At 43.0% G+C, this 71,667-nt stretch overlaps 3 protein-coding genes across 3 annotated transcripts; all 3 read right to left on the bottom strand.

Annotated features, from left to right (window-relative positions):
• Positions 1–8,132: 8,132 nt before the first annotated feature.
• LOC118590870 (mannose-binding protein A-like) lies at positions 8,133–13,803 on the bottom strand. The gene is made up of 5 exons (XM_036198647.1): positions 13,691–13,803; positions 12,167–12,332; positions 11,704–11,820; positions 9,842–9,916; positions 8,133–8,587 (listed from the first exon to the last, which is right to left on the bottom strand). The coding sequence occupies exons 2-5, from the start codon at positions 12,321–12,323 to the stop codon at positions 8,214–8,216; spliced, it is 723 nt and encodes a 240-aa protein (XP_036054540.1). The 5' UTR covers positions 12,324–12,332; positions 13,691–13,803; the 3' UTR covers positions 8,133–8,213.
• A 19,279-nt stretch (positions 13,804–33,082) lies between these two features.
• Positions 33,083–53,228, bottom strand: LOC118591432 (pulmonary surfactant-associated protein A). The gene is made up of 5 exons (XM_036199745.1): positions 53,193–53,228; positions 35,005–35,199; positions 34,686–34,805; positions 33,926–34,003; positions 33,083–33,504 (listed from the first exon to the last, which is right to left on the bottom strand). Exons 2-5 carry the CDS (start codon positions 35,174–35,176, stop codon positions 33,128–33,130), a joined length of 747 nt encoding a protein of 248 aa, XP_036055638.1. The 5' UTR covers positions 35,177–35,199; positions 53,193–53,228; the 3' UTR covers positions 33,083–33,127.
• On the bottom strand, positions 52,560–70,341 carry Mat1a (methionine adenosyltransferase 1A). The gene is made up of 9 exons (XM_036199744.1): positions 70,237–70,341; positions 65,640–65,717; positions 64,037–64,159; positions 60,954–61,066; positions 60,448–60,591; positions 55,052–55,270; positions 53,608–53,790; positions 53,193–53,326; positions 52,560–52,662 (listed from the first exon to the last, which is right to left on the bottom strand). Exons 1-9 carry the CDS (start codon positions 70,328–70,330, stop codon positions 52,560–52,562), a joined length of 1,191 nt encoding a protein of 396 aa, XP_036055637.1. The 5' UTR covers positions 70,331–70,341.
• Between the last annotated feature and the right edge of the window lie 1,326 nt (positions 70,342–71,667).

Genomic DNA, 71,667 nt, shown 5'->3' with positions numbered 1-71,667 from the left:
TGGATAGAATAATGAAAAAGAACAAAGTCTAAAAGTGAACCCAGGTTCATATGCCATATACACCTGATAAAAACAGGGTACCAAAATGGCTTGTCAGTGAACACTGTTCAGTTATACGACCAAGCACTTCGGGGAAAAATAAAAGATTTTTAGTTACAGTTAAAAATGAAAACCAGGCCTGGGGATATAGCTCAGTGGTAGAATGATTGATTGCCTAGGATGTGTGAGTTCCTGGACCTCAGCAGAGCAATAATTAGTTAGTTAGCTAGTTAGTTAGTTAGTTAGTTAGTTAGTTAGTTAGTTAGTTACAAATTGAAAGAAAATCAGAAGATATGAGTATTGCATCAAATACTCTTGGAGAAGAAACAGCAATCTAAAACTTACTGCTAGAGAGGGAAACTTGGAGTAATGATGCTGGTGTGTGTGACTGCACAAAAACTATGTAAAACTGATGAAGAATAATACACAACATCAACTAAAGGAAGAGTTCTGAAGCTGTACAGACAGCTCAGTTAAGAGCACTGGCTGCTTTTCTAGAAAATCCAGGTTCAATTCCCAAAACCCATATGGCAGCTTACAACTGTAACTCCATTCCCACGGGATTGACACCTTCTTCTGTCCTTCGAGGGCACTCAGCAAGCATGTGGTGCACAGACATACATGCAGGCAAAACACCCCTACATATACAATAAATAAGCAAATAAATAAATACAAATAAAAATTTTAAATACTGCCGGTGTATTTACAATGTACATAACAATAAATCAATATGAAAATGATAAATCACCAACTAGGAAAAAATTATCTAAGAGCAAGAAGAGGAAATTCATCAATTTTTATCACCATTAAAACATGGAAAAATGCACAATGTTAGTGACAATTAACAAGAAGAAATAGTCTTTCCAAATCTGTGGAGATTCTTTGCAATGTCATACTAAAAAGTAAAAACAAGGGTTGAGGATTTAGTTCAGTGGTAGAGGCCCTGGGTTTGATCCTCAGCTTAAAAAAAAAAAAAAAGTAAAAACAAATTCAGGGACTACTATGAATAATGTAAAAATCATGGTGCAGCAGGCCGAGGCAGGAGTATTGCTGCAAGTTCAAGGCAAGCATAAGGGTTAAATAGCAAGATCTTTTGAATTCAGGTGCAGTTGCCTGGGTGCATGAACATGGAATCAGACCTCAAAATTATGTGTTGCCCTTATTGCTTTCCACTTTATTGCATCAAGACAGTTTCTCAAAGGACCCTGAAATCTCCATCTTGCTCTGTACATCCCTGGCCATCCTGGAACCCGCTCTGTAGGCTTCAAACTCAAGATATCTGCCTGCCTCTGTCTCCTGAGTGCTAGCATTAAAGACATGTGCCACCACACCTGGCTGAGGTCAGACTTTTTAAAAATCATGTTTTAAAAACTATACCCTGATAAATTTGCAAAAAAATTTCATCAACATCAAAAGATGTTTGTTGATTTGCAATTAAATTAGGTCCCCATAGACACACCCTAAGTTAAATACATTACAAATTGAAAATGCTCTTATTTAAAACACCTAGCCAATGGAACATCCTGACTTTACCTGGCTTGCCTTGAATCTAAGAGTCCTTACATCAGCCTATAGCCAGACAAAGTTGTCTAACACAAAACTTAGTTTTTAATGAAATGGTGACTACCACATATACACAAGTGTGTATTTTGTAATGAGATGTGAAAACACAATACCCCCAAATATGTCAGTCCCACTTGTAATCTCAAGGGTTCATTGACAGCCTTAGCTCTCTGGTGCTTCCCAGCATCTTGAGAGAGAAACATGCACAAGTATTTCTATTCTGGGAAGGTCAACATCTCAGGTATGATTTTTACACTGTTATAATATTGAAAATTAGAAGTCAAAAACCACTTAAAGTCAGGGACCATTTGCAGTAGCAACAAGAAAGTGCAGATATCTTATAGGCCTGCCAGAATTGAAAGAGGCAAGGATGAAAGGATCTCAGTTGACTTCCTTCCCCACTCTTCTCTTTTGTCCTCTGGCCTGAGCTCACATTCTCCACCTCCTGCCAGAAGCTCTGGGTAGTTTATAGCATCTAATATGCTGTGTTTTCTCTGAGTGGAACTGAGCCCATGACCCTGCTCAGGAGCCATCATCCAGCAATGAGAGATATGCTCAGCTCCCCATCTATTTTTTGGCAATCCAACTGGTAGAAGGACCAGGATTCCTTAAGTGGTCCCACAAAGTACCTTCTCAGGGTTCACTAATGAAGCTCAAGATGCCTTCCTTTGTTAGGTCCCTCCCTTTCCTGGACAAGGGCAGTGCCCTCTTGAGCAACCATGAGCACATATACACGCCCATCTCTTTCATGTCGTCATTGACAGGCAAAGCTAACTAACGAACCAACACCAGCATCTGACTCTACTTCAAAACTTTCTTTTTTCTTAGCAAAGCTGAAATACATAACACTTATTCTTTTTTTCAAATTATGAAATGTTCTGCTGACTCCCCATGGGAGGCCTTACCTTCTTGTAGGAGGGAATGGGGAATGGGTTGGAGGGGAAGAGGTGGGAGGGGCAGGAGGCGGGAAGAGGAAGATCTGTGATTGTTATGTAAAATGAATAAAAATGTTCTTAATAAAAAAGAAATATATTTAATTTCTAATTTTAATAAGTAATTAACCCATGGTAGCCACTGGACAGAGGAAAACCTGATCCTTGTATTTTTATCCAAGTACTAGAACATAAAATAGCTATGAATGACTTAAATATGAGGAATGGGCAAGTGCCATAGTTCACATACTCCTCTATAACATACTGAATGGCCACACACAGCAGCATGTGTCAGTGAGAAGCTCACATGCAAAAGAATGTGGCCAAACATGTGGGTAGCCTTGATTTGTTACAACCTGCTCTCAAGCTACCCAGTCCAGTCCTGGGGGACTTCATTCATTCCTATGAGGTGAGCGTTAATCCCTCCTGATGGTATATTCCCATCAGATGAGGTCTCTAGTGGGACCTACCTCTTAAAGTTTCCACCATGCCTCAATACTATTACTAGGGACCAACTTTCCAGCATATGAACCTTGAGGGGACAAATGATATTCAACCCCTAGCACAAGATATGGTTAGAATGGCCCAGAGAGCTACCAGGCCATTTGACCTTTTTAGATTCCTGCCCTGGGAGACCTTGAAAGCCAGTCTCCATCAGCGTAGGTGAGATAGGTTGGCAGGATGGGCATAGTGATCTCTGAGTGGTGTTCCCACTGGACCTCATGAACAGCTCTGACAGTACTTTTGTGATGACTGAAGCCATAGATTCTTACAGGAACAGCTTGGCATTTCAGGGGCATGGGATAGAATTGGGCCATGAGTTATTTTCTCCACACTACCTGGGCTTCTTTGTAAGTATTACAGTAGTATATGTCTTACAGGGTCTTATCTAGGCAGTGTTGGAAGTGACTAGTTACTGTGTCTGTCACTGACAAAGGGGAGGAGTAGAATAGATGTGCTAATGCCCACCATCCTTGGCTTAAGAGGACACCACTCAGCAGTCTGGGAGACATTTAACAAGGGCAATGTCCTTGAATTTCATCAGTGAGATGAATAAAGACAGTGTCTAGGACCTCTGAAAGAATCCTGGTGCTCCCTCCAATTGGGCTACAGGACCAAAAGCAAGGACACTGCTGAAGTGCCTAGTTACAGCTGGTTCCACAACAACGCCCTCTTCTTGTGAGGTATGGAAGATACATGTACCATTCCACTGCCCTGACCACTGCCTTATGGGTCCCCAACAGGATACGTAGAGAGTCCTTAGTCACAGGTCCCCAGTGGGGCATCACTTCACTGCAAACATCACAAGGAAATGATTATTGTGTCCTCAGAAAGAACCTTTTTCAGAAAAACGTCCCCAATTCTCTCTGCTGCTGCAAAGCAAAGGAAAACAGGACTCCACTGGACCCGGGAGACCACACAGCAACAATGACATCCTGTCTTGAGGTAATATAAAGGTAACCCTGGGACATAAAGATGTGGGCAGGAAAGAGGGTGAAAGTGGCATGGGCATCTTCACTAAAGAGCTCACATTCTAGATTTGAAGGAGAGCAGACTCTCCTGCAAGCAACAGTGTATTCCTGCAGAGCCTTGGCATGCTAAGGATCTATGGTCATCTATATGAGACATATATGGATGTCATCCTGTGGCCTGAAAGATAGACACACAGTCCAAGTGGGTGTAGCAACCAGGGCAGTGGAAACAAAGCAACAGGACCACCGCAAGTTGCAGACAAGGAACCTAAGGCATCCCTCTCCCTCCCCTCTCTGCTTGTGAGAGTCTCTGGGCTGTCTGGACCTGCCTTCAAGACAACCAGCAGAGGGCAGCACCAGGTCATTGCTCACTAAGCTAGGGATTTCTAGCTTGCCTGGGAAAGCAGACTATGTCCATAGCCCAACTTTCAAAATGAGAGTTACTGCTTGTCTGGTATCCAGTGTGGGCCCAAGTTAATCTCTGGAGATGAATTGGATCTTACTTAATGGTGAACTCAGATTAATTCACTTCTCTGTTCATTCATGAACTCATTCATCAGCCTTTAACTGAGCTCCTACCCTTTTCTGGACACTAGGTCTGCTGAGGTGAGTGGTGTAGCTTTGGAAAACTCTCAGAGGCAGGGCTACTGCCAGTGTTGCATTATTTGCAAGCAAATGTTGTGGTATTTGCTTCACTAATAACAGCTTCTATGTCCCTGGTGACAATCTTCTGAGGTAGGCACAAGTGTTTACCTAGCCTTACCAAAAAGAAGAGCACAAAAAGCACAGAGACTGTCCGTGACCCGACGAAGGTCTCACAGCTGCAACAAAATGGAGTCAGAATTTGAACCCAGGCAGTCTGGCATGGAAATGCTTACTTCTAATAACATTGTCACACTGTTACAAGTTAAACCAAATAAACGCCCGAACTAATACCAAATATCTCCAGTTGTTGAGAGGGAAATAAAAATAAGAGGGGAAAGACCTTAAGGCTGGGGTTGGGGTCACCTTAGCTTCACTGGTCCGAGGAATTGGATGAAGGCACTATCAAGATTTACACAAGATTATACTAGTGTCTGGCCAGCCACTGCTAATTCAACTGCTTCCTAGACACTCTTAGGGCCATTTGTAGGCAGTTTGTATATAACCAACATGCATACACTTCACCCAGAGCCTCTCAAATATTCCAAAGAGAAGGGTAGACAGAGAGAGACCTGGTTATGGATGGAAGAGGCCTGGGATGAATTGCTGGCAACAGGGTGCAGGGAGCTTCAAGCTTTACATCTGTTGGCCGTCATACAGACACACTCAACACACATGAGCACATAAAGATGTACAACAGCCTGAGCCCTGGCCATACAAGTGCCTACATGAGGTCTCATGAACCAAGCACCTCCCATATTCTGACAACTCATCAGAGCTGTTCCTGTCTTAGCCCTTTCTGTAAAGTCACAGGAGGTGGTAAGAGCTTGGGATGTATAGGGATGGGTTTGGAGCAACAGCTGGTTGTAGGCTGGGTGGGTTAGGAGAGAATGTTGATGGACAGATACTATAAATAAAACTAGACCCCCTTTACATCATGAGGGGTCTCCAAAGAATGAAGAAATGATACCTCCTGACATGGGTGAGAGGTACACACAAGCCACCAGAGTGACTGTTAGTTCTTGGTTTGGTAATTCCAAACTTTGCCAAATATCTAGATCACTTGAGAACCTCACAAAGGCAAGAGACTTTGGTGATTTTTAACAGGGCCCAGAACAGGACCAGAGTCCTCAGACAATGTCACAATTCTGGTCAGTTCTGTCAGCCATTGCTCTGAATAGCCACATGGGCTACCAGAACAAAACAGGCTAGACCACATGCTGCCAGTGGCTAACCTAGTCCAAGGTTTGTAAATGCCTACCTGAATTCTATCTCTTTTGAACGCAGCAATTGTTTCTGCCAGGAACAGACTGGTTCTGACTTAGGGACCTTCTCCCTACAAAGGTTATTGCTTCCCAGTTGGTCTCTTGTCAGGTGTACCTCTCATTTTCCCAGCAATCCATCAGCCACTCAGGGTTACCAGGGTAACATCACTTGATAAAACCCACTTCCTGGCATCTCTAGCCTGGGCCTCAGATGACAACTGATCCTTTCCTGGCTAATGGTGTGTGTGTGGAAAAACTCCAAATTCCTGGTAATTACCAAAGTACAGATCGTTTACGTAACAGTGAGCAAACAGCCTAGTGGGTCAGAGGCTGTACGAGTCAAGCTCACAGCCTGGGCCCTGGTGCTGGTTGACCTCTGACAGCAACAGAGAAAGGAGCTTTCCTGGACCCAGACAGGAAGATGTTATCTCATGTGAGTGACGAGCCTTCAGCTGGAACTTTATGTCCCCACCTTTGGCTGGAACACAGCCAGAAGTGTCAGCAGCAGAGATGAGGGACTCCAGGGAAAGACTGTCCTGCTGAACAGGCTTTTCAGTTCTGGGATGCAGAATGTGGGCTGGAACCCAGACCTTTAGGATCCCAATCTTTTAGTACCTGCTTCCCCTTTGTTACATGGAAAACCATGTCCCCAGTGGCTGTATTTCTACAGAAGGAAACTGACTCACAGACATGAATTTAAGCCCCAAGTCCCCATTTCCCAGGTAATATACACTGATGGTTCTAACTTATCCTGTATAGGTGCTTCTTAAGGAGTCCCCAATGCCTGTGGTTAAGCATCTGGGTTTGAAATGAAGCAGCAAATCATTCTGTTCTACATCACCGGTTCTTGGGGTCTGAAGAAATTTCAGGAATGTGGCAGTTTAGGTGTGCTAGAAACCAAGGCACATGGTCCTGCCACCTACACTCTGCTGGCCCTGGTGCCTTCCATAGGTCCCAACCTAGTTCCCATAGCTGCTGGGAAAGAACGCATCCTGACATTGACTGCTGAGCAGCCGACTTAGCCATCCATTTGTGGATGTTTGCTGTGTCCATTGAGCAAACATTGGTCAACCACCAAGCACTTAATGACTACAGAGTGCTTTTCCTGGTAGTTCAGAAACCAAGAAAAGTGAAATAGAAATGGATGTGAACAAAGACTTCTCCCTAAGTGAGAATGACTCTTAGTTCATTCATGAAATGTTTTCGGATCTCACTTGTGAATGACAAGCAGCAAGAGCCAGCACTCACCTTCTTCTGGCTCACTGTACTTTGCTATTGAATCTCAGCTCCACCTACCCTTAGACAGCTGGAAATGCCATGGTCAGACTGGATAGATGGAAACTTAGGGGTGCTCACGAAGTAGGTCCAGCGGTTGGCTGGTATCCTTTGACCTTCGGGCTATTAGCTAACCATAGGGTCTTTCCTCTTTGTACACTGATAATGGGCCTACTGATCCATAATGAGGAGGTGTAGCAGTGAGGGAAAGAATGCTGGTCCGTGGGGACTGACATTGATGAAATGGGCACCCCTTGAATGACCATGCCTCCTTCCATGTTGCTGGCACACAATACCAAACCTGCCCCATACACTGATGCAGGGAGAAAGGCTGCCTGCCATTCACTCTGCGGGTGCACAGTGAGTAAAGAGAGGACACAGCTATTCTGCAGGGTGTTCTTAGGACTGGCAGTGGTTACTCACACAGGATATTTCCCTTTGTTATGGTCAGGTAGACAAAAAGCACTTGAAGCAGTACATGAACTCCAAAAGCCACAATCCTGTCACAGAGAGGACCTAGCTAGCCTATACCTGCAGTATAGTCAGTATCCAAAAGTGTTAGCTCTCTTCCCCTGTCCACCAAATATAGCTCCCCGTGAAGGAACACACAAGAAGCAAGAATAACTTGTAGGCTGAGGGTGGCTTCAAACACTCAAGTTTGGCACCACTTAGGGACAACTCATGGAGAAAAGGAAATGGATGTTTTGACGGCTGAGATCAGCTGCCACTGTGACATGGGTATGGTCCACCTTTAGTCCTTCAGTGTAAAAGGGGGGATTTACTGTAGTTTTCCACAGTTGATGGTGAGTCAACGCTGTGCCCCTAGCAAGACAGGCGTGATCTTTGCCCTGTGCTTGACCAGACACTGGTGCCTCCTTATGTCCTCATGCCACAGCCAAATACATTCACTCTCCACACAAAAAAAAAATCAGCTCACACTAAGCTTGAGAAACCAGTACTGAATTTTCTTTGGAAGCAACTGAGGGTTCAGAAAGGAGCCGGAGAAGCGGGAGGCACTAGCTTCCTCAGGCCGGGAACTCACAGACAGCGATGAAGGAAGACTGGCAACCAATGTCATTCCAGATGCCACTCTCTAACATAATGACACAGTCCTCCCCCGAGCCATGGTCATTGGGCTCGTTCTGTTTCCAGTTGCTGTAGGTGAGCCTCCCCCCTGTCACGTACATGAATTGGCCTTCAGTCACCTCGTCTGTGATGCCTATGAAAGCGTTGCCTTTGGCCACTTCTTGGATGGCCTTGTTCTCCTCAGCATTCCTGGGAATAGCCACAGTGCCTCGGAGCCCAGCACACAGCGCCTTCACTTTGGAAAAGGGCATAGTTTCACGGTTGGTCATGAAGAACTTCTTCCCAGACTTTTTGCCCATTGAGAAGGCGTGCACTGAAATCAGAGTAGATGAGGCTTACTCAGTGTGGGGCCCAGTCAGGACCTGTTGAAAAAGTCCTCTGAGAATTCAGAACTCACAAAAGAACTCTCAGGTCTAATGACACTAGACCAGAACTTAGGAAGAAGGTTGACCAGGAACAGCTACAGAGCCAGGGAAGGAGTCCACAACGCTCTATAACAGCCTGACCCTCCTGGGATAGCCCACCCTTGACACCAACATCAAAGCCTGCATCAGCACAGGTGAACACAGGGTGGTACACGTGGGCTCCACCAACCCATTTGGGCACCAGAATAAAAGAAAGGTATAATTACCAAGTAAAGACAGTGGGTGGGGAGCAAACTGCAAAGATGTTGTAGAAAACAGACATCCACCCTGCCCTTGGTTGCTGTTGTCTGTGAGCTGTATGCTATGGAATGAGTTGCTATACTTCCTGAAGTATAATGGCTTTTAAAAATCATATGTTTTGGGGCTGGAAAGATGGCTCAGTGGTTAAGAGCACCAACTGCTCTTCCAGAGGTCCTGAGTTCACTTCCCAGCAACCACATGGTGGCTCACAACCATCTATAATGAGATCTGGTGCCCTCTTCTGGCCTGTAGTCAAACATGCTGTATACATAATAAATAAATAAATCTTTAAAAAAAAAAAAGCCAGGCGGTGGTGGCACATGCCTGTAATCCCAGCACTCGGGAGGCAGAAGCAGGTGGATCTCTGTGAGTTCAAGGCCAGCCTGGTCTACAGAGCTAGTCCAGGACAGGCTCCAAAGCTACAGAGAAACCCTGTCTCGAAAAAAAAAAAAAATCAAAAATCATGTGTTTCTCTCTCTCTCTCTCTCTCTCTCTCTCTCTCTCTCTCTCTCTCTCTCTCTCTCTCGTGTGTGTGTGTGTGTGTGTGTGTGTGTGTGTGTGTGTGTATGTCATAGTGCTCATGTGAAGGTCAGAGGACAACCTTCGGGAGTTGGTTCTCTTCTCCCACACCAGGTTTTAGGGATTGAATTCAAATCACCAGGCTTGTGTGGCACGTGCTTTTACTCACTGAGCAATCTCCCCAGTCCCAAGACAAGTATAATACCACAAACAGAGTTGGTGAGGAAACTGAATGAAATATTACAGGAAAGAGCCATGCCTGTACAGACCTGTGGTAAAGTGTTCAGAAGTGTGACCTATTTGTCACTCTCCTCCCCAACCCTAGATCCCTCTGTGGGAAAACTTGAGTGTGAGAACACTGTGGGGGATGAGGGAAAACTTACACTTCTTGGTGTGCTCCAGTTCTGATTTCAGGGTCCTCACCTCTGCCTCCAAATTCAGCACCTTCGCCTCAATGGCTACAAGATCAACAGGAAAAGGTCACTTAGCGACCAGACTGCAACCTGGAGACTAAGACACTGGAGGGGTGGGTAAAATGCTCACAGCCTGGAAAGAAAACTCAGCAGGCAAAGTGATTGCCATGAAAATACAAGGACCTATTTAATTTCCAGAACCTTCATAAGAGCTAGACATGTAATCCCAGTGATGGATAGACACAGGCAGGTACAGACAGGTGGATTTCTGGGGCTTGCTGTCCAGCTAGCCTAGCCTACTTGTTAGGTTCCAGGCCTGTGAGAAGACCTTGTCTCAAAAAAAAAAAAAAGAAAGAAAGAAAAGAAAGAGAGAGAGAGAGAGAAGAAACAAAGGAAGGATTCTATCTTAAGAACAATACCTGAATTTTACCTCTGGATTATACACACACACACACACACACACACACACACACACACACACATACACGTATACTCCTCACATGTTCTTGCACACCCATGAATATGCGTGTACATGAACATTTTTAGAGACACAAATGCCAAGGCTCACTAAAAAGTAAGCTTATGAAAGCTAAAGAAGAAAATGGGAAAAATAGTATCACTGCTTTCCTAAGTATAAGTTAGTTGCCCTAATGACCTGTTAATGTAACTCTCCTCTCTTCTTTTTGTTGTTGTTTACTTGTTTGTTTTTTGAGACAGGGTTTCTCTGTGTAGTTTTGGTGTCTGTCCTGGAACTCACTTTGTAGACCAGGCTATCCTTGAACTCACAGAGATCCAACTGGCTCTGCCTCCCGAGTGCTGGGATTAAAGGCATGCACCACCACTGCCCAGCTTCCTCCTTTTTTTAAATGGGTTGCTTAATTGTAAGATACTAATTTCTAAAAAATGATCATTAGTCTGTGATTTTTCTTTGTAATTCTTTTTCACTTCTCACTACTGGTAAATTCTCTCTCTTTTGTTATATGTATCTGTTCATGTGTAGATGCACATGTGTGTGTGTTGCTGTGTGTGTGTGTGTGTGTGTGTGTGTGTGTGTGTGTGTGTGTGTGTGTGTGTGTGTGTGTGTGTAGAGGCCAGAGATCAACCTAGGGTGTCATTCCTCAGGTGCCATCTCTTTTGGAGACAAGCTCTCTAGTTGGTCTGGAGTACGCAGAGTAGGCTAAACTAGCTGGCCAGAAAGCCCCAGGGATGCATCTATCTCTGCCTCCCCAGCACTGGGATTACCAATGTGTGCCACAATGAGAGTTATTTTGTTGTTTTGTTTTTAATGTGGGTGGTGGGGGCTGAATTTATGGTCTCATGCTTGTGCATCCAGCATTTTACCAACTGAGGCATCTCCCCAGCCTCCAGGTAAACTCTTTAATATGTTTAATTCTTTTGACAGACTGATGGACAAATATTAACAGGGGGGCTGTCAGTTTCCTTTTTGTCCTTACCAAATTTGCTCTGGTTGACTCTGAAGCAGTTGCTGTGGCATTCCCAATTACTCAGGGGATCAATGAGACAAAACCACTTTCATGCAACTCTTCTGACAGTTGGCATGGGGAGGGGCACATTGCCTCCCACATAGCATACAGAACACAGCAGACTTTCATCTGAGGACAAACTAACCCAATGCCCTAAGGCAAAGTGATGAAGGAATGGCCCTGGAGGGTACTTGGTACCCATAAGAATTTCTGCAGGACCCAAGGAACCCTGAGTGAGGAAGCAGCTTTGATCATCTTCTGGTGAGGCATCAGGAACAGAGGCACCTCCCACATCACCTTCTGCTCCTAGACCCCCATCAAGCTAGTCACGCTGGAGTATTCTCCTACCTGCACTGTGTCCCGGATCCCCTTTTTGGCCTTTTGGTCCTGAAATTCCAGGAGCTCCTACATTTCCTGGAGGCCCCACTTTCCCTGGAGGGCCCTGCAAGCCCCTGAGCCCTTGACCTGTTGGGAGATAAATGTAGCATGACCTGGTAACTGTTACTCATTCTCTTTCCTCAGATGTTCGAAGTTTGATTCACATTATTGGTTACTCAGAGTAGTCAGATCTTCCTGCCTCCCAGGAAGACAATGCCTTCTTATAGACCCCTGTATGAAAGTATGAGATTCAAGAGAACTTTTAAGCATTGTTGATTAGGAGTCAGTCATACTGTAAAGAGTTATAAAGGGAAGAATACCTGTCACTATAAAAACCAAGTCTCCCCAAGTCCCTGAGCTGCATTCCTGGGGACACAGAACAAGCCCCCACTGGAGGTAAAGGTGTAGAAAGCCAGCATACAATGTTTCATACCTGGTTCTCCCTTCTCCCCTTTGGGTCCATCTCTCCCATCTCTGCCACAGGCTATTACAGAGCAAGACTTCAGGGCATCCTCACAGGTTTGTGACTTTGAGGAGGATATGGCCACCACACACAGGAGAAGGACGGGGAGCAATGGAAGCAGGAGCATGGCCCTTACCTCAGAGGGGAGAAAGTCAATGAGACAAATTCTACCACGTTTGGTTCATGGCACTTGTTCTTAGTTATGGCACCCGGCACTGGGCTGAGGACAGCAGATATGAGGTATATCATATTCTCTGGCTCTGATCTACTGAAGGTAGATCACACCTGAGGCTACTGAAGCAAAAGTATGAGTCAAGTCAGGATTAAAAACAAGAAAGATGCAAAAGGAAAGGGGCTTGTTCTCCCAAGAAGCCCAAAGTCCCTGTGTTGAGGTGAGACACCCTGCAGCTCTATAGACCAAAAATTATAAACCAGTCATGCTTGTGGTGGCTCGCAGAAATGTAGAATGCCCAGCAACCATGAGACCCCAGATCTATGTTTCTTGTCCCTCCTTCTATTTCATAGGAGGCCCAGTCCCCCCACTTTTCCCCTTCCCTATGGATCCTCAAACTAGACTTTAGAGAAGGTACCTATGGGCCCACAATGTCTGGTTCTCAGCTAGATGTCACTTATATTTCAAATAAAAATGCCTACTTTAAATGCTTAGGCCTCACCCACTCTCAAATGTGTGATTATTTTCCCAACATCTGGTCGGCATCATGTACCAAGTCTGTTTTGTGACAGGCATTTGCTAGAGACAGACCACGTCCAAACTGGAGCCTTCTCGGGTCGTGGATCCTTTACACAGGAGACTTCTCTTGCTTGAGATCCCACCAGATGGCCATTTCTGCTAGGGAAAGCTCAGGCTCTACAATGCCTCCTCACACAGGCCTGGAGAGTGCCTCCAGGTGATGCTTCCAGCAGAATGCTCTGTGCTGTCTAGGTCCTGCTGTGAGCCACTGGCCTCTCAGGACTGTCTCTCTGTTTTGTCCCAGCCTCTAATCCCAGTGTCCTTGGTCCTGGCTGAACAACTGTGGCACCTGCCCTCTTAATCTGCTCTGTCGCTTCCCTCAATTTTGCTTTCTCCAGCACACAGCAAGAGGTGACCTGTGTGCAGACATCTCCCATGATCACATCCTCCTCCATCTTTCCCCTTTCTAGATTTTGTACTTAATTTTTAAAGTCCTCTAATCACACTGGAGATCCCCCGTGGCCACACGTGGGTTGTGCACGTGGGTTGTGCACGTGGGTTGTGCACGTGGTGCCATCACCCCTCTTTTCACTTCTTTTGTTCCTTTAGGAAAGGATTGTGCTTTAGTTTGCATATGGTCATGGAGATCTAGGAAGGACACAGAGAGCCCAGATCAGAGAGAGATACGGGCCTAAACGGGCCTGTTGACCCCACTAGACCCTTGCCTGGACTTTACAAGGTTCAAGCTGAGAGGCCAGACTCCAAACACAGGGCCACGCCACCTTCATCCTGAAATGACTTACCAGCGTTTTCTTTAGAGCAAAGGGGTAGCGGAAGAGAAACTTACTCTCCAGTCCAGCTTCTGGTAGCTGCCTCCTCAATGATAAGGCCTATTTTCCTGGTGACCAAGGACTAAGCTGGACTAGCCTTCAACCCGATTAATGAGCAACTATCCTTGGAGATGTTGTAACCGGGTAGCTGTCCAGAGCTGCTGCTGCTAGAATCTCAGTTCAGTGCTGTGTAGCTCTCTGTCTTAACACTCTAAAATCTTCCTACCACTTGCTCCCTCCCCGATCTCCATCCATACAGCTGGGACACTCTGATCCTCTAGAATCATGGGCTCTTGACATGGCTCCATCAAGATATTCTTTCTGCAAGAAACACTCATAAATGTACTAGACAAACCTTCTCAGTCAGGGGCACACAGGTATGGATGGATGTGCACAGGAGCCCAGATTCTTGCCAGTTGCTATGACTAGTTTACCCCTCCATTTATATTTCAGATATTGTAGGATTAGATGAGGTCCTGAGTCACCCCACACACACACACTTCATTCAGAACATGTATTGAATGTCTCCTTCAGGCATGTTCCAGACCTAGGCACAACAGGAAAGGAATAAGGTTTTTAAAATTTATTTTTACTTTTACAAAGTATGGATACTTGGCTGTGTGTATGTATGTGTGCATGACTAGTCCTGGGCAGTCCAGGAGAGGGCGTCAGATAACTTGAAAGTGGAGTTACAGACAATTGTGAGCTACTGCATGGGCACTAGAAACCAAACCTAAGTCCTGTGCAGGAGCAGCAAGTGAGCCATCTCTCCAGCCACATGAGAAAAATTGTGTGTAGATAACAAAGTCAAAGCTGAGTATGGCCAGTGGCACAGCTGTCCACTCTGCATTCCCAGGAATTCCTTCTGTCTTTAAGTATTGGTTGCTATTTGGATTTCAGCTGAGATAGCCCAGGATAAGGGGCTTTTTTAACCACTCAATTTTGAGTAGCTTCTATGCTGATACATTTTTAATTCTCTGATTTAATTGTATGCCTATTATTTGTCCATATGTGAAATTATTTATTTTGTTGCCTATTTATTGACCACCCCTTATCTCTGTTGTTGTTATTGCTGTTTTTTTGCTTGCTTGTTTGTTTCTGAGACAAGGTCTCTATATAGTCCTGGCTATACTAGAGTTCACTGTGTAGACCAGGCTTGCCTTGAACTCTCTGAGATCCTCTTATCTCTGCCTGCCCAATACCTTTCAAGTGATCATTAATGAGTAGGAGTTTTGTTCTCTTGATGCTATGTTCCTGAGAAGGAAGGAGCAACCTCTCCCTGGGGCATGGGGCAGAAGGCAAACATTGGTACAGCACTGTAAATACTGTGAAGGTTATAAGCACCACCTTTAATGTTTGTTTTCATTTTAAATAAGCTGAGACATCGAGGAGTAGGATGACTTGATTCTCTACTTGGCAGACCTTCCCCTCCTGTGGTTGTTCCCTAAGACAAGGACTATAAGACAAATGCCCAGAGGAACTTCCATGACACCAGCCTCTTTGAACACTATACTTGGGGAAGTGACATTGCAACCAGAGCTGACTGCTGCTGAACCACAGCTCTGCCTCTCAACGCATGGTCTACAGCTGCTTCAAAGAGCTTACAGTGGCCCTTTTTGCTATAAGTCTTGGTGATACCCTATAACCAATTCTACTCAGGCTAAATGGGGACCCCTGTCCATGATGACCCCAAAGAAGGCCTGTGCTAGGGCAAATAGTCTTTCATTTATATTAAGGGCCATTGTGTTGGGATAAATATAACCCCTTATCTGTACAGGGGATTGTGCCAATTGCTGCTCTTCCACAGGCCCTGAGTTCAAGTCCCAGCAACCACATGGTAGGTCACAACCATCTGTAATGAGATCTGATGCCCTCTTCAGTTATGCATGAAGACAGGTCACTCATATACATAAAATAAATAAATATTTTAAACAAAACCTGTTGTGTTGGTACAAACACACCATTTTGACCATTTGAGCCCGATGTGGGAGCCAACTGGAAAGCACTCTCCTTCATTGCTTCAACTACTGTTTCAATAAAGGCTTTAATCCAATGTTCTTTTCTTGCCTACTCTTCATTTTTATCATGAATTACTACAGTGTGCTGAGCTGGGAACACAAAGGCTGAAGGTGAGGACGTGGATGAAGGAAGCAGCAGCTGCCAACATTGGCAGCAACGCTGTGCTAGCAGCGAGAGTGAAGAAAGGCAACAGAAGCCCTCCAGAGAGGGGCTAGGGCAGAGAGGACTGGGAGCAGAGACAACAGCGCTGCAGATGAGCAGCTGGAGGCGCTGGTCATTGGGAGGGTATCAATGAACGACTAAGCCTTCGTGGCCAAGGGTCTCAGACACTCTAGATCTGAGAACTGTAACACCAGCTGTTATCAAGGGCTCAGGGCCCTGATATACTAGTATGTACTGTGTGTTGTTATAGAGCCTGTATGAGCACTGTAATATGAAACGATCCAAGCTACTGCTGCCTGCTGCTACCTGCTGTAGCCACTCAATGCTGCTAGAAGCCACAAATTGACAATAGCCAGTAAGTGCTGGGGCCCCTGATGGCTAAAACCCAGAGCAATAAGCCTCCCATCTAAGTGCCCACTAAGTCTCTTGCTTCTAGAGCCTATAGTAACAGGCTCCTGCCATTCAGGGTTTGGAGTCAAAGGCTCTGGTCTGCCAGTCTATATGCTTGTTCTTGAGCACTAAGGACTGAGAATTGTCAGCACTGAAGGGGCTTTATCCTGTTCTACCCAGGTAGAATAAGAGGACCCCAGCCAGCTTATTGGTAACCTGCCTACCTGACAAAGTGCTCCCTAACTGTCAATGCTCAAGAAAGATCTGTGAAACAGATGAACCCTCAGCATCATGTCCTTAGATCAGCCCTTGTGGCTTCACTGGCAGAGCTGACATCTGGGCCCACTTCACCAATGTTGATACTTCTTTGGGGCAGGAATTACATACAGTTCACCTGTTGTCCCCCAGGCCTGGGCACCTAAGATGGACCCAGTAAGGTAAAAAGCTTGGCAGCTAACAGACTATGCCAAGGCTCCTTAAGCTTGTGTTTCTAGAGTATCCAGTGCTTGCAGTCAGAGGCTGATCAGGTGGCCTGAGCCTCTGACAAGACCTTTCATGCCTTACTTTCTCCAAGTTCACAGACACTCATTGAAACCTTTTATCTTACCAAACAACCTGAGAGGTTTGTTTTCCCCAGAATAGAGTGGGCCCAGGTTACTTCCCATGACTCTATGGTTGGTATTTTGGCTACTCAAGGGCCATCAGTCCACATTTACTCAAGACACCATGTCCCCTCCTTAATCTTATGAGAAGGAGCCTGCCAGGTATCTAGAAGAGCCTCCATTGTTAAGAAGACACCTTTCAGGGCTGTGGGGTTTTTTTACTGTTGGTACAATTTCTGGGCCCATAGGCTGAGAGAGCAACTGGAATTTACTGAATACTGAAAATGAGATTGTTCCCAACAATGAGGGTTTAAAACTTAAAAGTTTACATAAAACTCCACTCTATATACATTACAGACTCAAAAAAGGTGGTTGAAGTGGGGGAGAGAAGAGTATTGTGAGCAAAGAAACAGTAAGAAGAAGATCTTGATCTGGCCTGGTGTAGTAGCACATGCTGGGGACCATTGTGCTTAGGAGACTGAGAAAGGAGGCCATCCTGGCCTATAATAGTGAGTTTCCAGCCTGTCTTGGTTGCATACTAGGACTCTATGCCAAAACAAAGGAGAGAAAAAGGAAAAATGACTATATTAATGAAAAATAAGAAATACTAATTAAAATATAAATTGTTTATATAAATAAATAGTTGACAGACATGACAACAGTAGTTTGAATTCTCATTTTCATACTTTTACTTCTTTATTATTACAGAATTTTATGGCCATGTTCTTTGCTGAAGTACATTACAGAGAGGTCCACTCGAGCCCCAGGAGTAAACATTCAGCCCTCTTGATATTTGACTTGGCTTTATGACTTACCAAGTTAGAAGGAAGTAGCAGCATCAAGGGTGCTCATAATAGAAGGCCTATTATGTGATGTATTATGTTTCTTTCCCAGCCCTAGAAAGAATATGTTGCTGGTGGCCACTACTAGCAGGGCAATTGCATGAACAGAATAAATACAAACTCACCTAGACATCCTGGGCCCAGCCTATGCAATTGAATCTGGACAAGTTCAACCAATATTTTTAAAGCTCAACACATGGGAATATATATATGAAAGAAAAATGAGTGTTGTGAGCATCTGAAATGGTGACTTCTTTTTATCAACTAACTGACACATTACCATGACTATAGAAACAGTATAATAAATAGACAAGTCAAGAAAGAAATGGAATATTAAGCTAATATAAATTAACAATACAAGTTTATGTTATGTTAAATGGACTTTATAGCAATTTGGAAATCATATAAAATTTGTATTAGAAGTCAATTTAAAATTATTTAAGTTAGCATAAGGAATGTTAGAATAATGAATAGGTTATTAATCATAAAGTATTAAAATAGACATAAAAGTCACTATTTTACTATCAAGAAGTACAGTTTTAAGATGAGTTTTATCAGATCTTTAGTGATTATTTTCTCTTGTGTAAATGATTGGAATTAAATTTTAAAAATACTGACCATATTTGCCAGAAGACCAGGTAGGCCAGCCACCCATGGACCATCCCCTACTCTCTTCATTCCCTTGCACAGACTCCCCATGCCCAACCATAGGCTTTGCCTGCCAGAAAACCAGCCCCCAACTCTGGCAAACACACCTTGCCCAAATACAGGTCATGCTGCCCATCCAGGGACCTCCTCCACTCACTCAATGCCCCCACTCCAACAATTTCCCCAATCCCCACCCCCTCACCATTGCCATATCTCAGCCCTCAACTCAGGCAGAGCCTCCCTTCTGGATCAGAGGCCACACCAGCCACCAGAACACCAGGTAGACCAAGTAGACTTCCTCTACTCTACTGGTATCCCCCAAATGCTATTCCCAATAACCCCCTCATCTCCTTGTTACTATATACCAGCCCCCAACTCAAGCTGAGAATCCCTGCTGGATCAGAAGCCACTCAGGCTACCAGAAGTCTAGCTCCAACCTCAGGCAAAGAACCCCTGCCTACAAGAAACTACACCAGCCACTGGAAGTCCAGCCTCCAACTCAGATAGAGACTGCCTGATCAAGCACCAGACACACAGGCCAAAAGACCAGAGAGGAAACATAAGCCAAGGGAAAAAAAAAAAAAAAACATCCAACAAAGAAAAACCTAGGAATCGTCACCTAGACCTATAATCACCCAAAACTCAGATATCTAGACACAAACATAAGAAAACAATCAACATCCAGGGCAATATCTCACCATCAGAGCCCAGCTATCCTACTACAGCAAACCCTGAATATTCCAAAACAGCTGAAGCACATGGAAAATACCTTAAATCCAAACTTATAAGGATGATAGAGGTCATTCAGGAAGAAGTGAATAAATACATTAAAGAAATTAAGGAAAATACAAAGAAAAAAGGAAGGTAATGAATAAATCCCTTAAAGAATGCCAAGAAAAATAAAATAAAATTGAAGAAATGAATATAACTGTTTAATACCTGAAAATGGAAATAAAAGCAATAAAGAAAACACAAACAGCCAGGTGGTGGTGGCACATGCCTTTAATCCCAGAACTCAGGAGGCGGAGGCAGGCGGATCTCTGTGAGGCCAGCCTGGTCTATAGAGTGAGTTCCAGGAAAGGCGCAAAGCTACACAGAGAAACCCTGTCTCAAAAAACTTAAAAAAAAAAGACAGAAAAGAAAACACAAACAAAGAATATTAGAAATGGAAAATCTAGGAAAGTGAACAGGAACTACTCACCAATAAAATACAAGAGGTGGAAGAGAGAAACTCAGGCACTGATGATATAATAAAAGAAATAGATGTAACAATCAAAGAAAATGTTAAATCTAAAAAATTCCTGACACAAAACATCCAGGAAATCTGGGGCACTATGAAAAGACTAAACCTAAGAATAATAGTCATAAAAAAAAGGAGAAGAATTCCAGCTCAAAGGCCCAGAAAATATATTCAACAAAATTATGGAAGAAAATATTCTCAACCTAAAGAAGAACATGCTTCTAAAGGTACAAGAAGTTTACAGAATACCAAATAGATTGGAACCAGAAAAGAAAGTCTTGCTACATAATAATCAAAACACTAAACATACAGAACAAAGAAAGAATATTAAGATTTGCAAGGGTAAAGGGCCAAGTAACATATAGAGGTGTAACTATTGGAATTATACCTGATTTTTCAATGGAGACTCTAAAAGTCAGTAGATCCTGGAAAGATGGCCTGAAGACTCTAAGAGAATACACCCATCAAAACTTTCAGTCACTATAGATGAAGAAAAAAAGATATTCCATGATAAAGTCAAATTCAAATAGTATCAACCTACAAATCCAGCCCTACAGAAGATACTAGAAAGAAAACTCCCATCCCTGGAGGTTAACTACACCCATAAAAATACAGGAAATAAATAATCTCACACCAACAAAATCAGAAGAAGGTAAACATACATAGAGACACCAACAATACAAACAATAAAAACAAAATAATAAGATTTAACAATCATTACAATCTATCCATATCAATGGACTCAATCCTCAGTAAAAAAAAGATGCAGACTAACAGAATATATGTGAAAACAGAACTCATCCTTCTGTTGCATATAAGAAACACACCTCAACATCAAAGATAGACATTGCCTAAGAGTAAAATGTTGGAAAAAGTTTTTCAAAGCAAATGAACCTAAGAAACAAGCTGGTGTAGCTATTCTAATATCTAATGAAATAGACTAAAATTAATCAAAAGAGATGGGGGAAAGACACTTCATACTCATAAAAGGAAAGGTTTATCAAGATGACTTTTCAATTCTGAATATCTATGCCTTGAATGCAAGGGAACCTATTGTAAAGGAAACATTACTAAACTTTAAATCACACATCCATCATCACACATTGATACTGGGAGACTTCAAAATCCCACTCTCACCAGCTCATCACACTTGATACTGCAGCTAACAGGTGTTATGAACCAAATAGACCTAACAGACATCTACAGGATATTTCACCCAAATACAAAAGAATATGCCTTCTCAACAACTCATAGAATATTCTCAAAAATCAACCACATACTACATCTTTTGAGACAAAGCAAGTCTCAAAAGATACAGGAAAATTGAAATAACCCCCTGAATTCTATCAGACCACCACAAATTAAAGCTGGATTTCAACAACAGAAACCCCATAAACTCATTGAAACTGAACAACTCTTTAGTGAATGACTACTGGGTCAAGACAAAAATAAGAAAAAAATTAAACACTTCCTAGAATTCAATGATAATGAGTGCATAACATAACCAAATTTATGAGACATAATAAAAGTTGTGCTAAGAGGGAAGTTCATAGCACTAAGTATCTATGTTTTCTAAAAAATGGAGAGATCTCATACTAGCAATTTAATAGCACTAAAACAAAAAGAAGAAATCACACCCAAGATGAGTAGATGGCAGAAAATAATCAAACTGAAGGCAGAAATCAATAAAATAGACAAAGAGCAACAAAAAGAATCAACAAAACAAAGTTAGTTCTTTGAGAAAAATTAACAACATAGACAAAGTCTTACCCAAACTAACTAAAAGACAGAAAGAATGTCCAAATTAATAAAATCAGAAAAGAAAGGGGGACATGACAAAAGACCCAAAGAAAATCAAAGAATCATTAGGTCATATTTTAATATGTATTCCATAAAATTGAAAAATTTAAAAGAAATGGATAATTTTCTTGCTAATCTCACTTACCAAAGTTAAATCAAGGTTAGATAAACAATTTGATAGACCTATAATCCCTAAGGAAATAGAAGCAATCATTAAAAGTCTCCCAACCAAAAAAAAAGATCTCAGGACCAGCTGGTTTTAGCATAGAATTCTACCAGAGTTTCAAAGAAGAGTTAATGCCAATCCTCTTAAAATTATTCCACAAACTAGAAACAGAAGGAACATTGCTAAATTCATTTTTATGAAGCCACAGCCACCCTGATACCCTAATCACATAAAAATTCAACAAAGAAAGAAAATTACAGATCATTTTCCCTCAAGAACATAGATGCAAAAATACTCAACAAAATACTCAAAATGGAGTTCAAGAACCCATAAAAATGATCATCCACCACAATCAAGTAGCTTCCTTGCAGAAATGAAGGGATGGTTCAACATACAAAAATTATCCAAGGTAATCCACCATTTAAACAAACCAAAAGGAAAAAAACTACATGATCATCTCATTAGATGCCAAAATGCCTTTGACAAAATCCAAGACTCCTTCATGATAAAAGTCTTATAGAGATTAGGGATACAAGAGATAGACATACCTAAATACAATAAAGGCAATTTATAGCTAGCCTATAGCCAACATCAAATTAAACTGAGAGAAACACAAAGCAATTCCACTAAAATCAGGAACAAGACAAGGCTGTCCACTCTCTTCATATCTATTAAATATACTACTTGAAGTTATAGCTAGAGCAACATGACAACTAAAGATCAAAGGGATACAAATTGGAAAGTAAGAAGTTAAAGTATTATTATTTGCAGATGATATGGTGGGATACATAAGTGACCCTAAAAATTCTGCCGGGGAACTCCTACAACTGAGAAACACTTTCAGTAAAGTGGATTAAAGAATAACTTAAAAAAATCAGTAACCCTCCTATATACAAATGACAAATGGACTAAGAAATCAGTGAAATATTACCCATCACAACAGCCACAAACAATATAAAATATCTGGGAGTAACTCTAACCAAGGAAGTGAAAGACTTGTATGGCAAAAACTTCAAGTCTTTGAAAAAAAGAAATTGAAGAAGATATCAGAAGATGGAAAGCTCTCCCATGCTCATGGATCAGCAGACTTAACACAGTAAAAAAAATGGCCATCCTACCAACAGCAATCTACAGATTCAACACAATCTCTATCAAAATGCCAACACAGATCTTTGCAGACATTGAAAGGATAATACTCAATTTCATATGGAAAAACAAAAATACCCATCCTGAACAATAAAAAAAAAAACCCTGCTGGAAGTATCAACATTCCTGATTTCAAACTGTACTACAGGGCTATAGTAATAAAAATTTCATACTGCTAGCATAAAAACAGACAGTGGATCAATGGAATTGAATTGAAGACCCAGAAGTAACTCCACATACCCATGGACATGGATTTTTTATTTTAAAAAAAGCCAAAATTATACAATGGGAAAAAGAAAGCATCTTCAACAAATGGTGCTGGTCTAACTGGATATCTACATGTAGAATAATACAAATAGATCCACATTTATCCCTCTGCACAAAACTCAAGTCCAAGTGGATCAATGACCTCAACATAAAACTAGATGTACTGAACATAATAGAAGAGAAAGTAGGTAATAGCCTTGAATGCATTGGCATAGGAGACAATTTCCTTAACAGAACACCAATAGTACAGGCACTAAGATCAGCAATTTAAAAAATGGGACTTTATGAAAATAAAAAGTTTCTGTAAGACAAAGGACATCCCCAATAGGACAAAATGGGAGCCAAACAGAATGGGAAAAGCTTTTCACCAACTCCACATTCAATGAAGAGCTAACATCCAAAATACATAAAGAACTCAAGAAACTAAACATCAATAAACCAATTAAAAATGGGTTACAAATTTAAGCAGAGAATTCTTAATAGAGGAATCTCAAGTAACCAAGAAATAGTTAGAGAAGTGTTCGACATCCTTAGCCATCAGGGAAATGCAAATCAAAACTACTTTGAGATTCCATCTTTCATCTATCAGAATGGCTACGATCAATAACACAAGTGACAGCTCATGCTGTCAAGGATGTGGAGCAAGGGGAACACTTTTCTGTTGCTGATGCGAATACAATCTTGTATAGCCATTATGGAAATCAATACGGCAGTTCCTCAGAAAATTAGGAATTGATTGACCTTAATACCCAGCTATACAACTCATGGGCATATACCTAAAAAGTATTCCATCCTACCACAAGTACCCTTGTTCATGCATGTTTCCATAGCTTTACTCATAATAGCCAGAAACTGGAACAACCTAGATGTCCTCAACTGAAAAATAGATAAAGAAAATTTTGTACATTTACACAATGGATTATTACCCAGCTGTTAAAAAAAGTAACATCATGAAATTTGCAGGCAAATGGAAATAACTAGAAAAAAAATCATCCTGAGTAAGGCAATCCAGACCTAGAAAGACACACATGATATATACTCACTTATAAGTAGATATTAGCTATTAAGTAAATGATAATCATGCTACAATCCACAGACTACAAGAGGCTAAGTAATGAGAGTTCTAGTGGGGATGAATGCATTTCCCTAGGAAGGGAAATAGAATAGGTTATGTAGGTGGACTGGGGGCAGGTAGGGGTGGGAACAGGAGGGAACAGGTGGGGAAGCAGGGACAGAAGGGGAGAGTACTGGGAAAGAAGACTGGAATATGGGAGCATTTGTGGGTAGATATGAAAACCTTGTGCAGCTTAAACTTCCTGGAACCTATGAGGGTGGCCCTAGTGAAGAGTCCTAGTTATGGAGGATAAGGAGCTTGAACTGGCCATCTTCTGTAACCAGTCAAGGCAGTCAGTGGTGGGTCTGGGATACTAACCCAGCCACAAAACTTTTCATCTGTCCTGCCTGCAAGATGTGCAAGGGACAATAGTGGCTCAGAGCTTGTAGGAGTGGCCAATGAATGACTAGTCTAACTTGATGCCCATGCTATGAAAGGGAGCTCATGGGTGACATCACTTGGATGGCCAGAAATAGGAAGCTTACTGGCCCAGAGACTTAGAGTAGAACCAAACACGACTGGAAAAAAAGTCAATGAAGTGATTCCTAACGATATTCTGCTGTACTCAAAGATCAGCACCTAGCCCAATCATCACCCAAGAGGCTTCCTCTGTCAGCTGAAGGGAGCAGATGTAGAGAACCACACCTAAACTTTAGGTGGAGCTCAGGGAACCCTACAGAACGGGGTTGGGGGGATTGTAGGAAGCAGAGGGGTCAAGGATACCAGGAGAACACAGCCCACAGAATCAAGCAAACAGGGCTCATGGGACCTCAGCGAGACTAGAGGCAATCACAGAGCTTGCATGGGTCTGAGCTAGGTCCTCTGCATATACATTATGGTTGTTTAGCTTAGAGTTTTTGTGGGAGTACTAACAGTGAGACTTGGGGGTATCTCTGGCTCTTTTGCCTGCTTTGGGTTGCCTTGTCCAGACTTGATATGAGGGTTTGTGCCTAGTCTTCTTACTGAACCTTGTTATGCCATGATATTCCTGGGAGGCCTGCTCTTTTCTGAAGAGAAAGGGACGAGCAGTGATCTGGGGGAGAGGAAAAGTGGGAGTGGATCTGGGGGGGAATGGAGGAAGTGGAGGCTGTGGTCAAGATGTATTGTAGGAGGGAATAAATTCAAAAAAATTAAATAAAAATAAAATTGCACTCAAAGTATTAGCTAAATGGTGTTAATCAAAATTCAAAAGAACATAAGAAAAGAACTCTTCTTTATTTTGATGATTTTATTAATTATTTGAGAATTTCAAATAATAAATTTTGACTATATTTACCCCTACTCCTCCTCCTGTCTCTTCCCAGGTCCACCCCTATCTCTCTACCCCTTCAACTTCCCAAGCTTCTTCTTTATTTTTTTTGGGGGGGGGTGAGACAGGGTTTCTCTGTAGCTTTGTGCCTTTTTCCTGGAACTCACTTGGTAGCCCAGGCTGGCCTCGAACTCACAGAGATCCGCCTAGCTCTGCCTCCCAAGTGCTGGGATTAAAGGCTTACGCCACCACCGCCCTGCCTTTATTTTTAAATAACCCATCAAGTCTGATTTACGATGCCCAGATATTCCTGGGTGCGGGGCTATCCACTGGAGTGTAGTCTCTTACCAAGAGCCACATTCTTAAAGAAAACTGATGATTTTTCCTCAGAAACAGTCATCAATATTTCCTCAGTTAGAGATGGGGGTCTCCATGACCCTCTCTCAACCCACGCTAGAATGTTAACCGGCTTGATGTTCTGCAGATCTTATGCAGGCAACCACAGCTACTGTGAGTTGAATTCTGCAGTCCTATCATGTCCAGAAAACAGTGTTTCACTGTGGCCCTCTGTGGCATCTGGCTCTCACAATCTTTACAGCCCTTCCTCTATACTTATTCCTGAGCCTTGGGGAGAGAGAGTCATATAGATGTCCTGTTTATGGCCACTGATACTTCTTCTTAGCGCCTTGACTAGTTGTGAGTTTCTGTATTAACCACCATCCACAATACGAAGAAGTTTCTCTGATGTGGTCTGAGAGAAGCTGCACTAATCTATGTGTGGACAGATATGAACTGGAGAGAGGTGATATGATGCTATGTCTATTTAGCATAGTAATAGTAGTAGGTTTACCTTCGGGGCCTAGAAACTCCCAAACTTTGGATTCTTTGCCAGATTTATAGTGTCAGATATGTGTTTTCTCCTGTGGAGCAGGACGTAAATCCAATCAGAAAGTGGTAGTTGTCCCTATAACATTCATGCTGTTATTGTAACCCTGGGCATGTATTTCTGCTCTAGTAATTATCGCAGTTCACAGAGTTTACTTCTGGTTAAGACTATTGACAACTTCCTCCCATTCCCAACATCTTACATAGGACCTTCTGGTACCATCACTGAGAATGCTTTCTGGTCAGTGTCAAATTGATTTATCCATGTCCTGTGGTCAATGTGTGTGGTGCCTTCAGCAACAGGGTCTCTCCATCAAGTTCTGGTGTGCAGCCAAGAGCAATAGTACTGATTTAGGAGACTCTGGGACATCTCTGACCAATAACTTGAGGGGAAGTATCCCACACCTGGCACTTAGCTTTTTACCTATAAACCTATAGCTTCTGGAATTAGCATAACCTCCTGTGTAGGATTCTTCCAATTAGACTCTTTTATATGGATACCTATATGAAGATTATAAAACCATAAGTTTCCATATGATTGTTTCAAACATCCTTAATGTTGGTTATCCCTCTTCACACTTTCTCCTCCTGGTACTGACCAAGAAGCTTCCTCTCTGCAGGTAAAAAGAGAACTTTTGTTTTGTTTTGTTTTTGTTTTTCAACACAGAGTTTCTCTGTGTAGCTTTGGAGCCTGACCTGGAATTCACTCTGTAGACTAGGCTGGACTCAGATTCACAGAGATCCACTTGCCTCTGCCTCTTCAGTGCTGGGATTAAAGATGTGTGCCACCACCACCCAACAACAACAACAACAAAAAAAACCAGTGTGTGTGTGTGTGTGTGTGTGTGTGTGTGTGTGTGTGTGTGTTTAGGAATACAAATACAAAACCACATAGTTTGAAAAATAGTTACTAAAGCCTAGCCACACACCTATAGCACAACCTCTGGAATCTCACTTCCTGCTCTTCCTAGTCTACAAATTGGCCATGGAAGAACTGGTAAATAATTTTGACCTCTTTGTACTTCAGTATTCTAAGTTATAATTGAAAAGAACAATAGCATCTATATTAGAGTCCCTGGCACAGAGCAAAGGTCATGAAAATAGTAACTATCAGGCCAGGTATGACATAGTACAGGAATTCAAAGATGGCTCAAAATTAACATAATTCATTAAGTTAATACATATAAAGCTTTGTTAAAAGTCTCAATTCACATGAGTACATGCTTAAAGCTTGATGCTTGCTCTGTTCTCAATACTAGTACATTCTCCCTTCAAAGACCCCTGTAATGCCAGACTCCTGGGATTTGTTTACAACACACCCCATATGATTTTGTCTCTAGCTTTGTCATTAAGATTTCTTAGTTCAGATTCAAGTCATTATTGCAAGTACAAGGTGGTGTTGGTGTTGGTAGCTATTGCTTCTTAAAGTAAAGGGTATTCTCATACTTATGTGCATATGTGACTGCTATTGGAGTTAGGATGAGTTTGGAGCCAGTACCCCTGGGCAGCCCTAAGAAGCCAGGTTCTGTTATCTATACTCAATTAGCCAAATATTGACAAATTAATAGTAAAAAACAGAAAAGGGAAATTTATTCCAATACAGTCACATTGGAAGAGGGATAGAGATCCAGTGATCCCTAAGTCTATTTTCAGGGTCCCAGACTGAGATTAAAGTTTAAGAAGGCCATAATTATGCAGTCAAGCACTCCTAGTCAAGGTGTTGTCCTGCCCATCTTTAATCCACATTCCTCTTGGCTCTAGTCTCTCCTGAAAGGTGGTCTGAAGATTCTGTGAAATTCTTTTGGAGGAGTCTAATCCCTCCTCTGGCAGGAATCAGGCTTCAACCTTTTCCTTCTTCCAACATGAGACTCCTAGAGGAAACTCTAGTCCCCTGGGGTCCCTTGTTTCACTGTCTGACAAGTATCACTCTAGAATGCTCTCATTCCTTTTAGGCTTGCATGACAGTTATATGAACTAGTATACACAGATGCTATTTTAGGTTACATGAAAGATGAAGAGAATATTGGTCCAAAGGTGAGACATGTCTGTTCTCACGGGGAATTACTAGCCAGTGAGGATATGGCTGCTTCTCAGAACACATTGAATGGTCCTGTCTGATTATTTAATGCCTTCTGACAGTTCCTCTTGGGAACTAGTTCTTCTCAAAATGACTCTGCAAGAGCCTCCCATCAAAGCATAGCATCAGTTGCACATGTAGGTCCACATTGTGTTATTACTGGGGCCTTGTGTTTTAAGGAGCAACTGCTCACGTGTAGGGACTGAATTGACAGGTCAGTTCTGTGACCTGGCATTCACACAGCCCATAATAAGTTTCCTCTGAGAGGTGAGGTGGGACCACATTGTCCTAGCACTGTGAGGTGGGACTGCATCGTCCTAACATTGTGAGGTGAGGTGGGACCGCATTGTCCTAGCATTGTGAGGCTCACAGTTTCCTCCCATTCTTTTTTTTTAATGTTTGATGTGTGTCAACAGTTGGTGTTTGTTAGTTTACCCATGTTTTTTTATTTTTGAGATTATAATATAATTACAATAATTCTCCCTTCCCTTTCTTCCTTCCAAACTCCTATATACCCCTCCATGCTCTCTTTGAAATTCATGGCCTCTTTTTTCACCAATTGTTACTGCATGCATATATCTACATTTATATACATATATAATCCTAAATAGAACCTACTCAATCTGTACAATGCTACTTGTAGGTATGTTTTCAGGACTGACCATGTGGCACTGGACAACTAAGTGGTGTGCTCATTGCTGGGGAAGATCACTTCTTCCACTCCCAGCTTTCCTTGGTTGCCTATAGTTACTTGTGTAGGGTTGAGGCCTCCCATTTCTTTTGTCCTCATGACTCTGCAAAATCAGACACTTTGTGTTCAGCACTGAAGCACTTGCTCCTAGAATGGGGAATGATTCTGTTTTGTTTTGTTTTTTGTTTTTGTGCTTTGCTTTGTTCTTTGTCTGTTGTTTCTTTTGTGGTAAGAGTTTCCCTATGTAGCTATGGCTGTCCTGGAACTCTCTATGTAGACCAGGCTGGCTTCAAACTGAAGGATTCACCTGCCTCTGCCTCCCAAGTGCTGAAATTAAAAGCATGTGCTACCACTGTCCAGCCTGGGCACGATTCTTCCTTCCTTGCTTCCTTGCTTCCTTGCTTCCTTCCTTCCTCCTTCCTTCCTTCCTTCCTTCCTTCCTTCCTTCCTTCCTTCCTTCCTTCCTTTCTTTCTTCCCTTCTTCTCCTTCTTCTTCTTCTTCTTCTTCTTCTTCTTCTTCTTCTTCTTCTTCTTCTTCTTCTTCTCCTCCTCCTCCTCCTCCTCCTCCTCCTCCTCCTCCTCCTCCTCCTCCACCTTCTTCTTCTTCTTTGTTTTTATTTTTTTTTGAAACAGGATTTCTCTGTGTAAAAAGCCCTGGCTATTGTGGAACTCAATCTATAGACCAGGCTGACCTGGAACTCAGAGATCCACCTGTGTCTGCCTCCTGAGTACAAAAGGAGGCATGCGCCACCACATGATTCCTATCTGCCTTGGTTAGTATCTTAGTCAGGGAAGCTGAGGGGAATTAAGCATCCTTGCTCACAAAGGTTAGAAGGATGATCTCAGGGGCACAGTAGGGGAAAGGATACTTTTCACTATGTAAGTTCAGAGCTGACCCAAAGTGTGGTCAGCTTCCTTTTCCCTGTTCTGCTCCTCCTTAGACTGGAAAGGGGGATTGGTAACATTCCCAATGAACAGCCTACTCTTTTCAGGCCCAGTGGTAGCAACCCTGGAGTCTTCCTTGAGACTCAGAACCTCTTAATTTCAGGTGTGCACTCAATGCCAATACCCTGGACTAGATGCTGGCTCCACTCACATTTCACTTTCTCTGTGCAAATAGAGGGGGTGGGGCGGGAGGGGGGAGGACAGGGGAACCCATGGCTGATGAATAAAATTTAAAACATATAATAATAAAGAAAAAATTATTTATTAAAAAAAACCTGCCTAATATATGGAAACCCCAGATTTATTCCACAGCCCTGCAAAAATAACTGAAAATAACCTTAGTGAACTAAGAGGAAAATAAAGAGAACTTGTCTACCTTGGTCCAAAGTATCTCTTAGAAACCTAAAACATACAAATTAAAACCGGGATAATTTGAACTTGGCTATATTATCATCTCTTGATCTCTCTCCCCTCTGGTTCCTTTCTTCCCCTAAAAATCTCTGATTTCACATTGTGGTGTGTGTGTGTGTGTGTGTGTGTGTGTGTGTGTGTGTGTGTGTGTGAGAGATAAATGCAGTTTTTACATAAAAAAGAAAATGTAGCATTTTTCTAAGTCTGGCTTATTTCACCCAATATGTTGATCTCAAGTCTATTAGTTCCCCCTGCAGATGTATTATGTTAGAGTACAACTCAATTTTGGACATACACCACACTTTCTTTGACTATTCATCTATTGATGGACACCAAGGCTGATTTCATAACTTAACTATTGTGAATATTGACACAATAAATGGGAATATATAAGTATCATTGGGTTATATCAACCATTTACTCAGGAAAGATGTAACGATGAATTTGCATTAGTAAAATATTAGAAATTTTCCTGGGACAGATTAGGAGACAATACGTGTGTGTGTCGTGTGTGTGTGTGTGTGTGTGTGTGTGTGTGTGTTTGATATGTTCCAGTGGATGGCCCCACATTCATGCACACATGGGCAGCACTAGATGAATTTGGTGGTTTAAGAAGAGGAGGAGGAGATTTAAAAGAAGAAGAGGGTGGACATGAGGTTGGGAGGTAGATGTGTAGGGGAAATCAAGAGGAGTTGGAAGAGGGAAATGAGGATGGGTGTGATCATATTTCATTATATACACATATGAGATTCTAAAACCATATATATATAAATCATATATGAATATATTAATATATATACACACACACACAGAGAGAGAGAGAGAGAGAGAGAGAGAGAGAGAGAGAGAGAGAGAGAGAGAGAGAGACAGGAAAAATACCATCCTTTGTAAATACAATGATGTATTTGTAAAACATAAAAGAGTCACCTGTATTGAAAGTATTAAGGAAAAACTAAGAATCTAAAAACCTGGTTGCATATAAGATCAATTAAAAAATATCATGCTTTCCCTGAAACCAGCAATACCTCACTAAAAGTGTGTCCAAAAATAATATAGTAACAATGACATGTAATGTCATAAAAAAAAAAATAGACCTAATAGAAAAGGGGGGCAATGTCAACTTTTAGAGTTTTAGACTGTTAATCTATAAGACTGGAAATATATGTGTTTTTCTTGCTGTTTTGATCTCGGGCAACCCTCAACAGCTTGTATGTTGAGTCACAAGCACACAGAGTAGATGGATCTGCTTAAAAGTTAATGTTTGTGAAGGTGTAATCAACATTGCTCCATCTGGCTTTTTCCTGGGCTTCTTTTTGCCCAAGAAAAGGTGGAAATTCAGGGAGAGTGTCAGAAGGTGGGAACACGGGAGCTTTCTAGAAATAAGGTGTATAGGTGGCTATTTCCTCAAGGCATAGTTACACTCCTAAGAATAACTGTGGTGTGGATCATGGTCCCATTCCACATAACTGAGATTAGAGTGGATCACATAATCCACTTCATGCATTTAAGACTGGGATGGCTCATAGAAATCTACACCTTATGCCCCACCTTTGCCCATGGCACAGGAGAAACCATCTAGATGGCTGAGCAGGGGTGGAAAAAACGATGCCACTCCTCACCATGGACCACAGGGGCTCAAACCATGAGTTATTGTGACACCAGCCATCAACTGGTGAGGTCATGTTCTTCCAGATACCTCTTTACCTCCCATGCCCCCAATCTGATTTTATAGCATCATGTAAAGATTAAATTATGTCTAATAACAAATGTTATCAGTGCTTGTCAAGTACTGGGTATGCAGCATGTGATCAACAGTCTTTGCCATAGTAATTGATATGGATAATGATTTTGGTAGGTAGAGTAATTGCAATAATTACTTTATTTCCATCCCATACATGAAGAAATAGGCTCAAAGGAAACAGTTATCCCCAAGGTTCACCAGAAGGCAGTCTAACACCTGGAACATAGTTGATTTTAACAAAATAGTTGATTGAGTTAATGAAAGGAAAAAACAGAGTGCAGCCAGTGATATGCATGCCTCAGTGATGTGGAGTGAGGCTGTGTCCATTAGCAGGAAATTACTTGAGATAGGGTCTGGAGTGGAAAGGGTGGTTCTCTTAAGATCCAGGGTGGCTGCTGTTAGGCCAAGAGGCTAAATTGGCACCTCCAACCCAAGGGAAGGGGCTACACATGTCAACCAGGGAGGTTGTGTTCCACCTGTATTATGTTGTAGCCCTACCTGGCTCTCTGACATCTTTGAGACCATGTTTGCCTTGAAAGCAAGGGTGCAGATGATAATGTAGCCTTGCTTTACCCCACCAAGCATTTCCCAGAAGTTCCCTATGTCTATCTTTATGTTTAACCTGGACTTCTAAATCTTGGGGTAGAAGGGGCGGGGGCAGGCACTTTCTATGTAATTTAGAAGATCCTTCCAAGCTAGGACCTCATAGACACCATGTATAAATGAAGAAACTGGACAAGGCAAGGGAAAAGGATGTCTCCATCTCAAGGTTGGCAGTGGCTGCCTTGAATGAATGCTCAGAAGGGACTCTAGTGGGACTTTCATGATGCACTAATGAATATGGAGAAGAGTTTGGGGCCCATGTTGGAGATGGGGTGACTAAGAATGCTGTTAATTCTAATAGCAACAAAGAAATTTGGATGAAATGGAGTTGCAGCTTCCTAGAGATCAGATAGAACGTCAGGATAGTGGCTAAAGATATTGTGGGATTTTATCTTTCTATCTAAGTGCTTGATCAAAACTCACAAATGGCCAGCCGGTACTGCAGGCAGTTCCTATCATTCCAGGTCCCATCTGTATACATTTCTACACACTTCTCTTTGCCCCTTCCCTTGGGTTCTCCTGGGTACCAGTTGGTATAGTTCACAGAAGCCCCATCCAGGTATTGGAAATCTCCAGGGGTCTCATCTTCAACCATGCCCAGGTAGGCATAGGTGTTGTGCTTGTTCACGATGCTTGAGATGGCCTCATTCTCCTCTGGATTCCTTGGGACAGCAATGTTGCCACCTGCTCTGGTACATGTTTCTCTAATGGTATCAAAGTTGACTGACTGCCCATTGGTGGAGAAGACCTTCTCTCCCACTGACAACATGGATCCTTGCAAGCTGAGGACTAAGCAGAGGAAGCTGGGTTAGGCTGCTGACCTCTGATTACCCATCCATGCCACTGACTTAGGCTCCTGCCTTTAGGCTTTCTCCACAATCACTCCATCTCTGCCTTTCTCAGTATTTTCCCTTCCTCTTCCAGGCCTAGTTTTAAAGCCCATCTCTCTGTTCTCATCTACCTAACAATTAGTTATTACCTGAATCTGTAGTTTCCTGCTTTCCAATAATTTTGAGAGCAAATTCATACCTACTTCTGTGTCCTTGAGGTCATTTTCAAAGGCAAGAGGAAAGGAAAGCATCCTTCCTTTCTCCAAAGCCCCATGTCCACACTTATTTGCCAGGCATTTAGGTTCTGGATTCTGGTACTAGAGATTATAGGGAAACATTGAGATGTCTGTGCTTGGCCTCACTCCAAGCAGTCCCCTTACCTCCCATTAATTGCAAAATCTTATGTTTGATCTCGTAGAGTTCATTCTGAAGTTCCTCATCCAGGTAAGCTGGAAACCCTGTGAAGACCACACACATCCAGGATGGGGGCAAGCCAGCAAAGAGCTCCACTTGCTACCAAGCAGGTATTCTGCCAGCTACAAGGCTGGAGCTCTATCATCTAATGCTGCGCCCAGAGCCTAGGTCCTAGTTCCAAGGGTCCAGGAGCAGAGTTCCCATACTCCTACACACTCATTTCTTAATGTAGCCTTGAACCTGCTCTGCTTTCCCTTGACTGGTGCTGCATGCCCATCTATACATTTTTCTCACTTACGAAAAGGACCTCATCCCATACACTCTACCATGACCAACAATGATGACCTCTGAACTCTCCCACTATATCGATCCATACCCTGGAGATTCTATCAGCATGTGCAATTCCTGATCATACTGTCTGCTTGGATTCCAAGTCCATATAACCTTGCCTACCTTCAAGATGCCACAGAGCGTCATCCCTAAGAAGCAGCCCTAGGCCTCCCAGTGCTGTGCCCCTTCCTATACAGGACACTATGTGTCCCTCTATCTGCAGCCATGATATGTGTCAGTCTCTGAAATGTGTTATTCATCCCCCTACGGTTTCTCTCTTCAACTTCATATTTTCTTACTCAGGTTGAGCAATATACCTTGGATCCTTCCTACCATCCCTCATGTGGCTGGCATGCTGTACCACATCACCACTGGCATGCCCCCAGTCCTGCTCACCTGGAAGACCCCTTTCTCCAGGTTCTCCCTTGTCTCCACGTTCTCCAGGTGCACCAGGGGCTCCAGGCAGCCCATCACGCCCAGGAAGACCTGGCATTCCTCCAGGGGGTCCCATGGGACCTACAGAGTGAGGAGGACACAGACGTGTGGGCTTCCATTAGAATGGGGGCGACTCACTTGTCGCTCCACCAGAACTTTGAAGACACATGCTCCAGCCTAAGGACTCCAGAGAAGTCCCATCAGCTAGTGCCCTGGACAGGATGGCTCCTGAAAACAGGTCCCTGTGATGGAGCTAATAATGGGTTCTCCCATACAGTACCTGGAGGTCCAGGGTCTCCTTTGATACCATCTCTCCCATCTCTGCCAGGCAGGCCATGGTTTCCAGGAGTGCCAGGGATACCAGGGCTTCCGGCACATACTTCTGTCCCATTGCACTTGATACCAGCAACGACAGTGAAGAAAAGGGCGAAGGCCAAAGAGCACAGTGACATGGTTACTGCACTGGTGGCTTCTCCTGCAGGAGGGAAGAGCTATCAGCCTCTTTGTAGCATTAGCATGGCTCTCCTCTGCCCACCCCACCCCCCCATGCTTGCTACACTTTGTAGGACCCAGGAACGCAGTAGATCATGACAGATGAGCAAGTGCAGTCAAGAGTACCAAGAAGACCTAAACTATCCCCAGCCAGAAATCCCCAGCACCATCTGACTTCTAACATAGCCTCACATTCCAGCCCTTCAGCTTCAGATAATATGATCCCCGATCAGAGGAGGAGCTCTCAGCAGAGTCAAAGGCCTGAGTCCTCACAGACTCTTTGCTTTATAAGCTCACTGGGTAGCCCCAGGGGACTCACTGTGCCTCTCTGACCCAGTATGCTCTGCAGATAATCCTAATAGAGTCGTTGGCTAGAAGGTGTGTAGAAACCCATCACTTTACTTCATCTGCCCCTCAATATTTTAATTTACTCTGTTTAGCGTTCTTGTGAATCAGAGCAACAAGGATAAACAGAGAGGAGCAAGGTTCACGGTCTCCCTAAAATGTCCGTGGTAACCAGTACCTTCCTGCCCAGTCAGCCCTTAATTAGGATGTGGACCTTACCTCCAGAAATTCAAACTCCAGAGGACACCCAAGTGCTGGTGGCCAAGCTCACTCCCACACAGAGCCTGCAGGTAGTGTGGATGTCTGCCTCCAAGTCAGAGTGGACATGTGGACAGCATCATTTATAGATATGTATGCTGCCAGCTTTCCCCACCCTCAGAGGCCCTGTCACAAGGGAGGGCCAGGCAGGAAGCAGCCATCTTGTTTACACAGCTCGGTTTCCTTCAGAGCATTTCACAAGAAAAGCACTTAGAACCCTTGAGGGGAGCACAGACTCTGTGGAAGGCAAACTCCAGGTGTGTGGGAAGGGAATCTTTCTCTTGTCAAGATCACCCCTCTATTCTAAATTAACACAATTGGCTAGCAGTACAGAATGAAAGCCTTACCCAAGTTCTGATAAAGATCCACTACCACTCAGAAAGGAAGCAAACCACCAGAACAAACCAGATACAGAAATATGACAAATCCAGCTACTCTATCACTCACCAATGGTCAGAGAAAAGAAAGCAGAGAGGAAATTATGATGGTGAAATATATTAAAGTTATCAGGAATAAATAACAAGGAGGAATAAATAAAGGAGGATCAGGGAAAAGAAAAATGAAGCAAGGTTAAACAAAAGAATGTAGAGGGGAGAAAGAAGAGGAGAGAAGAGGAAGGAGACAGACCAAGAAAGAAGAATTCATTTACAAAATCAAAAATTAGATAAAGGTAGGAAAGGAAAAAAAAATTAAAAACATTTTTCAGAATGAAATAAAGTGCAAAGCAGGGGCCAAAGAGATGGCTCAGTGCTAAAGTGCTCATTGTACAATTGCAAGGGCCTGAGATTGCATCCACAGGACTCATAAAGGAGGGCCCAGTGGCACTCTGCAGTCCCAGCTGTCCTCTGTCCAGATGCAAAGTGGGCACACAAGACAACCCCTGAATCTCACTAGTCAACTGGAGTGCACAGAGTATGAAACAAGGCTTAAGGTGGGGCTGACACTAAAGGTTGTCCTCCAGCCTCCACGTGTGTGCAGGGCCACATGTATGCCCACATCCATACACATGAACATGCAAAGAAGATAGAGATACAGCCACTTACACATTAAAAGAGATCCAACGCCTCATCATCCAGGGAAATATGAAGCAGCACTATAATCTAACAAGCAAAGGGTGCAGCAGCAAGTGCTGGGCACACGAAGGAACTCTCCAGCTCACACTCTTCTAGGAGAATGGAAAATAGTACAGTGGCTTTGGAAGACACCTTGGGTATACCTCAGAATATTAAACAAATAATTATTCTTATGATGCAGCTTTGATTCCTAGCTTTATACCTAAAATAATTGGAAATACGTATTCCAAAACTTGTACACAACTGTTCAGATCAAAAGGTATAAATAGCCCCAGTATTGATTCATGACTCACTGATGGGTGAACAAAATGGGATGGCACATTATTTTTTTTGTTTTTGTTTTTGTTTGTGGAGCTGAGGATCGAACCCAGGGCCTTGCGCTTGCTAGGCAAGTGCTTTACCACTGAGCTAAATCGCCAACCACATTATTTAGCCACAAGAAAGACAGAGGTGAGGATATGTGCTATGGTATGGATTAAACATTGAAAGCATTTTGCCAAATGAAAGGCACAAAAAACAATGTATTGAATTATTCTAATTATATTAAATATCAAGAGTAAGCAAGTCATTCAGACAAAAAGTAAACAGTCATCACTAACAGGTAAGGGGTGGAGAAAGTGAGAATGACTTTAATACAGGGTTTCTTTGGGGGAAAGATAAAAATATTCTGAAATTAACTTTGGAAATCAGTATGGCAGTTTCTCAGAAAATTGGGGATTTATCTACCTCAAGACCCAGCTATACCACTCCTGGGGCATATACCTAAAGGATGCTCAACCACACCTCAGGGACACTTGCTCAACTATGTATATAGCAGCTTTATTCATAATAGCTATAACCTGGAAACAACCTCGGTGTCCCTCAGTTGAAGAGTGGATAAAGAAAATGTGGTACATTTACACAATGGATTATTACTCAGCTGTGGAAATCAATGACATCATGAAATTTTCAGGCAAATGTATAGAACTAGAAAAAAATCATCCTAAGTGAGGTAACCCAGACCCAGAAAAATAAACATGGTATGTACTCACTTGTAGTGGATATTAACTATAAAGTAAAGGATAACCATGCTGCAATCCACAGACCTAGAGTGGTTAGATAACAAGGTGAGCCCAAAGGGAGCTCTCTGGGAAGGGAAAATAGAAGAGATTTCATGGGTGGACTGAGGGAGGGTGGGGATGGCAACATGAGGGATAGGACTGGGGGTGGATGGATGTGGAGAGTCCTGAAAGAAATTACTGGAAAGGGGGTGCATCTCAGGGTCAGACAGAAACCTGGTGCAAGGGAAACTCCCAGGAATCTACAAGAATGACCTCAGCTTGCTGCTGCTGTGTTCTTACTGTATTTGTCATGGTGTGATCACCATGTGGAAGGATCCCACTGTATCTATCATAATGTGGTTGTTTCTTGGGAAAATCTCACTCCTCACTAGGCAATTTACTTGTATATCATAATGATGATGATTTTCATAAGAGCAATGATGATTAGTAACATCTATGTTTCAATTGGACTTTCTGAGTTAGCCTAAAAGATACAGGTGGTTAGGACAGTTAGTAAAGATGATTAAAGACATATTTTAGATTACTCTGCCAATTGTTCCTATAAGAAGTGAAAAAGGCAAAAATGGGCTAAAAGTTACCTTCCCCTTTGTTAGATATGAAATTTGCAGAAGATGGATGTAGATGGAAGATTTCCTGTGTCCCAGCCTGCTGGCAGTCAGGACAAATCTCTCCCACTCGAGTGCCCCAAATAAACACACAGAGGCTTATATTAATTATAGCTGCATGGCCATAGCTCAAGCCTTTTGCTAGCTAGTTCTTATATCTTAAATTAGCCCACAACTATTAATCTATGTGTTACCACATGTTCCATGGCTTTACCTGTGTCCTATTACATGTTGCTCCTTGGGTGGCTTGCTGGCATCTCTCCCCCACCTTCTTCTTGTCTCTCTCTTTGAATTTCCCGCCTACCTCTAAGCTGCCTTGCCATAGGCCGATGACTTTATTTATCAACCAGTCAGAGCAACACATATTCGCAGTGTACAGAAAGACATTCCCCCATCAGATGGAAAATAACAATATTTTCCATTATAGACCCATGAATTATAGACCCATGAATTCTGCCCGTGAAAAAAACAGACTGGTGATCAAAAAAAATATTATGTCCCTATACCCAAGGTTAGGCCTGAGTTCCTTGGTCATGTAACTTACATGATTAATCACAGTCCTGGTATGCACCTTGAAAAAGCAAAGTTGTAAAAGAAAATTAAATGACCCTATTGTGTGTAAGGGAAAATGGTGAACTGACCACTCATTCAAAGTTCCTCTAGAGCACAATTAAGAATAGAAATCTGTTACACTGAAACCTTAAACAGCTGCCTGCCAGTACAAAGGAACTGGCTGAAATATACTTAGTTTACTTAAAACTTTGATAATCAATTATAAGAGAATCATTGCTTTGGGGTGAAGATGTTATGATGGGAAGATTAATACAAAGAGAAATGTTTACTTGTGGGTTTCTAAGGAAAACATGTAACTTGTGATCTTAATGTAATTTCTTCTTATGTAGAGATTTCAATTTGTTTTTCGAAAAAAATTAGCTTGTGTTTATGAGGTAATCTCTTGCATAAGAATCTTTGTCTTGGGTGGTATAAAAGGGATAAGAGAAAAATAAAAGATGTAGTAAAAAGGATAACATTGGGAAAGATGTAGAAGGAGAACACCTGGGAAGAAAAAGAAAAAAGAAAAATGGCAGGATAAAAGAACAGAACAGAGAAAGAATAAAGTAGGAAGAACAGTAATCAGAGAGAAAAATAAAATGAAGAATTAAGCTTCGGCCCTCAGATAAGGTGTGTGGCTGTGCATCTGCCCCAGTAGTTCACCTGTCCACATCTCCCTTCCAGTCTCTCTGACCTGCTGAGAACCTGCTGGAGGTTAGGCCCCCTGTGGCAGCGGCCAACCAATGCCTGGTCCATCCTGAGACCCATCCCAGGAGTAAACCCACCCCTGACACTGCCTGGTGTGCCGTGACCCAGAGGCTGGGTGGTCCAGAGAGTGAGGATAAAACTGAACATGTCTGGAGAGGGAAAATGTCAACATAGTGATGCCTAATGATATTCTGCTACACTTACTTATAGATTGGTGATTACACCAATTGTCACCAGAGAGCTTTCATCTGGTAACTGATGGAAACAGATGCAGAGACTCAAAGCCAAGCCTTATGCCAAGCTCAGGAAATCCTGCTTAAGAGAGGGAGGAAGGATTGTACAAGGCAGAGGGGTCAAGGACAACACAAGAAAACCCATAGAAACAAGTAACCTAGGCTCATAGGAACTCACAGAGACGGAACCAGCAACCAGGGAGCCTGCCTGGGTCTGACCTAGGCCCTCTAAATAGGTGGCAGTTGTGTAGCTTGGTCTACTTGTGGGACTGCTAACAGTGGGAGCAGGGGCTGTCCCTAATGCTTTTGGAAACCTATTCCTTATACTGGTTTGCCTTGCTCAGCCTCAGTACAAGGGAGGTGCCTAGTCTTACCACAACTTGATATGCCATGGGAGGCCTGCCTGTTTCTGAAGAGAAACAGAGGAGTGGATTGAGGGGGAGGGAGGTGCCAGAAGGAAATAGGAGGAGAGGAGGGAGGGGAAACTAGGATCAGGATATAAAATAAATAAATAAATTTAATTTTAAAATATTCAAGAATTAGATAACGGCTGTGGCACAACATGCAATGCCACTGACTTACACACTTCTAAAGGATGAAGTTTATAAAATGTACATGAATTTATTTTTTATTTCTATAACAAAATACTTGACCTCAGACAATGTATTTAAAAAAAGAAGTTTATTTAGCTAAGCAATATCTTACCTTTTGTGGCAACTCATACATATAATCCTAGTTACTGGAAGGCTGACAGGGTAGCTACATGGGAAGTTCAAGGGAATCTTGAACTACAAAATACAAGAGTCTCAAAAAGCAGGCAAGCAAACAAACACAGAACCCACAAACAAGAGTGTTTACTCATTAGCAACTTTCTTAGATGTCAGTGGACTAAATATTTCTGTTAAAAATAGATGACCCTGGTGGCATAGGCCTATAGCACTAGCTATCTGGGCATTTGAGGCAGGAGGATGAAAGCTCAAAGCTTGCCTAGGCTGCAGAATGAGTTCAAGACCAGCCTAGACAACTTAGTAAGAGAGTAGCTGAAAAAAAATAAGAAAAGTGAAAATAGGACCTGGGGATAGAGGTCTGTAGATGACTTCCCAAATGGTCACCTCCAAGCCGAGCAAGAACCCAGCAGGAAGACATCCTTTGATGTCCTTCCCCAAAGTAACAGAGTGGCACTGTTTGTATCACAGGGTCCCCGGCCATCCTCAGGTCGACGGTGGTCAAGATGGACAAGGCAGTGCTGGACAGGGGGATTATAAAGCTCTAGGATGCCACAGCATATGCTACCAAGGGGATATGGGCTCGTGTCCTTAAGCAGAAATACCCACAGTGTCCCCATGGAGGGTTGTTTTCTAAGCCTGTCTCTCTCTTCTACTTTGGACCCTAAAATAACTGTTCTAAGATCAATAGAGCTTAATGTCAGGCACCATTTCTAACGCTGGAGGGGTGGGAAGCCATCCTTCTCCCTCTGCCATCATAAGCACCAGGTTTTAGTACCTCAAAGCAGGGCAAGGGGAAGACAGAAAACCCACATACAGAATTGACCTCCACACTTATGGGGCTCTGTTACTTGTTGACCATAGTAACCTGCAACAGGCCTCAGTGTTTTACATTTTTAAAATAAATAGATTTGTAAAATAAATTATTGCATTTGTAAAAATAGATAGTTCTTAGCTGATCGTTGCGAAATTGCATGAAATAGCGTTTTGTGTTTGGTCCTATTCTTTAATAAAGGACTCTCTCAACAAAGGAGAAAAATGGAGCATTGTATGGTACAGGAGGATTCTGCAGCACAGCTACACTAAGGCCTCCGAGAGCCCTGGGTGGGTGGGTATAGAGAACAATAATATATGAGTTACAGGCACTCATCCTCTCTCAGAAAGAGCAGAACTTTCAAGAGAGCTTTTTCGCAGTAGTTGTGTGGGTCAGCTCTGCCCTCTGCTGGCTGAATGAAAAAAATGCAGCCAGCTGAAGGGCTGTGGGCACAAATGGTAGCAGAATGTGCCCTCTTCATCAGATTCCACATTCACAGAGGACTGCTTTGACTCAAGAGGCTGACAAGGTAGGAGATGGGGTTACTTCACTAAGCCTTCAAGTGAATTTCCCTCCCTCTTCTACTATCCTTCGACCTAGTCTGAGAGGCAGAATCTTGGTTCTTATGTGCTTCCCTTTGTCAGGGCTCTTCTGGCTGGCTGTCCACCTCTGTTCCCCACAGAGGGCAAATCGAAGAAGTCCTGAAATGTGCCTAAAGAAGCCGAATGAGATCACTATACACTCTGGACTGCTTGTGAGGTAGGTACTAGGTACTAGATAGTAGTAGGTACTAGTTCGACCCTCTGAGTCTTCAACATCCATCTCTGACTCACCTTCCAGCCGGATCTGTCTTTATTCCCTACAACACATGAGGGGATTGAGTCTCAGTCTAGTTCTGAGACTTTCTGGAGATGACACAGCCTGCGTCTGAAGCTCTATTTAGGTTTTCCCGAAGACTCCAATGCAGGCTCTGTCTGTCCACAATAACCAAAGCCATGAGGCAAGCTTTCCCCTCCTTTTGTCTAAAATAATAAAAAAAATTTATAACTAATATAAGAAAAATATATGAAATAAGTATATATACAGTCAAGAACTACATTAACAATGTCCAGACCATTAACATTTTACAGATTCAGAGAATATACTCGGTTATCTATCCTATTTTGGTGAGTCCAAAATGTTGTACCTAATTCACTTTCTATCCTAACTTGTATTATCAACCAAAAACTATCTTTTGATATCTTTCAAATGTATATACTTTACATTTCTTTAGTGAGTTTCTTTTCTGAATCTTTTAGCAAGCAAAACTATAACTATAATCTAATCTTCAATTCCCACAGAGCCCCGAGAAGGAAATACTGTTACCTGAGTAAACAGGAAGTGCAAACAAGCAACTTCCAAAAAATGTGAGAAATGACGGAAACAGCTGGCTGCCTCAACAGTCATCCAAGGTTCCTCTGTAACATTGGGGCATCTATCTTTGGCCTACAGGCTTAGGATATCTGACAGACTCACTTGTGAAGCAGGATATTCTAAAGAGCCTTCCTACCTTGTTTTGGCAAGGTTCAGTAGTCCTTTCTTTTGTGCCCTACTTGTCTATTTTGGACATCATACTGTCAGTAGTTGATGCAAGGGCACATTCTTGCCCAGTGGCTAACTTATCACAAAGAAAGTAAACTCCATATGGAGTTTCTTTGATGCCCATCATCTTCTCTGAAGTATATTGGTGTTCCCAGAAACATACATGTCTCATTGTCATAAAAAAAAAAAACTATGTTGTTAAAACATCTTAAATGCCATATTCTGTAGCTCTCTGAATTGTTTGAAGATGACCTGTTTATCTAAAATATATCTGTTTGACCTTTAAAACATACCTAATATGACTACAAGTTCAATGGTAATAGGTGACTAAATACTAACTTACATTTATTTATATCCTAATTTGTAATAATAACTTTCAAGGACTAGCAATTTGATTACATTGTTAAATGAGCTGTATAGGTACAATACCTTGCATAAGATTAGAAATATATGTACAATATTTTCTAACAAAATTAATCTCAAATTTGTATCAACATACAAAATTTGTATACAATATACAAAAATCTAATCCAATATAAAATAATTAAAACTAGTAGTTTCTTTCTAACAGTAGATTTAATAATCTACCTTTTCATTTTATCATATCCATATTCTCTCTTTTTTCTTTTCAGAATAGATTTAATAATATACCCTTTATCCATTATTTCTATATCTTTTTCAGAGTAGATTCAATAATCTTCCTCTTGTCTATATTCTCTTTTTTTCTTTTTCTTTTTCTTTTTCAAACAAGAACCCTGAATCTAATCTCCTTGTTTAGCTTTTTTTTTCTGACCATTATCAACAACTTGTAACCAACCATCCTAAATAATGACAATTATCCACAACCCATTCAACTTCAAAAAACCACCCATCCCACCTCTTGAAAATGTGGGTGTCTTGTTCTTAAAATTACTTCTTGCTGTCTGGGGGGAAGCTTTAGAGAATCCTGAAAAGATAATTTGGGGGTTAATTTTCGAGTCCTGGGAGAGTTAGCTGTATCATTTGTCCAGTCTTTGCCTAATGAGAAAGTGCGGGACTTGTTTCAAGTCTTTGTTTGAGTAGTCTTTGAGGCTGGATCATCTCAGCTAGCTGTCTTGAAATTGTCCTCAGTAGTTTGTAGTTCAAAGGCAATCTTTGGGTGGTGTTTGTCTCCTTAATGGCATTATCATAGTTCTGATAGAATCATTGTTGTGGGGTTCCATCATCTTTTTGGAGACTTCAAAGTTGCTGTTACACATGGCCATGGTTCACTGCAGAAAATCTTTTTTTGTGGGACATTTTTATCTGGATGATTTGTCCTGTTTCTTCAATTGTTTTATTTCTCCAGTGTTGTTCAGATTCCCTAGCTGGATGCTTCCATTCTCCTAAAGACAAAACAAAAATGCTTTCCTAACCCTAACTTTGGGGAGTTTCCAAATCTAATCTTTATCAGTTTTGATTTATGATTTCTCCTGAATTTTTTGTTTTCTCTTCTATAGATGTTCTATCACCCCAAGCAGCATGGTTTTTTTTGTTTGTTTTTTTGTTTTTGTTTTTTGTTTTTGTTTTTGTTTTTTGTTTTTGTTTTTGTTTTTGCAATAGCATTAGGTTCTTTAATTGCTCTGAAAAGGAGTTACATCCATGGTGACAAGAAAGAACCGAATTTGTCATGGGGGCCTGCCAGAGGCCCCTCAGGGAGTTTCCCAATGGCTAAGGCAAAGGATTATTTTGTCTGTCCCTTGTTGATCTACATTCATTAGTCCAATGTTTGCCTTGCCACACCTTCTGCATAATCCAGGAAGGGGGGGGGGGGGATTCTGTTGTTCAGTTGCTATTGTTCCTTTAAAAATTCTTGTTTCTAGGAATGACCTGTTTATAGTCCCTTTTAAGGTGACCTTACTTACCGCAATTGAAATATTTGACATTTCAATTTTTCTTCAAACCTCTGGAAAATTACCTCCCCTATCCAAGTATCATCATGATCATGAGATTCAGTATTCATTGTATCTCAGATCCATTTCTCCAAGGGTGCTGATCTTGCCTTTAATGGCCTAATTACCCTTTTGCATTGTGCATTAGCATTTTCAAAAGCCAGAGATTCAATTATTGTCTGTCTAGCTCCTGAATTTGGATATCATTCTATTTACTGCTGAAGACAACCTTTGTAAAAAAATCAGTGAAGTTTTTTTGGGCACTGTATAACTTTTGTAAATGACTCAGTTTTCTTTCCTACTTCTTCAATTCTGTCCCAAGCATCCAAGGCTGCCATTCAGCATAAAGCCAGGGTGTAGTCATTATATAGAGATTGCCTCATTATATAGAGATTGCCTTTCTACATTAGCACAATCTCTCTCTAAAAAGTTGATCTTGGGAGATTTCCATACCTCTAGCCTTACTTCATTGTTCAATGGTTTTAACCTCATCCTTCCATCAGGTCCTCCATTGTAATTGGGGACCAGGTTCTAAGACAGGTGTAACCAAACCTCTCCAGTCTTGAGGAATAATTCTATTACAAGTAAACCACAAATTTAACATCTGCTTCACAAACAGGGAATGCATACCATATGACCCTATAGCTTCTTTTGAATCTCCTCAAATCTAAAATTTTCACAAGAGTCTAGTCAGCTCTTACAGAGCCTTAAGCATTTTTCAGTTCCTGTAACTTTACTGGATAGATTAAAGTTAGCTGTTTGAAAACCTTACGCTGTTTCTCTGTAACTGTATAATGCAATGCTGAGATTAGTTCACCTTTAAATGCTTTTGTCTGGGTTTGAATATCTCTATGATCTGTTTTAACAAATTTTTCTAAAACTTTTATCTTATAACTGATATTAACCAACTTTTTCAATGATAAAATAAAAATGATCAAACAAATAATATTTATAATTGGCATTACATCTATCTCATCAACATCAATTATACTTTCAATTAATTGTTCCATTTTCAGACCATTTAACATATAGTCAAACAGAGACCAAATGCCTTCCATTGTAAAAATGTTTCCTATTTTTTAATGTGGGAAAAAAAAATCTCTTTTAACTAATTTCTCCCTTTAAGAATCCCAGCTTAAGTAGTGCTGGGATCAAGAAAAATGGGCCTCGGTGGTTCGTGTTCCTAGAGTTGTGTCCATGTCAGTGGATACCCACATGCTCCAGAAGAGAATTTGACATCACTGCTGCCATTGTTGCTGTTAGAACAGTGACGACCACCACTACTACTGTTTCTGGGATTGCCATTTCATAATTGGTTACTACAGCTAGCACAGTAGAGACCCTGGCAGCAAAAGTAGCTACCACAGTTAATCTTCCATTCTATTAGGCATGACAAATTTAAATCAATAGTTATATACATTTTGATTGGCTTTGAAAGTTATAAATTTATAAACTCAAGCTCCATTTGCTTTTGGCATACCATCATACAAGGACTCCAATTTGCAATAGGGCTCGTTAAGGAAGGGAATGGCTCAGTTGCCATTAGCCTACTGGATATGGGTGGGTTAAGACTTCTGTTGGTCTTTTCTGTGTTGAACACACAGATTGCAAGCCCAGTGCCACTTTGAGATCTTTGACAACAGTTAACTCTGCAGCTCACACACAATTGAGCCTGCATGATAATGAGTATTCAGAGATGGGTAATGTCTGGGGGGTGCTCACCAACCTAAGAATGAATGCCTGTGTGGCCTGGGCAGGTGTCTCCATGACAGGTAAAGTGACCTGCTGATATCCCACGCAACCTAAGTCAAAAGCTCATTTTTTAGTAAAATGGAGGGACCTGTAGGTCCCTGGCCCCTGTTTTGGGTAACTGTTGCCTTGCTTGCTGATCTTGACCTTGATATCTTCTCTATGCTAATTCCCTGTGGAGTTCCACCCTCCTGAATGCTTAGTTCCTGTCTCTTCATGTCTTATATACCTTTCTGTGCCCTGCCATATTACTTCCTGGGATTAAAGACATGTATGCTTCCCAAATAAAGGCATAAGATCTCAAGTGCTGGGATAAAAGGTGTGTGCCACCATTGCCTGACCTCCATGTCTAGTCTAGTGTCTGGCTCTGTCCTCTGATCCTCAGGCAAGTTTATTAGGGTACACAATATGTCACCACACAGGCTCAGATTGGTCTTTCACTCTACAGGGTTGATCTGGCCTAGGCTTCAGCTCTCAAGTCTGCCCATCATATCACCTAGACACTCTGGTCTTATTCTTTGTCCACAATCCACACATTCCTAACATACTTTACTTTTGTTCATCCAGGCTACTGAACACAACAACACTCACTTACCAGTCTTGGCCCTGAGGCTGCAAACACCACAAACTCCATACAGGCTACCCTGAAGCCCTCAGGATGTGAACCATATGGATGGTGGTGGTATTGAGGTAGGCTCTTGTGGCCCAGACGCTCTAATAAGGTGAAGAAGGGCTGAAGAACTCAAAAGACTACTTACTTTCTCCTTCCCTGAAAATCTGAGCTCAACTCTATCATGGGTGGTATCCAGATGACCAAAGGGTAACAGCCATGCAGAAGCCAGACCAAAACAGCTCCCCTGTGTGCTCATTCCATACACATCACAGAAGCATGTAACACAAAGTCAACCTAATTCAATCATGATTGAATCAAATTAGGGAAATCTACTAAGAGCCTCTTTTGATCCCTTCACTAAGCCACATGAAAATAGGAGCTTAGAATGTTCAGACATTTTAAAGGTCTCTGGCTGAGCTGCTCCTGGATAATGGGATCATACTTAGGAACAATAATATTAACAGTCACCTAGTTAAAACTAATGATTTATATAATCTAGAAATAATAATGTGGATAAGTTAAATGATCACAAATTATTAAATTCTATAAATTTATAATAGTGCTGGGATGTAACTTGGAAAAAGTATACTTTCATTTTTAGCTAATTAAAACTAAAATATTTAAATAAATAATTATTAAATAAACTAATAACATCTATTGATAATGCACAAAATATATTTGAAGGAAAGTGAGAAATTACACAGAACTTCACATAGAGCAGAGATTTGGACTAGTGAGACCTTCCTAAGCCTCAAATTATCAAACTCATAGTGGTATTTCTCACAGTCTTGGCTTCCAAAGACAACCTTCCTATGCTGGTTGTCCCCTCCCAATGTCCTTTGCTTCTTCAATGGTGCTGCTTGGGTTTTCTGTCAACTTAACACACACTGGGAGGAGAGAACCTCAATTGGGAGAATGACTCTATCTGATCACCTATAGAGAAACCTTTGGGAATTTTCTTGACTAATAGTTGCTGTGTGAAGTCCCAGCCCACTGAGGACTGTGTCACTTCTGAGATATCCTGGGTTGTATAAGAAAGTAGGCTGAGACATCCATGAGTAACAAGCCAGTAAACAGTGTTCCTCCATGGCTTCAGTTCCTTCCTCTAGGTTTCTGCCTTGACTTCCTTACATGGTGGACTACAACTGTAAGCTGAAATAAACCCTTTTCTCACCAAGTTGCTTTTAGTCACAGTGATAGAAAACAGACATCCATATTTTGCTACAGTCTTGACTTTTGAAAATTCTGTATCTCAAATATATATTCTCTTTCTTATTTTCTGTATATGTGGTGTGCATGTGAATATGAATGTCCTTATGTAAGTGAGCACGTGTGTGTGTGTGTGTGTGTGTGTGTGTGTGTGTGTGTGCGTGTGTGTGTACACAGACAAGTAGAATCTTCTACAATCACTCTCAGCCTTATCACTTAAGGCAAGATCTTCCAATTGAACTCAGCATGTGTTGGTACAGTCTAGCTAGCCATCTTGCTCTGGGAAAAACCCTTGCCCTCACCTTCTGAGTGCTGAAATTATAGGTGGGCTGCATGGGTTCTGGGAACCTGAACTCTAATCCTTATGCTTTCTGCTTGCATTACAAATATCTTAACTGTTGAGCCAACTTCCTAGCCCTTATTTCTTCTTTTGTTTGAGAATGTCATAATGCCTTTAATGCCTGTTGATCAAATCCACCCATTTACCTCCCCTTCAGTTTCACCCCTATATCACAGCACTATTTTCTCCCAACTCCATGTGTTAAACAAACAAACAAACACTGATTCCATGCTGCCTGTATTTGCATGGGTGTCGGACCATCTACTGGAACTTCTCAGGGCTTGCATCCCTGAAGAAAACTAGTTCTTCCCTCCTCCATCATCACCAATTGCCAATAGCTCCTCAGCAGGTGGTGGAATGTAGTGGGTAGCCATTCCAACCTTGGCCTGGAAGTTCCAACCCTCATTGAGGCTTTGGTAATAATGGTCATGGTGGGGCAGAAAGAGGATGCTAAAGACCCAGGATCCAAAGGAGAGGGAGCTCTTGGTGCCCAGACCCTGGATGCTGGAGGTAGACCAAGCAGAGTTCTCCAGTGAACACTGCCGGACTGCGCCATACCTTTCCCAGACCCTACAACCTACCTATCCCTTCATTTGTAAGTTACCCCACAAAATAAACCTCCCTTTTGACTACATGGAGTAGCCTTAATAATTTCACCAATAGTGGAGCTTCATGAGACCTTCTCCCACTCAAGCTGGAATTCTGAGCCTTTTGCTTCTTACTTTTAGTAATGGTTTTCCTTTTTCCATTCATAAACCTTCCTCTCACAAATAGACATTCCCAGATGTTTCATGGGAGTCTTGCTGCTCATAGAGATTGCTGCAGAATGTGTTACTTTTCTGCAAGGTGACAATTTCCTAGACTCTAGGGCCTAAAGGCTGCTCTAGATATAGAGCCAGTCACATATAAGACCTGAGACCACCTGTCTTTGCCTGTTGCTTCTCTGCTCTCCTCTCTGCAATGGGTCTGGGTCTTAGTTACACCCCATACTTTCCTGGAACCCAGGTGATGAGAATGAAGAGCAATATAGCCCTGCCCTCAGCCTGGATGTGAGCACATGTCCCAAAATTGATTCCTTCCCCAACACATCCTCCTAGGATACTGCATAGGTTCCAGCTCCCCACTTGCTTCAACACAGCCCCAGGATTTCATGGCTGCAAGAGGAATTACAAAATATCTCTACCTCATAGGGACATGGTGCAAATATAACTCAGTGGCAAGACAGGAGATGGTCAGTGAGAAAAAAATTAGTTCATGGGAATGGGGGAAGTCCCATATAGATCAAAGTTGGGGTAATCCTGAAAATGGTACTCAGCTTTTCTGGGGATGGGAGAGTCAGAAGCACTTCACAGTGGAGCAACTCAGATTTTGCAGACAGATAAACAAGCACATTGGGGCTGAGGAGACCTCTTTGTGGGTGAGAGCACTAACAAGCATGAGGACCTGAGTCCAAATCCTTAGCATTCATCTAAAAAAGTGTGTGGCCATGTGCACACCTGTAACTCCAGCACGGTGTGGTGGGGCATGAAGACAAGAGGATCACTAGGGCTTTATGGCCACCAGACTAGCTCCAGGTTCAGTGAGAGACTCTGTCTCAAGAGAATAAAGCAGAATATGATGGAGAGGGCACCCAGTGTCCTCCCCTGGACATGCACATGCATGAATACACACACACACACACACACACACACACACACACACACACACACACGTACAGAAAGCACAGAGTCATTGCTCCTTGAGTTTTTATTCATCATACTATCAGGTAATGGTAACAAATATTGGCTTTGTTTCATATGAAAGGTTAAAAGAAAAAGAGTCTCATTACTCTTAGGGTTAGGGGAAGTATATAATTCTGGATTTTTATTTAGATATAACTTAAGTTATAGGAACTCAACCATCTGCTATGAGGAACCCAATCTTTCCTCTGCTTTGAGGAACTTGGCTCCAGGCAGCCAGGAAACCTATGGAGAGACTCAAGCTTCTATGTCACACACAGCTTCAAGATTTTTTGGCCACTCGGACTTTCTCCTCTGCTATTCCTCACCTTTCTGGAAAGGGGAAAGCTGGGGTCTCTGTGGTCCAGTTGAGGCATAGATGCAAAGCATCTACTCCTTCATAAAGCTGCCCAGCCCTTCTCCTAACCAGAACCAGCACTGTGAGCCAGGTCCCCTTCCTGAACCCATGTCCCTGGGAGCTGCGAGAGGGTCTGCTGTGGGGAGGCCCTGGCTAGGGACAAGTTGGATAGAGGTGGTACTGATCATGATGGGACAGCATAGGAACATGTGGCTTCCAGAACCCTGGTAGACAAACATGCCTGCAAAAGCTACCTGGTTAAAGCCAGTTCTCATGAGATCCTGGGTAACTTGCCCACTCTTAAAGGGCTAGATCTACACCTGGGTCATTCACTTCCCAAGCAGCATTTAGACTACATAAGCATGAGGGTCCAGGGAAAGAGAAAGCCTTGAGAGGGCAGGGTAACCTATCAGAGGCCAGTTGCCTGTGCTGAAACAAGCTGCTGCTCCATCTTCATGGGGAGAGAAACACGTGGGGCTATCTATGATCAGACTCTATGCCCAGTGGAGTTACACACCTGTCCTTGAATAATGGGATCTAAGACCACGAAACTTCTTTGTTCCAGACATCAGCCCAGCTTGATGGGCCAAGATACCAAGATTGCCTTGAGCTCTCTTTCAGAACAAATGAGACACTTATAAGTTTCCATCTTGACTTCCTGGAACACTGTCCAGGACTCACCAAGTGCCACTGGGGTTGTCTCCTAATTTCCAGGAAGCTGGGGCCTTAAATAAAAGGCCACTGCCTCAAATCAATCCTCTTGGTCATCACGCAGGCCAACATCTGGTTTGGGATGCAGATGTAAGGGGGATAGCATGAAAATCCTAGATCTGTTTCTTGGCTCTGATAGATGTGGCTGTGGAAACTAGTGAGAGCTCCATAGACTCTCTGTGCCTCAGTTTCCTCATCTGTTAATGTTAATGTGGATAATAAAGATGCCATCTTTTTGTGTTGTGATGAACACACAGCTCAGTCCCTCACACAGTGCAAATGCTCAGGGGACAAGGACCATGTTATAAGTGGCAAATGCCCAGTCTCAGAGGAGCCTTGAGAAAGCCCTAGATCAGGGAGCTCTGGCTGCAAATGTGAAGGGAAAGCCAGAGGTATATGCAATACATTCATCTGGGCAGATGCCCACCCAGGAGGGAGGAAGAGATGGCCTAGTCAGGTTCAGACTATGGCAGGAGTTGAGGGAGCAAATTCATACTTGACAGGGTGACTTTTTCACAAAATCAATATTGCTGTTATCTGAGGGACAGACAGGGAACACTGACTATCCTTGCAAGGAGACCTGATAACCTCACACCAGAAAGTCACTTGCCATGTCATTCATGAGATGTTTGCAGATGCTGGATAGGAAGAAATTAGAAGAAGCTGGCTTTGCCCTGAGGGTAGAAGCAGGGAGGGCACTCAGGGAGAGGCTAGGAGACCTGGGAGTCCAGATCCCAGAGAAGAGGAGAATATGGAACAAAGCCAAATCTCCCATCAGCCCTAAAACACAAGCTTCTTGGGGACCTCCCAGGGAAACTCGCTTCTCCCAAAATGGCCGTAGCATGCAGTCTTCTGGTAGATAGGCTTTTTCAGGTCCAAGTCCCTGCAGTCAGAGGAGGCAAGGATCATTTTTAAGTGGGAAAGGGTAGGTCCAAGGAGAGCTTTTCCACCTACACCTGCACCCCATCTACATCACAGCCCTGTCCTGTTCACATTAAGAACTCCAAGGTCAGAGATAGCTGACCAGGATGTGAATGCCACCTGAAGTAACTTTCTCTACTCCGTTGGATTGCCTAGGCCAGTGCTCTCATAACCAAGAACCAGAAAATAAGGATGCCATGACAACCTGTGAGGAGAACAGACTTGCCTACTGGATTCCTAGGCATCTGGCCCGAGATTCCACAGCTGCTCAAAATGGCCTCACTAGGGAGAGTATCTGCTTGGCCTCCTTCAGCTGAAAACCAGACACCCCAAGTTGGGATCATGGACTATCCTCAGGGCCAGGTATTGTGCTGAGGAGCCAGGACTTGAGACCCTCCTGTTATAAGAGACTGCAAATCCTTTTCTGTTCAGGTGTCCACCTGGGTGTAGGAGTGGTGAGGTCCCATGCAACAGCAGCATGATAGCACTTACCTAACAATAACACCGGGCCGCAGGTCAAAGTTCCTGTTCACCACATCTAGCAGTTCCCGCTCAGTCTTCTTGGAGGTCCCGTAGGTGAAGATGGAAATGGACAGCGGTTCTGCCACACCAATGGCATAGGACACCTTCCAGAAAGAGCTGGCTCAGGGACTGGGGCCCTCAGAGAGATTTCACAGAGCAGAGCAGCAGGGACCACACTTCTGCTAACAGGACTGCTACGTCTCCTGGCTGGCAGCCCTTCTGTCTTTGTTTATGCTCTCTACTTTCCAGGGCCAGCCATAGTGGTCAATGCAATATATACAGAGTTGCAGCCAATGGCAAAGAGGGGCCCTTCCCACTGAGCCTGTATCTCCTAACTCCAGGTGGGGCTGGGGCCTTTGGCAAGGACAAGATGGGGGCAACCTACCTGAACAAGTACTCTCCGGCAGAGCCCAGCCTTTACCAGGGACTTGGCCACCCAGCGGGCAGCATAAGCTGCTGAGCGGTCCACCTTGGTGTAGTCCTTTCCTGAGAAGGCACCACCACCGTGAGCACCCCATCCTCCATATGTGTCCACAATAATCTTGCGGCCTGTGACACCCGCATCCCCCTGTAGAGGAAAACAAATGGAGAAGAGATGAGAACCAGTGGCTCTGAATACTGGATGGGGCAGAAGCCCTCAGAGAGGATGCCCTGAGTCACCTGTGGGCATTCTCAAAGGCCCCTTTTAATCAGGCAGAAACCAACAGCTCTTGTCCCAGTCCTGGCACTGACCAGCTATCGGAATCAGGCAACCTGTCAAAGCCTCATTGGAAAGTGCAGGAGATGGGCCACAGCTCATCTAGGGTCATATCTTCTCCCTTTTTTTTTTTTTTTTTGGTTTTTCGAGACAGGGTTTCTCTGTAGCTTTGGAGGCTGTCCTGGAACTCGCTTTGTAGACCAGGCTGGCCTCGAACTCACAGAGATTCGCCTGCCTCTGCCTCCCGAGTGCTGAGATTACAGGCGTGCGCCACCACCGCCCAGCTATATCTTCCCTTTTGAGTCCATCATAAGAAGCAGTCCACCTGTGGAGGCAATTGTACTGCAATAAATACAACCTGGGGCTGCAGTTCTGGCCAAGGCTGCCTGTTGCTCACTTCACAATGTGCTCTGTGCAACAGCACTATAGGAAATCCCCTTGAAAGGTAGCTATTTTTAACCATTTGGTGAGAATCCAGTTAGTTTCTCTAATCCTATTTAGAGAGCCACACTTCATACTTACCTGTCTAGATTTTGAGACATCATGCTTCAAGAAAACAAGGAATTTAACCTGCTTTCTGCCCAATACCAACACTGTTTGACCACAGAACCTGTTATGGGCGCTCAGCCTTGGGACAATACAGTCAACTCTGCCAATCCTTATCCCCAGTTCTGTGTGCATATAGGAGAAAGGGGCAACAGCTATATCTGCTTTTATAAAACTCCAGTTCTGTTGTCCTCTCTATAACAGCTAGAGAACCCATAGCAAATATTCAACAAGTACTGCCTGGGAACATCAGCCATAAGCAAGCACTACAGAGATGGGTGAGTGCCTGACCAAGTAAGGAGAGGTGGTGGTGGCTGTGGGCAGGCATGATAGCGTTTGGAATGCCTGGGTGGTAGGGCTTGACAGCACCAAGTCAAGATTCCTATGGACGTGTTCCCCTTTTTACATATTAACAGATATACAGAGTGTCTTCACTGCAGGCCAAAGTTCACTGAGTGCATTTAGTTCATGGGCAGATGCTGCTAAGCCACTCAGAACTACCTCTTGTCATCAGTGTCTTCTGAGACACAAGCAGTTTAGTCATCAAGATCCAGCAAGAGGGCCTTCCCCAGAGACAAATGCTCACCTGGGGACCTCCAATGACAAACCGCCCACTTGGCTGCAGGTGGTAGATGGTGTTTTCATCCAGGTACTTGGCTGGCACCACAGCTTTGATCACCTGCTCCTTCAGGGCCTCTCGCATGGCCTCCAGGGTTATGTCTTCATTGTGTTGCACAGAAATGACGATGGTGTGGATGCGCACAGGGATGACTGCACCATTATCCTGTGTGTACTGAACTGTTACCTGTCCATCAAGGGAGATACTATGAGGCCCAGGCATGAGCTAAGGCTGCATGGTTGCCAGCCACAAATCCCCAGGGGGCAGGTTGAGCCCCTGAGGGGCCAAGTGAGTCCCCTTGTCTTTAAAGGCTCTTTGGAGAGTTAATATGACATATGCTTACATTTGCTCAGGACTACCGATGACAGCATAAGGCACACACACGGCACTGTCTTTCAACTGATGACCAGGACCTTCTCCTATCCCAGAGACTGCTAGTACCAGTGACCCTCTCTACCCAAAACCCTCTCCACTTCCCATGGAATTCTACCACTTCTATGAGTGAACATAGGAATTCACAGGCCACTTGTCATGGGCAGAGATAAGGGTACCTTGGTCCTAGAATGTGAAACACCAAGAAAGATCTTTAACTAAGGCTATATTTGTTGGCATATATTGAGCCTCTGAGACAGAGGAGCCTGGCAAATGGCCCTCTACCCTCAGTGAAGGATCCTGGAAGTGCACTGGGACCAGCAAACTTTGCCAGCTGTAGGGACAGGATGATAGTTAGGACAGTTAAGCTAGAAGGGCAGCAAGCTCTGAATCCCCATCGTCTTGGTGCTTTGCCAAAAGAAGGTACAGTGGTGTCCATTTGGGTGGGGGTCAGGATTCTGCTCACCAGGTACTGGCAGGGCAAGTCATGGAAACCCCTCAAACTCACCTCCACCATGTCCAGTTCTGTGCCCATCCTGTATATTACCAATTAAGATACACAACATCACATCTAAGACCCCCACCTTATACATGAGAAAAACTACAAGAAATTGTCTGACATCACACAGCCAGTTTGTGAAATGTCCAAGTGCCAAACCTTGCTCAGGCTGAACCAAACTTTGTCACTCCTGCTGTGGCATAGACAAAATGCTCTCTAGAGACCCAGAGTTCTAATGACACATCACTGGGCATAGACACCTGATATCTTAGGTGACAAAGAAAAGCAGGTAGGACCCATTGGGTTTGCAGAGTGGAAGGATTGTGGGGGGGTGGCAGACGAAGATGGTCGAGAAAGCAGCAATGAGTGAATAAGTTTTCCATGCTAGAAGCCATGCCAAGGATTGGTAAGCATTGTTGCCCTGTTCTATAGACAACAGAGATTAGGTTCCAGAGTGTAAACACCTTGATCAAGATGACACACAAGACTGCTGAGGTGTGACTCAGAGATTTATAGCCAAGGCTCTGTCTAGCAGAAAGTTGCTATGTAAGGCCATGAACCATATGCTGGGCTACAAGGTCCATGCTGCCTGAGACAATGTATACCCATCAGAGCAGCATCTACAGAGCTTAGGGGCATGGGATGCTTGCAGAAGTGTGCCTATGCCAAATACCTAAGTAGGGGTCTGGCTGACTGACTGGTAGGCACAGAACAGTTTTCCATCCTAGAGCCCAGTTAGGATCCTGAAACAAGCATTGCTTTGCTGGAGCTGTGCTTCAGTAAAGACTCTGCCTGCCCAAGGTGCCTGAGACAGTCATCCAGAGATATCTACCACTTTTCAGTCTTTTGGATAAGGTCAAGTATTGCCAATGGTGTATATATATACACACACACACATATATATATGTATACGTATATATATGTGTATATATATACATGATATATATATGTGTGTGTGTGTATATATACATATATATACATATACATGTATATACACATATATATATATATATATATATATATATATATATATCTCAGACTTCTGCTCTGTATCCTGCTGGTCCAAAAGACAACAGAGTGAGATCTATAGGAAGTTAGAGAAAGAGCCCTGGCCACCTGTCATCTGACCCTCGTGAGAAGGGAAAGAGCATAATCATTGAGGACTAATCCTTAAATCCTTCACTGTCCACACAAGGGAATTATTCACATATAAGGCTCCACAAGAGAGAGCTAGAGTGGGGGTGGATTCCCAAGGAGGAGGCACACTCTAGAATCAGTATTACCTCATGTAGCTTTGGGAAGAGGCTCAGTCTTGCGGCTATGTTCCAACCTGGCTGTTTTCAACTGAGCCCTGATGTCTCCAATCCCTTCCAGGCAAATACCATGCTGTATCCCTGCAGAACTCCGAGAACGGGTGGCAGAGTAAAGGGCCCAAGCTCTGCTCTTATCTTGCCGTGTCAGCAGATATGGGGAAAAATACACTATGGAAACAGAGCTCTGAACTGGTACAAAAATAGCCACTGGCCTGCCAACCCTGATTCTCAATATCAGCAGCAGCAATTTGCTCAGGTGGAAAGACTCATCCTGGCCACAGTCAACACAGGTGACAATGGAAATCCTTTACAAAGTGACCATAGAAGAGCTGGCTACTGTCCTGACACAGTGTGGAGGCAGACCAAGGAGGCAGTGGGGCTTTCTAGTGGCCAGCTGAGAGGCCCCACATAGTGCCGCCAGCAGGCCCATATCCTCATTGACTAGAGTAGGCTCATGGCCCCCTGTGATAGGCATAAATACTGGCATCTTATGGGGACTCAATGTATCCTTTCAGGAAGGGGAGTCCTTTTAGACCCCATTCTCTCTTCCTTGGGACTACTGAAACTTGGAAACCTCTTTCTTATGCAGGAGAAATGAGTGAGGCCTTTTCTACTACTGCTGGTCTCAAAGAATTCCCTCTGTTCTTCTCTTACCAGAGGGAAGGAAACTTGAGAGGCCTGTTGCCTTCTTCCTACCCCACTCTAGGCTTGTCTTGTCTGTAGAACACCACATTTCTGAGCCCTTTCTTTCGGTACCACCACAGTCTACATGTTAGCTCTCCTTTCCCATAAGTTCCCACAATACCTGAGAGATGCTGGTGACCCCATGTCCACCTTCAGAGTCATATGAATAATACAGGAAGACCCAAGAGAACATTCTATTTGGGGCCATATGCACACTCACTTGCCTTAGGTGGAGACAATGGGAGACCTCTGCTCAGTGCATTGCCCACCTCACTGAGAAGGATGCATCTGGGTGGTTGGAGTAACTAGACACAGACACATTTACCAGAGTGGGTCATAAAAGCTTATATACAAATCACAAGTGCAGAATAGGAGAAGATTGTCTAGTGGGGATCAGAAGTCTTATTCACAAGGAAGGATACAGGCTTCTGCCCTGTCCCCAGAAAAGGAACCCAAATAAGATGAAGGATGAAGTGCAAGCCCTATAATCCAAGGCTAACCCAAGTGGAATGATGTCAGAAAAGTGGAGGTAGGGGGCAGGGAGAGGAAAGCTATGGTGGAAATATTATAAAAGTCTGAATGCTGGGATGGCAAGGGAATTCTACCCTCCTCTCACAGGAAGTAGAAACTTATTTTAAAAAATTCCAAAGAGATGGCAAAGAGGAAAAATTAACTGCAGTTCTTAAGCAGGGAGAACCTTTTAGGGGCATAGAGTACTGTTGCTGACTTGGGTGGAACAGGGACCACTCCAGGAAAGGCTGGGCTGCAGTGAGAGGGATGCTCATCTGAGGAAACACAGGATACCAATACCATGGAGACAGATGGCACCAAGCAGGACTGGGGAACCTGTTGTACAGTCCTCAGCTGAGTGAAAGGTGACAGTGAGCAGCATGTGGTAGGCTCTCAGCACATGAGCTTGCAAAGTGGGTAAGAAATGGGGCTGCTGTTTTGGAGGGACCATGGTGGAAGCTTGATGAGCCAAGTGTGTGCAGAGAGGAAGAGAATGTGAGAGAAAATGTGCCAAGACCTTGGGGCAACACACTGTGGAACATGGAACAGGAGTCGGGCAGGCAGCCACTGGCCAAAGGCCATCAGGGGACTGAAAAGTGATAGGGGAGCTCCACGTGTGCTCATGTTTGCATCATCATTGTCCTTCAAATAAAAATAGATTTCAACATGACTAGGAGGAGGAAGGTCAGGGCCCACAGCGCTGGAACTGGACACGTCAAGGGTAAAGCCTTTTATGAGAAGTAAAGACATGGAAAGGGGCTCCAGAGAGACAGTCTACTCAAGGTGGGGAGACCAGACCTGTGCACATAAAGACAGGACCTGAAACTGGTGAAGACAGTCTGCAGTAGGAATTGAAGAATCATCAGAGTCTACACATGCTAAAAACATAAATAAATAAAAATAAAAATTACATTTTAAATTTGTCTGATTTTTAAAATATTTTTATAATAAAAATTTAATGAGGGTAAGGATGGAAAGTACATTTAGCCTGAAAGAGTTTTCAAATAGTGATTCTTTTCAAAATGGAGTACCTAAATGGAATATTTTCATCTTAAAAATAGCATTATCAAGGTATAATTGACCACTTTCTAATTAGATTTGAGGCTTCCTCCACAGGAGGGAATTCATGCCTGGTACTGAAAACCTGGTCAAAAGCCCATGGCTGGGGAGAGCATAGGCCCTAGGAGGGACCTAATACTGTTGCTTTACTAAATAGACATGATACCTTCTAAATATTTAGATTTATATTCTTAAACTGCTGATGTATGAGCCTTGGTTCTAGAAGATGCTATCTACAACAGGTGATGGCAATACAAAGACACAGCTGTTCCAAATGCTGAGAGTAAGTGATTGCTGATTGCCTGTCTGTGAGTGGAATGCCTCTATCACCCTCTTGAAAGTCCAGGGAACAGGGTACATGAGGAGGTGAAGAGAATGGGAGAAGAGCCAGAAGATGGGAAGGAGAGCTGTAAAATGCTGTCTTCTGACATGGCATAGTACTCATGAATCCACAGCAGCCATCTGCACGACATCTGCCCAAGGCTGAGCCTATCAACATTTCATTATAGATAGAGGACAGGCTCATACATAACACCTCACTCTTCCTGAGGAGCTATAGGCAATAAATGGTAAGTTACCTTTATTTGAGGAAGAAACCCCCTACTCATGCTCATGCAAGCAACTGTAATTAAATGCAGTGGGTTATACACACAAATAAAAACCTAACAGTGGGAGGGAAGACTTGGTAGAAAAAAACAAAGGGCTTAATGGAAGTTTGGAGGGAGAGAAGGGAGGATAACAGGGCACATAATCAAGCATAGTGTGTGTGTGTGTGTGTGTGTGTGTGTGTGTGTGTGTGTGTGTGTGTGTTGTGAAATCGTAAAGGAATGAATTTAAAACAAAACAAAGATGTCCAGAACCAAAATGATTTGGTGTACTTGAGGTTTCTGTAGGGATGTTTTCAGGAGGAGATGGATGCAACTCACCTGAGTTTTAGAATCAGGTCTCAGCCAGGGAAGGACACCAGAGCGCCTTAGATCTGCCATCCGGGTATTGAGTTTGTGAGCGAGAATAATGGTGAGGGGCATGCATTCTTCTGTCTCATCTGTGGCATAGCCGAACATTAGACCCTGGAGTAGGACACCTGCCTTAGAGCTCAGAGCAGTAACATTCTACAAGTCTCATATTTTGTTTGATGCTTCAACAGTTATGAGGGGTACCCCCTGCAGAACACTTTGTACTGTGCATTTTAGAATGGGAAGACTGCCGCTGACACCAAACACTCTGGAAGGAGGAGACAAGCTTACATCGGTCATTAGCAAGCACAGCCATGTAGCAATCAGTGCTCAACTTACTGCGGGTGTGATCTTTCCTGGATCTATATAGTGATGAGACCACCCAACAGTGTTATTAACCCAGCTTGCTTCTTCTCATGGATCATAGCGCAGTCTAAACAAACCACACTGGTCCACCCCTCACATAGTTGACATACCTGATCTCCTGCACCGACATCCTCTTCATTTCTATCTAGATGGACACATTGGGCAATATCTGGGGACTGTTGCTCCAGAGCCACTAGTACATTGCAGGTCTTGAAGTCGAAGCCTGGGCAGAAGCAAGCCAAGTGGGGACATGTGTCAAGACAGGACTATAAGTTTCTTGGTAAACTACTCAATCACTGACATTGCATTTAGTGTTGGGGGTAGCCTCTGGTTCAGAGCTGAGGCCCAAGTTGTTGAAAGACCTTTGATATTCTTTTCCATGGTCATGTAGAACTCTTTCAAAAGACAAGATTCTTCATGATATATTTTATTGTATTCAATTATACCTTGGTTAAAAAAAAAAGTGCATCCTATACAGAACTATGGCCACCCACAACAACAACACAAACCAGACAGCACCCAGGACACAATGCCTGCTTCCCTAGATATCCCAGAGGAACCCTCCAGAGTCCCATTTGAAAATCAACCACAAGCAGGGCATGGTGGTGCTTTTAAAGTGAAGGCAGGAGGCCATCCTTGGTTGCATATGGAGTTTGGGGCCAATCTGGACTACATTAAACCCTGTCTGAGAGGAAAGGAGAAGAAGATAGGGATGGAAGAAAGAGAAGGAAGAAGGATGGAGGACTGAGGGGTGGGGGAAGGAGAGAGAGGGAAGGATTTTCAATCCCTGCACTGATTGAAAATCAAGGGTCTTTCCAATGTTGTCATTTAGAATCCCAACTATATGCCTTACCCACATATATATATATATATGTGTGTGTGTGTGTGTTTGTGTGTGTGTGTGTGTGTGTGTGTGTGTGTGTGTATTTACTATATACACATATCCTGAATAATAAGCACCGTGTGTGAACCACCTAGCAAGATTCCTAGATCTAGGGTCCTATGACAAATAATCAAGTTAAACCTCTGGGGCCCAGAACCCCTCGTCAAAGCTGCAGCACAGTTTCTGGGTCCACCTCTGGCATTCTGGATGCTAACTCAGGGAACCCTCACTAACAACAACCCCTGTCATGGAGCCAGAACTCCTTTAGACAACAAACTTAGGACTAGCCTTAAGTACTTTCCTACGTCCCCTAGGTATCTCTGGATAGAGTGTTCCTCCTCTGGCCCCTCCCACACACCCAAACTTGACTGGCTCCTAGTTAGCATCCCTGGACATTTTCCTCCTGCAATTCGATTCCCTTATTACATAAGATAAAAACAGATTCACATAGTACACCTCACAGTGTGTCATCTGAGGCCAAGCAGTACCTCTACCCCAAACATGGTCATCTTTGCCCTTCATTCTCCTCACCCTCACCATCCCCCAGTGGATGTTTTTGATGTAGAAATCAGTGAACAGTCTTTAGAGAGATGTCAAAAGGCTCTCTTCTGTGTATTAAGACTTTTTCCATTCTGCCTAACCATTGACTCATTTTTTTGTTTGTTGTTTTTTTTGTTTTTTTCGAGACAGGGTTTCTCTGTGTAGCTTTGTGCCTTTCCTGGTACTTGCTTTGTATACCAGGCTGGCCTCGAACTCACAGAGATCCACCTGCCTCTGCCTCCCGAGTGCTGGATTAAAGGTGTGCGCCACCACCGCCTGGCATTAATCATTGACTCTAAATAATATATCTTCCTAGTGTTAATGAAACACAATTCAGCCAGAATGGAGCTCTTTCACTTAGCCCTTTCTAAAGAACATGGGAATTTTCTTTGCTATCTAAAGCAAAGTTTGGTCTTGAATAAGGTCTAAATGTGTATAAATAAACTGATCTCTTAGAGTATAATGGGGGAAGGCTATATGCGGTAACATCTCAAGATCTCAAGACGCTGTTCTCTGGGACTATAAGTTTCTTCTATGAAGCCCTTACGGTTTTTTTTTGTTTGTTTGTTTTGTTTTTTTGTTGTTCGAGGCAGGGTTTCTCTGTGTAGCTTTGCGCCTTTCCTGGGACTCACTTGGTAGCCCAGGCTGGCCTCGAACTCACAGAGATCCGCCTGCCTCTACCTCCCGAGTCCTGGGATTAAAGGCGTGCACCAGCACCACCCGACTGAAACCCTTACATCTTAAGTGGGGAAATTAACTTGCATGCACTCTTTCTCTTGCCAGACATTCTAAAACACCTCCAACCTCCAAGAAGTGGGCTTTCTTGTGATTTTTCAAGGTCAACATATTTCTCACAGTGACCTCTGGGAATTGAGAGAAGGCCAACAGAAACTCAAAGGGAATTTTTCTTTAAATAAATAAATCTGAAACATTAAAACTGGAATAATATGAGTATCTACTTCTAGAGGCTATAGTAGAAGCTTTAAGAATCGAGGTCAGAGCCCAATCCAGGAAGCTGGTGTGGATAAAGGGCACTGGAAGCTCTACCAAAACATCTTTGCAAACAGGTGCTCATGCCCTGGGTCTTCTGATGTACTCCCAGGCTGGGTGGTTTCCTGGCCTGCCCAGGCATTAAGCAGTGGAATCTGCTGAAAAGCCCTCAGCTCTGCTTGTATTACCTGGTAATTCCTCGTCCCCTCACTTCCTTGCCTGGCCTGGACCTCTTCCTAGTTCTCAGCTCCTACATCACCTGGGCTTCCCTGTCTCCTTTACCCATGATCATGCCCAGTGCTTGAAAATGAGGCTTCATTCTCTGCATCTACAGTGTGGCTCAGTAGAAACTACAGAAGCACCCACCTGCTCTGGTGGCATCTCACTGTATTTATACTCTAAGCTGGGATACCCTCATTTGCATAATAACACACCAGGGGTTCTGGAATGATGACGTCAGATGACATACATAGACACTAGCACCTGTGCTTGGCATGGAGCATGTCGTCACTAGAGGGCAGCTCCCTTCATTAGGAGCTCCATTCAAAACTGCCAACACCAGGAAGGCAGGACTTAAACGAAACTTGTCAATAGTGGATGGATACATGCTGGCCCCACTAGCTGCCGTCCTCCACAGAACCAGATGAGTTAAGAGCTGTTTACCCTCTCGACAGAATTTGTATTTCTCTAAAACTAAAGGATCAGATTTGACTCCCTATGGGAAACTGGAGCACTCAGAAGGGACCTACAAGTACACAGATGCAGCAAGCCCATGCTCACCCTTGGCAGAGTCGTCATAGCCAATGTACTTGATAGTGTCTCTCACCACCCGCTGGTAGTCAACCATGGCCACTGAGGTGATCTCCCCACATAGCAGCACCATACCTGTCTTGCACACTGTCTCTGGAAAGAAAGAAGGGCAGGTAGCAGTCATGGGCCAGCAGACAGAAGCTCAAGGGTCTAGACCTCTCAAGATAGAGATGAAAAGACTCATTGGGGCTTCAATGAGGAGCACTTTCTAAGAAAGAATAATTGTGCCAACAAAAAGAGCAACTCCAGCATTAACCACTGAGCATCTTCAAATGCTGTCTGAGGATGAAGCTCTGGGAAGAAAGAATTATATTTGAGTTCCGTGCCAAGTATTTACTGCTTCTGTTATCTCGAACAACCTACTTAACCTGTCTCAATAATGAGCATGATGAATGCATTCGATACACACACACACACATACACACACACATACACGATGCCGGAACTCTGCTATAATGAGCAGGATCCTGATCCAAGGATTAAAACAAATTGACTTTCTCAAAAGGGAATTTTTCTTTAAAAACTGGAATTTCATAAATATCTGCTGCCAGAGGCTCTCGTGGAATCTTTAAGAACTAGAGCAAGAGCCCTAACTAAGAAGCTAGTGTGGATAGGTATTTCCAGAAAGTGCTATCATTTATTTCAAAGCTATCAGTGTGAGATCTACCCTCAGAGTAGCATGGGGACCTACATGACATACATGACATGGCCTGAGACACCTCTAGACAAGGAAGGAAGATCTGTGCAGAGGAGAGACCAGCACAGACCCTGTCAGTGGACTTTGGTCCCCATACTGAGAACTCCTGCCTCATAAGCAATTGCAAAGATCCTGGTATAGCCAGCACTGTGGTCCCATTAATAAGGTCAGAAGTTGGATCTGGGCCTTCAAGGCTCTAGAGTCAAGGGCTGTATTGTGTGCCAAGCTCTTCTATCAGGTAATGATTGGATGTTGGAGAATTTATCCCACAATAGTAGAAGTATTTTGCCTACATGGACCTCCAGGAAACATTGGAGGGTGTGGAAAAGGGTCTCAGTGTTTTATTCAACAATGATAACCCTCTGGAAAGCTGTCGGTTTGGTTATGGACAGTTGATGGAACTGCAGTTCTTGGTTGCTGGTAAATGAGATGCATAAATTATTTTAACATCTGAGGCATACCACAAGCTAGGAGAGAAAATCAGAGGAGATTCCAGAAATATAGAGTCATCAAAATGAGCTTCTAGACAGACTGGAGCATGTCAAGCTCTTCACTCCCTCTGGCAGATTCATCTAACTTTGAAAGGCTCCCTCACCCCTAATGAAACCTGTGTTAGGGAAGCCATGTTCCCACTCAGCCCTCTGCTACTTATGGTGGTGATGACATCTAATGTCAAATTCTAGTTGAATCTGTTTCATGGTTAGAAATGTTTTTCCTCTCTGATACAAGACAGGAAAGTAACTTAAAGAAGAAATCTACAGACAGAAGGACATTGACTTTGGACCTGATGAGTATGAATCTATGGTCTTATGTCCACTACAAACTTTTCTGTCCAACATACTCAGATCTCCAGCAAAAAGAGTGCTTGTCTCTTACCACAGGCCACCTTGGCATTGGGGTCTTGCTTGAGATGAGCATCCAGCACTGCATCACTAATCTGGTCACAGATCTTATCTGGATAAGAAGAAATTCTAAGTGTAAGATTACATACATCATTGTTAACCATGGCAAAGTTAAATGCTAAAATAATTTGACATTTCTATCAGTCTGCCTATCAAATCTACTTATCAAAGATAAAAACGATATTTTCTTAAATATCAGAAATGAAAAATATTTTATCAGAATAGTTCTTGTAGATTTTGAAATTTTTACTTATTCTCTGATAGTTTCATATGTGTAGATAATATATTTGGATCATACTCAATTCCCATTACCATCTCATGCTCCTCCATTCCCTCTGAACTTTTTCTTAGGATCCCCTTCTACAACTTTGCTATTTTGTTCTGGTGACCCACTTAGTTTGACTGGGGTTGCCTGCATGAGCACAAACGTGGTATTATTTACTGAAGCATGACAGACTAGCCAGTGGCTAACCACAGAAGAAAAATGACCTTCCCTCCCTTAGCTGCCATTAACACCCAATATCATAGCTCCTTGGCTAGATGTCAGGCCTCATGAGCTCCCAGAAATGAAAAATATTTTGGACTCATAATTTTCTAATTCCTACCTCATTTTGGATTACATACATTACATAAGACCATAGAATTTCTTAAAAGGAGAAGACATTTCAAAACCAGCTCTTCTAAGAGTCAAAGCAATTCACAGTCACATAATGATAAAAAGTCTTTCATTCCCTGAACCTATTCCTTATTTCTAACATCTAGAAAAGTTATAGATATAGTCTAAAATCCTTCATAGCATCAGTAAGATTAGGTATTGAGTGGTAAGACCAGATAAATGCCACACTGAAGGCTCCAGAGATACAATCAATCAGATGAAAAACACAACCCCAGGCAGATGGTAGCATCTGTGAGAACACCACACCACAAGGGAAACCATACGCACCACTGCTGTTCAGCAGAACATTAATATAAGCTTTCAGACCCTCCTCTGGTCACTCAGCCTCCTGCATTCAGGTGTCCTGAGAGCTGGACTAAGGTGTTACTGACAAAGATTCAGCAGGAGCTGGAAACTGACGTTATTCTGTCATTTGTCCTACAGGACTCACGTGATCTAACATGTAGATGACCAAGTGACACGGTGCATGATTCACTCCTGCTTTCCCGTTAAAGTATGTCTATTAACAAATTGAGAGCTAAGAGAGACTCCTCTTCAGTGAATATTGTCATCCACTTAATGTTCAAGATTCCCAGAGAATCTGATCTTTAAAAAAAAAACAAAAAACAAAAAACAAAAAAAAACTTTTTTTTTTTCCTTTTTGCCAGAGCTGAGGACCGAACCTAGGGCCTTGCACTTGCTAGGCAAGCCCTCTACCACTGAGCTAAATCCCCAACCCCCTTTTGTTGTTGTTGTTGTTGTTGTTGTTGTTGTTTGTTTGTTTGTTTTTTCGAGACAGGGTTTCTCTGTGTAGCTTTGTGCCTTTCCTGGAACTCGCTTTGGAGACCAGGCCGGCCTCAAACTCACAGAGATCCGCCTGCCTCTGCCTCCCAAGTGCTGGATTAAAGGCATGCGCCACCACCGCCCTGCGAGAATCTGCTCTTTAAGAGTGTTTTCATAAAGATTTATTTTTAATTGTGTATATGCTTGTGTGTAATCTGCGTGGGAGAATGTGCACATGGGAACACAGATGCCCATGGCATCTAGAAGAGGATGTTAGGTTCCCTGAAGCTGGAGTGAATGCTGGGAACCACATCCCTGTCTTCTTCAAAAGCAGTGAGTGCTTTTACCCATAAGCATCTTTCCTGCTCCAACAGATTATTTTTGAGAATTCAGGCCCTGAGTCAAGAAGTTTAGCTCTCAGAAGTAAATACTAAGATATTGATTAATTTGCCTTTAAAGGTAAACTTTCTAATTTTTTTCCTTCAGAAACAACCATGAAATACAGGGTGAATTATTCTATCCATCCGCCTGTCAGTGGCAGATGCTAATTTTAAATCCAGGTACATGTGAGTCCATACCTTCTGCCACTCTTATCTGTAAAGGCCTCCTGACATCCTAAAATTAATTACATGGTGGCCAATGCTGACAGGCCAGGATGCCTAGAAGCTATTCATAGGTTAACTACAAACAGACATCCAGACATCCCATCCAGCTCACACAGGTACCACTATGTAGGGTAATACAAATATAGGGAAAAGTCAGAGTCCAATAAATTCATCAAGATAGCTGATTGATAATTATCCCTGAGAGACCTCCTGCCTCTTTCACCTCCCTCCTACTTCTATCTGGGATTTTTGAGACGGAGTCACACACGAAGTTTGCCTTGAACTTACTATATAGCCAAGGGTAGTCTTGATGTCTTAACCCTCTTTCTCCAGATTCCAAGTTTTGGGATTACAGTTAAAATCTTTTTTTTTTTTTCTTGTTGAGGGTGAAGCCACCAAAACTAGGGCCTTGCACATGCCAGGCAAGCTCTATACTACTGAACTACCTTCCTGGAAGTGGTTCTTTCTGAGAAGTCTGCTCAGGCTTTCAAAGTTTTTGCCATCAGTAGGCTTAAGTCAGTCAATGGTAGCTCTCTTGGAAGATTAATAAGAAAAATGTTTTATCTTTCTGATGTGGGAGAATTCAGACATGGATGGTAAACAGGTCACCCAGCACTAGAGGAAGCCAACTTATTTGGACATTTATTGTACAGTGGAAAGTGAATGGCAAATGGGACAAATTCAACAGTGACACCTCTAAGGAGGCAAAACAGTCAATGGACTGACAGAAGTTTTCGTGCTCTGTCTATTAAGCACATCTGTGCTGCTATGCACAATGAGGTGCCAAAGAACTCACATTCTCTGGGCATAGTAGGTTCTTCTAACATACAGATGACTTTCAGAAACTATAGAGTTGCCCAGTATGTGTTAGGTACCAGGGATGTATCTAAAATCATACATAGATCTGGAAATTGATCTATAAAGAAGTATGATGAGAACATCTATTTATATAGAATGAAGCCTCACACTAAATGATCCAATCCAAGGTTTTTCAATAGCCACACTATTGACATTTTGTGCCAAACAATTCTTGGTGGTGGAGATTCTCTCAAATATTGTGTGATGTTTAGCTACATGTCTGGCCTCTACCCAACAGATTCCAGGAGCACCTTGCCTCCAAGCCCTAGGATGTAACAATCCAAAATGTTCCTAGACATAACAAAATGCTTCTGAAGAAGATAGCCAGGATTGCCTTCAGTAGAGAGCCATGGGATAAGGCACACAGGTGTAGTGTATTGAAAAGTCCAAAGCCAAGTTTCAAGTTAAAGTTCTTGGAGAAAGAAGAAAGGTGGAAAATTTGACTTGGTGATAAGTCAACACACACTGTAAACGCACAAAGTAAATGTGAAAAAGTGCTTAAGTCCTCAAATCAGTGTGCCCAACACCAGAGTTCTCTTAGAGCAGTGGTTCTCAAAGTGATGTTCCCACACTAGCAGAAGCAGCACCTCCTAGAGCTGTTACAAATTAGAATTCTTAAGGATCTACCAAGACCTATCCAGCTGGACACTGTGGGAGTTAAGTCTCAGCCCTTGCCTTCATCAAGCCTTATAGGGTGATGCTTTTGTACTCCAAAGTGTAACAGCCTATGTCCTATAATCAGAACTTCTGACTCAAGGTCCTTTACTGAGGATTGTCTCTAGCTTCCCTACATAATCCATCCCCATTTAAAGAGCCCAAGCAATGCTTGAATGTTCCTAGTACAGTGGTTCTCAACCTTTCTAATGCTACAACTCTTTAATACAGTTTCTCATGTTGTGGTGAGTCCCTGCCCCCCAACTATAAAATTATTTTCTTAACCAGGCATGGTGGTGCATGCCTTTAATCAGGAGTCAAAGGCAGGTGGATCTCTGCAAGTTTGAAGCCAGCCTTGTCTACAAAGTGAGTTTCAGAACAGCCAGGGCTGTCACACAGACAAACCCTGTCTTGAAAAATCCAAAGAAAAAAATTCTTTGCTACTTCATAACTGTACTTTTGCTACTGTTGTGAGTTGCAATGTAAGTATCTGTGTTTTCCAATGGTCTAAGATGACCCCTGTGAAACAGTTATTTGACATGAGCCACAGGTTGAGAATCACTGATCTTTAAAACTTTTGTAGTTGTGTCAGAAAGCATTTCTGAGAACCTTCTAGTCTGGAACTCTGTCTCAACACCAGTCAGAATGCAGGGCTATTCCTTTCTAATCTGTGAATGATTTATGTGTAAAATTTTCTTCCACTTGAGGACCATTTTCCATTGAGTTTAATAGGTCACTGATAACAGATGAAAGCTTTACTCAAAAGTATATTATTTCATTTAGTTCTGCTAATACGCATAGTATATAGCAACCAGCCCTTGCTGCTGAGATGGTGAGTGCAGCATCATGGACCTAGGCTTCATGATGGGTGACAGCTTTACAACTAGCTCACACTCTTTCAGAGAGAGTCTACAGCAACTGATGAACCTTATTTCTAAGGTATCTAGTTAAAGTGACTCCCTGGGCACAGGCTGGGGATGACAGGCTTGCCTGCGAACTCAGGACAACCTACTTACCTGGATGCCCCTCTCCTACAGATTCTGATGTAAACATGAAGGCTCCTTCTTCACTTAGAGAATGGTCACACAGGCCATCCACAGGTCCATTCATTGTGTCCACCCTTTTCGCCTTCACTTTTCCAAGGTGACAACTGCAATGCTGTAACTTTGCCTGCAGATCCTTCTTTTCTTTTTTCCTCTCCCTACAAAACCAACAGGGTGGTCTTTGGCAGAGTCACAGAGATAACTTCTGCCTAAGTGCCTATGAGCATGTGAGAACAGGGTAAGGATGGGCAAAGAGGGAGAGAGTGGATGGAATACAGATGTCACTCCCTTCTGCCGGTCACAGTTTGCTCCCGGGTGACTCCTATATATGGAAAAGTGAAAGTGCCTGAATAATCATGTAAGGACATTGGAGGAGTCCATTTCCTGGGAGGGGAGTCTTCTTACCTTGAGGAATTTCAGCCTTCAGTTCTGATGTCTCAAATAGGAAGCCTATAGTCCATGAAAGGTGAAGAACGATGTGTAGACTCTCAGACAGAAAGTGCTTCTGGGACTTCCTTCAGCTACCTACCTGATCTCTGAGTGGTTCCAGGGTTAACAACCCACTCTGGAGAGTTGGGGGCCTGGAGTTACTCACAGAGACATACAGGCAGCCAGAAACTCTCCCAGGGATTTGGTATGGGCTAAGGTTGCAACACTGTGGTCTCTGCTGTGAGCACACCTCCCCCACACCTGATCCTGATTGGGCTCACCCCCTCTACCTCCTCAGGGCAGAGCAGGAGCCAAGAGCAAGCACCTGTACTCTGAACCAGCTGTAGCGTTACACAACAGATGCATTTTAGTTAGAGGAAAAGCGTGTGAAGCCGGCATTTTTTTCTGCCATGAGAAATCACCTAAACCATCAATGTCTCTAAGAGGCCTGCAAACAAATTAACTAGCAAGGCATTTGGTGGTGGTGGTGGAGGGTGATCCAGGAAACAAAGATTATTAATTTTTAAAAACGTAATTTTGAGAAACAGATCCTTTATGTGGAAACTGGTATTCTGGTCTAGTATCACCCAATGTGATACACTTCCATGTATTCAGTTCTGTTCCGCTCATCAACACCCTGTTCCTATAACTCCCTGTTTATTTTTGCTTTGCCTGAGAACAAGAGTAAGCAGGATTGAGGATATCCTTAATTAGCTATAGCATAAATGATAGTGTCTGTCCCCAGCTTTTCTCCCACTCTAGGACCTACAGTCTTCGAAAAACTGGGCATTGAAATCACAGAGGATGGTGAGAAACCAGTTCCTTCTAGAATGCAATAAAAAGTAACCAACCAAAACTTTGTGCATACAAGTTGGACTGTAGGAAGCACAAGGTAGGAGGAAGTGATGGCCCCCAAAAACTAATATTAGTGACTAAAACCTCCTCCTCCTCTGCACTTAAAAGATTTTTTTTCCT

The sequence above is a fragment of the Onychomys torridus genome, chromosome 9 (genome assembly GCF_903995425.1).
Source record: "Onychomys torridus chromosome 9, mOncTor1.1, whole genome shotgun sequence".
NCBI lineage: Eukaryota > Metazoa > Chordata > Mammalia > Rodentia > Cricetidae > Onychomys > Onychomys torridus.
This window is presented reverse-complemented; position numbering and strand designations above follow the sequence as displayed.

Excerpts from the sequence above, each read along its gene's own strand:
- LOC118590870 (XM_036198647.1), bottom strand. The coding sequence starts at position 12,323 with ATGCTCCTGCTTCCATTGCTCCCCGTCCTTCTCCTGTGTGTGGTGGCC. Across the intron at positions 9,917-11,703 it reads GGATCCGGGACACAGTGCAG|CCATTGAGGCGAAGGTGCTG; the intron begins GTAGGAGAATAC and ends TTGATCTTGTAG. Across the intron at positions 8,588-9,841 it reads ACTGGAGCACACCAAGAAGT|TGCACGCCTTCTCAATGGGC; the intron begins GTAAGTTTTCCC and ends CTCTGATTTCAG.
- LOC118591432 (XM_036199745.1), bottom strand. The coding sequence starts at position 35,176 with ATGTCACTGTGCTCTTTGGCCTTCGCCCTTTTCTTCACTGTCGTTGCT. Across the intron at positions 34,806-35,004 it reads AGGAGACCCTGGACCTCCAG|GTCCCATGGGACCCCCTGGA; the intron begins GTACTGTATGGG and ends CTCACTCTGTAG. Across the intron at positions 34,004-34,685 it reads TGGAGAAAGGGGTCTTCCAG|GGTTTCCAGCTTACCTGGAT; the intron begins GTGAGCAGGACT and ends TGGTCTTCACAG.
- Mat1a (XM_036199744.1), bottom strand. The coding sequence starts at position 70,330 with ATGAATGGACCTGTGGATGGCCTGTGTGACCATTCTCTAAGTGAAGAA. Across the intron at positions 55,271-60,447 it reads GACCTGATTCTAAAACTCAG|GTAACAGTTCAGTACACACA; the intron begins GTGAGTTGCATC and ends CTTGATGGACAG. Across the intron at positions 53,791-55,051 it reads TTGTCATTGGAGGTCCCCAG|GGGGATGCGGGTGTCACAGG; the intron begins GTGAGCATTTGT and ends TTTCCTCTACAG.